General features: G+C 37.4%; 1 long non-coding RNA gene and 1 pseudogene across 2 annotated transcripts; one reads left to right on the top strand and one right to left on the bottom strand.

Moving 5' to 3' along the window:
• On the bottom strand, positions 773 to 1,377 carry Gm8381 (predicted gene 8381; annotated as a pseudogene).
• On the top strand, positions 13,281 to 69,042 carry Gm36795. 2 transcript variants are annotated; one of them, XR_870392.1, is made up of 5 exons: positions 13,281 to 13,367; positions 21,166 to 21,339; positions 66,353 to 66,503; positions 68,545 to 68,693; positions 68,803 to 69,042. It is a non-coding gene; the product is annotated as a predicted gene, 36795 (long non-coding RNA). The 2 variants fall into 2 exon arrangements; XR_378916.2 differs by lacking the exon at positions 21,166 to 21,339.
• The last annotated feature ends 3,047 nt before the right edge of the window (positions 69,043 to 72,089 follow it).

Raw genomic sequence — 72,089 nt, 5'->3', positions numbered from 1 at the left:
TTATTCTAGAACATGCCATTCTTTACTTCGTATTTATTTTTAAGTGATATTTTAATTTAATGTTGGATGAGTGGATAGAGCAGTGTGCTTGTTAATAAATTGTTTCGTTGTAATGCCCCATGCCTCAGATTCTCATTCCTATTTTGCCTTCTTGTCAGTTACAATATTTCCCATGGAGAGAAAAATTGATGGAAAATATGCAATTCACGATTTAATTTTATAACTTAATTGCTGCACTGGAAGTCAGTCAGCATTTTTAATGTGCCAGTTTTAAAAACTAGTTAAAACAGGATCTCTGTCACATCAATTATTCCTAATAAAGTGGCAGAAGTTTAGAGTGTTGAAACCCTCGTTTTACGAAGCATGTTGGTTTTGTAAACTGTAACCCCAGAAGAGCAGGGGAGGGAAACAGCTGTACGACGTGATGTTTAGACAATATGCCAAGCCAGGACTCCATCGCTGTTTAGGGGAAATGATGATTTGCCAGTGGTAGAGAAATTACTAAACAGGCAAAGACAGCATTGCTCAGGAGAGCCTTGGCCAGTAATAACCAGACCAAACCCATTAATCAGGCAGTTTGTTTGGTTTGACTTTAAATGGCACAGAGCTCTGTCTTCAGTCAACCTACCTGAGGACTTAGGAGTCGGAATGTTTACAGTGGCATAAAATGTGTATTTCAAATTCATCTCAATTATGTCGACTGGGAATCTAGGTGAGGGCATTGTTATTTAACAGACTTAATTCACTTATTTTTCTTGCATAAAAACCCTTATGTGGTAGCCACAGCCGGAGCCTGGGTCCTCTGAACAGAGACTCTGGTGTGGGTTTTCACAAGATCATCAGGGAATTCCTGGTAAGGAGACTTGGTGAAGACGTCTCTTTTCAGAGGTCAGAGGTGAGGGAACTGCAAGTCTTGGAGATGGCATCAAAGGTGGCCTTGGCAAAGTTGCCCAGGGTGGCAGTGCAGCCTCTGGCTGATGTATAGCAGACATCTATACCTGCCATCCATCGTCAGTAGCATCTTGGACACAGGGGCAGAGACAATGCCAGTGCCTCTGGGGGCAGGGATGAACTGCACCGGCACAGAGCCACCGCAGCCTGTCACCTTGCATGGAAAAGTGTTCGGCTTGCCAATCTTGTTCCCCCAGTAGCCTCTCTGCACAGGGATGATGAAAAGCTTGGTCAAGATGATGGCCTCTTGGATGGCAGTAGCAACTTCCTAGGAACACTTAACACCAAGACCAAGTGACCACTGTAGTCCCCAAAAGACTCGAACCTGGTCTGCTGGCCAGCCCGCATCTGCTTCTGCACGGGCATGATTTTCTGAACCTCATCCTTTAGGCATGCACCCAGGAAAAAGTCAATAATCTCAGACTCCCCCCGCCCCCACTTTTTTTTTTTTTTGGCTTGAGGGGTATGATAGTTTATTTAAAAAACAGAAACAACAAAACCAAACAACAACAGTAACAAATAAAACTACCACACTGATCATGGTGACCAACATACACATAATGGCTTCTCTCTTGGGTATTAACACTACAGTATGTTTAGATACTGAAATGTTTAAATAGGACCAAGAACGTTAGAGAATAAGGATCTTGGATGAAAATGGAAACTTGTAAGTCTGGTGTATTAACCCACAGAATTCATTTAAAGCCGCATGAATCCGTGAGATTATGCTATGTAATGGTTAGGGAAGACAAAAGCTATCTCAGGAGGAGGCAGCATAAACTTTATAATTCTTTGTACTTTAATTTTTAGTTTATGATTTAAGTTATGTCCACTCTGGCTAAAGCACAATCAGACAAGACACCTTAGGTGAAATCCTTGCTACTATTGCACAAATTTAGTAATTTTATTAAAAGGAAAAATAATTAAACCACCATCAAAACAAAGAGGCAAATAAAATGTGACATTCAAATCATTTGAAACGCAGAGAGCTTGCTTCTTCAATACCAATTCAAACTTAAATGCTATCGTTATAACCTCCAAAATTCTGGAATAAAATTAAAAATTTAAATATATGTGGGTTTTCTTTATCTAACTGTACTTTGAAATCACAGAGAAGAAGTTGCTTTTTAAGAGGTGGTGGAAGTGTAGTTCACAGGGACATGTGCAGGTACCTCAGTCTTCAGCGACAGCTTTTACATCTATAAACTCAAGAATCACATTATTTAGCTCGGCAACTACAAAAAACCATTTGCGATTTGGGTATTTCACACCAGAAGCTCTTTGCGCGTTTTAAATGAAGCTGTGTGTGAATCTTTTTGGTATTTTGTCAGTCACTTGCAGTTCTCTTCTAATAATAAAAAAAGATATTCAAAATAATTTTTAAGGTTAAATGTTCTGAGTGGGACTTTATCGATATTTAGTTTTTTAAAACAGTATAAATCAGTATTTTTTCCCCTTCAGTACTGGAATAGTAGAAATTATTTTCGGTCCCTCCTTAAATCAACCAACAGCACGTCTCATTGCGAACGACACTGAAATTTAGACATCCCTGAATTTTTTTTTTTTTTTGATTAAGTAAACGAGTGAGTCACAGTGGAGTCTCATTCAGTTAAAAATCTAGATCCATTTGAAATCAAAGCAAGAAGCTGAACGTTAAAAGAAAAATTCAAGCTAAAAAAGGAAGACAAGAGACCCTCCCCAAAACTAAGACGGAATGCGTTGTCACCTGTTGTTTCTATACTTTATCCTGATCGGATTCCTCCTCCTCCACACGCTAACTAAGGGTATTGCTGAGATCCCCAGGCTCAGTCTGTGCGACCCTTGAGTCGAGGCCTTGTACGTACGACAGCTGTAAGGGAATATCGTGCACTGACTTTTCCTCTACAAGACATTACATCCAGAAACAGCAGAGTGTCTCATGCCTGTAACTGCCAGCATCTTACCAGGCGACTCTTCCTGTGCGAAGTAATCTCAGACTCCTTAATGGGCAGGTAGAACAGGCAGATCTCCTCCAAGGACTTGATCTTCATGTTCTTAACCAGGTGGCCTAGCTTGGTGATGCCATCACCTTTACTTCTATGAGCCCCGCAGTCTCGACCTCAGCTACAGACTTGACCATGATTGCGGCCCTAAAAACCGCTGCTGATTCCTCCACAAAAGTCACCTTGGCTTCTGAATCCTGGGCCCCCTGTGGCATCCACCATTTGGTGTTTTCTGTAAGAAGAAGAAGTTGAGGGCACATTTCTAATAGAAGTTTGTTGAATGGGTAGGTGTCATGCATACATTAGCATAGTTATAAAAGAGCAAGTCACTAAAACAAGAGAACCTGGGAAGAAATGCAGGGTGCAATAAAGAGCAAAATGTGACAGAGAAAGTGGTGTCAGTCAACATTAGGAAATCCCTAGCATTCTGAATTTAATATCCCGATGGACATTAAAATAACCCAGAGTTGTGCTTATCCTCAGGTTATAGGTTTAATGAAGGTCACACACAAGTATTTACAAAACAAAACATATATTATAAATGGCAACATAACTTTTAAAGAATATATTTCTTTTGATTTTTGAATTAGAATCTCAAAATTGGCTTCCATCTTGCTATGCAGTTGATGCTGGCACTGAATTCTGGATTCTTCTGCCTCTACTTTCCAAATACTACAATAATGGGTGTGCACTTGCACCCATCCAGGTCATAATTCTGTTTTAAGACTAAGAAATTAGCAATTCCTTTTGTGTAAGGAGAATTTTAAAATGTAAAAGAATAGGAAAGCATTTCTAGTCTGTGTTAGAAATTGAACAGCAACTAGGAAGAGAAAGAATAAAAACAAAGATTAGATTAAGAAAGACCAGAAATTGGTGGTCAAGGTCACGATAAGAAAGTAATTCAGTGCTGAGAATGTGGATAGTGAATACCTCCCATTCCTACAGCAGATCTACTGACAGTCTTTGATAGGAAGGAGAATACACTGGTTCCTTGAAATCCTAGCCCTGAAGCATAGAAGAGTCTATAGCAGTCTGACAGGCCATGTGTGCATTGTGGGTTCTCAAAGCAACACAACCATTTTACAACAAATGCATGCTTCTTGGTGATGAGAGTCCTTTCTAAGGTCATCTCAGTCTGTGAGATTGGCTGAGTCCTCCTATGTGAGCTAGAGCATTTGATCCCAACAGTGTAATGAGTGTTTGTTTATCCTTATAAATTTACCTGACAGAGAGTCAGTTCTGGTGAGATGACTAGCAAGAGAAAGCTAGAAGGTGGGAATTCTCAGGTTCTATTCCAGGTGTCTGCTTAATTTATCCAATCACGAGAAACCACGGCAATCTTCAGAAATTAGCCCCTCTGTGCGTGCTTATAATAAATGAATGAAGACATTATTGGCAGAATACCCAAGCAATTAGGATTTCTCTAAAATAGCTGACATTTTACTCTCAGTGAAAATAAATGAGCTAGGGCTGATGAAAGAGTAATCTGCCTTAAAAGTGGTCTTCATTTTAGTTGGTTTGAAATGACTCAGCTCTCTTTAGTACACAGATACAATTGGCTGTGTGATGCTGTCACCCAGGAATTACATATCTTTGGTAAATAATTTTTATCTGTGAAGATAAATGTATATTAATGTCCATTTATTATTTTCTGTAAATTACCCATGAACCCTAGTCACTTATAATGATTAACATTTAAGATTTTCTAATATGTGCAGGCAAGGGACTTGCTTATGGCTTCAGTAGTCCAGCTCTAGGGCCATGACTCTTAAGTTGGAAGTGAAGATGGCAGCCAAGGTTGTAATCATTTCAAGGCAGGTTACTGGGGAGCCTTGGGAGGTCTATTTTCAATTTTACTTCATGCCTGCTGCTTTACTGGAAGGTAGTCTCATTTCCTTACAACACAACTAAAAATAGAGCAGTGGCTTCCATCCAAGCAAGGAATCAAGAAAGCAAGAAATATCACCCAAAATGTATAAGCAAGGGCCTCATCACACTGGTGAAAACCCATGAGTTTTACTGTATTCTGTCTACTGAGAGCAAGCTGCAGTCAGAAGAGAATCATACAAAGTCGGCACACTGGGCGCCAGGATGGAGGTCACTTCTTATAGACAGGTTGCAATTTTTCTATTTTTATTTTTTTTTTACACTTTTCAAGATTATAGTGTAATTGCATTTCTGACTTCCCTTTCCCTGTTCCAAAATCCATATACCTGTTCCCATCTCCTTCAAATTCATGGCCTGTTTTTTTCTTTAATTGTCCCTGAATGCATATATTTTTATGTGTATATGCACACAATATTTATTTTTAAAGTTATTTGTATTTTCAAAACCCAGGTCATGTAGTTCAAAGAATTATGTTAGATTTCTTTCAGTGTTTTTAGTTTTCTGTGTTTATAATAGAGAACATACTTCAGATATAATAGAGAGAATATTTATTCATTAAATGAGAAGGTTTTATAAGCTGTGGGAATTTTATGTCATTCAAATACATGAAAAATAACTCAAAGTCCCTTTTGTATATTCTTTCTCTTATGAAATTGAAAGAATGATGGGGAAAATTATGCTTAAGTATCTCTAGGAAGGATCAGATTGTCGAAGGCAAAGCAGGTCTTATCTCTTCTTAGAGAGTGTATTAGAGATGTTGACTTTGAAATCAATAATAAGTACAATTGATTGAGTTATATATGTCCTTTTCTTAATTACAGGAACATAGCAACACTGTTTGGTGGCTTTGCCTGGTTCACCCCAGATGTGGCACTGAAAACAAGCTAAAGAAAGGATTCCTCCCATTGTTTAGCTTTAATAAAGACATGAAACACAGCTGCCACAAAGGACAGCGTAGAACTGGGGATGTAGTATAAAAGCGGTGTCCATGGAGATACCTGCAAATCTCTGTAGTGAGCAACACCAGAGAATCTCCTTTCCCTCAAACATTGTTTACAGTCTTTTTAGTCTTAAGAAGAGGCTTGTGAATCCTGTAGTTTTCTTTGCTTCTTGTTCCTCATGAGTTATGTTAGTTTCCCTCATGAGTTTTCCTGGGCTTTCTTCTGTCCAGTGTAAAATGTTTCAATTCAGGGGAAGTATTAATACAGTTACTGTATTACAAAAGTTATATTGTACAAGGCATAATTTATTCTCATTAAAAGGAGTTGAGAAGAAATCAGGTGCTCTATATTATCATATCAATTCTGTACTTCTGTTTTCTAAAAGATATCTTCCTTACATTCTAGTTTTACCCTTTTTCTTAGAATTTTGTGTGCATCAAACCACATGGTATAATGCCTTTTCTATCTGGCTTTTCCCCACAACAGAATACAGACTCTCGAGTGTTGTAAATACTGATAGCTCTTCATTATTACTGAGTAGCACACTATAAGATTATGAAAGTGTTTATTAATGTGTGGATTCATAAACAAAGTGTGGTATGTTGGTACAACTCCCAGTTCAATTATCGTTTACACCTTAGGAGACAGGTTTTGGTTTCTGTTGAGAGTAAGTGTCTCTCGATGTAGCCTGGGTAATCAGCTGTTATATGTAGAGTTTTACTGTATGGTTGCCAGCATGATACCACCTTACATCTTCTCCAGGATTTGACTTTTCAACCCTTTGTTTGTTTTAACAATCGTTAACCTTAGCCTCTCCATATCATGTAATGGAATCACGTTGAGGCGTCAACTTTCCATTTGTTGTCTTTACTTTTAATACTCTATGGTGTTTTCATGTGCTATTTATTTATTTTTGCCATCTGATTCTTCCTTAGTTATATGTCTTTGTTCTCACCACTTTTTTCCCTTACATTGGTTACCTTCGTGTTAGTGATTACAAAGAATTTTTTTACACACACTTATATTTTATAAGATAAATATATTAGCTTTCTCTGAGTAATTTCTTGCCTCCTCACTTATAATATCTTTCAAAGGTGCGTTTATTTTTATTTAGCTTACAGTTTAGAAAGTTGAAAATGTAAGTGTTGAGCACAGGCTCTATGCCAAAAACTATTCCTTCCTACCGACAGCAATGGCAAGACTGCCTCAGGAGCAAGCAATAACTTGTTGGACTAGTAGAGGGGGCAGCAGGTCCCCAGGGTTTCTGCATTTATAATAATCTTCCTGGAACCAACAAAGAACCCAATAAGGACCCTTACTAGACCACACCTCTTGTGGATAGTGTGTAACTTTAATTATTTCAAGCCTTATTTTGTATTATGGTTCTTAAATGCTTTAACCTCCCTTGTAGCCCACCATCCACCAGAGGTAGTGGGAAAGAAAGGATACGTGGGAAATGAACCTGTTTAGAAAGGTTCTTTGGAGCAACTCCTGTCTGTGTTGTCCGGAAATCTGCAGTTCGGTTCACAGTCAGCAGTGGCAGCTTGGTTCACTTGCAAACACTTCACGGATATACCAGCAGTCCAGTTCAGTAGAGTTAGGATAGCAAACACAAGTCAGCAGTGGTGGCCCTACCTAGCAGAGACACCAGGCCTCAGCCTTGACTTGAGTCAGCAAAAGGGACCAGGAGGAATGCCAGGAGTTCTCTGCTGTGTCTCTCTCAGGGAAGCGAAGATCAGCTAAGATGTGAGTCCCACAAGCATTGCACAGCTAGCTGTATAAGCAAGTCCAGCTCAGCCGCAGTCTCTGTTGAGTCCTGTTTATAGCTTCCAAACATCACATGTTCTTCATGTGTCCTCAACATGCGCATCTGTCTCAGCTGATATCACTCTGCTAGTCAGCCCGAGTCTGCAAAAGTGGCAAGTGTGTGTGTGTGTGTGTGTGTGTGTGTGTGTGTGTGTGTGTGTGTGTGTGTGTGTGTGTGTTTGGCAAAGAATCCTTCATCACATGTCCTTTCACGTGTTTGCTTTAGCAGAACATCCTTTCTCCTATGTCTGCTTCAGCGAAATATTTCTTCACAAGTCTGCATTAGTCTTTCACCCATGTCTACTTCAGGAAAACACTCTTTCATGTCTTTGCACCAGAAAAACACCATCCAACACAAGTGACTCTACTCTTCAAAGAACCCTTAGGATTCCACTTCAGTAGTGCCTAGTGATAAGAAGTATGGAGAAAGAGGTGGGGCGGGGACAAAATGGGGACGAAGGAGGAGCTAGGTGCTGATGCTGAGACATCCAATTCCTCTTGGGAGACACTTCTCCAGCCGTAATTGTGACATCAGAGCTTTGGATGGTGACTGGGGTCACTTGTGATGTGAGGGATGAAGACCATGGTGTCCTCAGCGTTGGTGTTTTCAGACAGCGGAGGCCATCTTGGTTATGCGAGCCACTAAGAAGAGACTGTAGTACCATTTCAGTCTCCGGGCTGCGACTCCCTCGGGAGTCTTAAGCAGGATCTGGCCCAATCTTTTAAAATGTTGACTCTATGTGAAGGCTGGATGAACCAGGGTAGGATGAAGCAGGTGGCTCAGAGGGCGGTGATGGTGGGAGCAGGGCTGAGGTAGGGGCTGGAGGAGATTCTAGCAGGGATGTTCATGGGATATAGGGGGTAAGGATGGTTTGGAAGCCATCTAGACTCTCCCCAGAATTCCCCGAGCCTTCACTGCCAGCCTTAAGCCTGCTGTTGCTCTTGACTGTGTTGTGGTCACAGGCCAGGGAAGCACCCTCGTCTCTCATGGATGATGGCTCTCAGCTCAATGCTTTGGGAACTGGAGCCTCAGTACCCCACATTGTCATGCCTGAGGTTCCTCAGCCAGGACCCAGAGTCCAAGTTTCTCTTTCTCTTCTTCTGAATTCTGACCACACCTCTTAAAGGTCCTGCTAGTTCTTATTATCACCATCCTGGGCTTAAAGCCTCTAACCACAAAAGGATCTCTGGGGAAACAGCTAATTGTATCAAAATTAAAAGCTCAAGTCAGGAATGTTATAAGTAACCTTTGTAAAATTAGGCTTCAAGCATAGAGAACTTAATTAGCATTCTAACATTAACAGTTAATGAAGTGGAAGTTGTAATTGGGTCTTCAGATCAGATGTGGGGTAGGTCCAGGAGAAGAATTTACAGAAAACACGAAATTCATGGATGTCCCCACTACATCCAGACTGATGGCACACCTATACCCGGCAGGAAGAGCCAGTCCTTAGATATTGCACAGGTTGCGCAAACAACCAGACCCTGCAGATCAAAGAATCTGGGAATATTTCATACTTTAGCTCATCACACAGTCCTGTAGAGCCAACAATAGTGTTGTGCATGTTAGCCAAAGCTTCATCTTTGAGACAAGGTAAGACAAACTTTAAAATGCGGTTTTTGCTTTAGAACTCCCTGCAAGGGGAGCACTTCTGAAATCCCCACTCTCCTCTGGGTTTCCTCCTATTCACCGCACTTGCATAGGAGCCCTTTCTTAGGCATCTTCCTCTGGACCCTTTGCCGGCTCTTATGAGAACCTTCCAATACACTCACTGGCTCTTCAGGTGTTGAAAACAGCACACATCCTTGCTGATATCTAAGGCTACCTAGAAACCACTTCACGCAACATTCTGGCAGCAAAATAAATAAAATAACAAAGAGGAATAATAATTAATAATAATCTATCGGGTGGAGGGAGCAGCCTGCTAGGCACAGTGAGAGGCTTTAGTGCTTTAGTTAGGCCTGGATGCTGTCAGGAACAAAACTACCTAGTTGTTTATAAAAATTAATCTATTTCCAGGGCATGAAATATAACTGTACCCAACTCATGAAATGCATAGAGATTATGCATATACATATACATATACATATACATATACATATACATATACATATACATATACATATACATATACATATACATATACATATACATATACATATACATATACATATACATGTGTGTATGGTAAGAATTTCATAAATGAATAACTATTATTTTAAATTATACTCGATTGAGGTCTTTTTTTTTCTCCCGTCACACTATCAAAAGAGATTTTTCTCCTAATGTTTCTAATCAATATACTCATCAATGCTTTATTATTTAAAACATCTAGGATCCAGATATTCAATTTGTTTCCTAAAAAGTCATGCAGACAGCATTCAAAGTATATTGAAAATATCATGCATTATTACTGTCTTCTGAGTGTGTGCACAAAGAACACAGCATATTAAAAACGGGGAGACAGTGGAATTGAACTGTCCAAGCGAAGCATCTTCAGGCCTCCATGATGCTTGATTACATCTCCATCTTGTGTAAGAATGTTGTGCTCCTTCAGTTTTATTTAAACTTTGGATGGACAAAACCCAGACATGTGTCAGTCCAAGAAATGTCCTTTACCATTCTCAGTTGGATGTCAGGTCTGCACTTGCACTTTGAGAATATGCTGGATGGCACCTAAGCCAGGCAGTGAGACAAGCATAAGACTAGAGCCACTGAGAGAGCCAGGACACAATGAACTCTAGGCACACACAAGGATGCCAAGGTTTTAAACTTTGGAGTCCAACTTGTATTATATTTTCTTTTGTATTTTGTGTCTTTAAAATTTTATCTTGAGCTAAGTATAATTTTTCTATGTTTCTTTATTAAAAATTCATAGCTTTGGTTTGCCTTACTTTGTGTGGTTGTTTGAAGTAGGACCTCTTGTAGCTCAGGTTAATCTCAAACTGGTGTAGCCAAGGGAAGGGGACCTTGAACTTCAGAATAAAATACATTATAGTCTCTGGTTTCTTTGATGCATATTAATACCAGGAAGGATCATTGTTCAGACTATTGCCTCTGAGAAGGTATCTCAAGCCTTTATTTAGAAGCCGTTTCAAACCTTTGTGAGCTCAGCTGTTTCTAGATGATTCAGAATGTTGTAGAACCATTGTTCCATGATCATAGAATCAAAATGTGCAGCAAAGGGAAAAAATTTATAATATGCCTCGCTGTGATGGTCCCATAGCATAAGACTGAGCTGTGTGTTTTTAATTGCAGTAGGTTTATAATGTGTTGTACTAGGTTACAATGGTAATTTCAAACATCTGTCACACTCCTAATTTTCTTCTATCATGTGGATTCATATAAATGCACTCTCTTGCTATGTACTTGAATTCATTATGAGTAAACAAAACTTGAAAAATTACACCACCAGTAAATTATTGAATATGCTGAGAACAAAGTTATTTTATATTCAGTAAATTTTTTAAGAGCATCATTACAACATGTCTAAAAGTCGTTCCTGAAGATAATTCTGATTATTATGCTCATAACTAATGATTCCATCATTTAAAATGAAATACTATTAAAGATTTAAATGGTATATTAAAATAGTATGTCATCAGTGATGTTTCTATAATTCTTAATAAATGCTGTGATATTAAAATGTAGTTATATTCTAGTTTGTACCTAGAAAAGCATTACAGCTAACGTTTTGAAAACACAATGTTTGCCTTATAATATTATAGCTGTATAGATAGCATATCTATAATGCTGTTTTGCAGTAATGAGAAAATCATTGTGGAATGACATTTTAAAATTTTATTTACTTGACAGTTTTATATAATACAATGCTTTATTATGGTTATTCAAAGTATTTTTAAATAGGCATGGAGAGGTTGTTGGAAAAAAAACTGTATTCAAAGACTGAATATCAGAAGATGACCTAGCTTCTCTACAACACTTTTTTATCCTAATATTTCTTTAATTTTGAACATGTATGTATATATGTGAAGGGTTTCCCAGATGGACTAGCCTTCTTAGCGATGAAAGGAAGAGAGATGGAGGGGGAATCTTGAAAGCTGATCAGAGAGACCCATTTTGCTTTCCAACACTGAAGATGTGCAAAGCAACATGGTGGGTTGCCGAGACAGCAGAGTGAATAAAGGTGACTGTTGCTCAGCCAGATAACCTGACTTTGTTTCCAGAAACCCACATGGTAGAAACATAGAACCAACTCCTACAAGTTGTTCTCTGACATAGGCAGATTGAGGCATTTGTATGCCCCCAAACATATATGATCACAAAATAAACAAAAGTATTAAAACGGTCCATGGTAACGTTTCATTATTCACTCTGTGGGGCATGCTGAGTTTCTAATGTCTGGTGTTTGTGGTTGTATTGTGTTGGAGATATACATGAGCATTAGATAGTGGAAAACTTGAAACCCCTAAATCCTATTGGTTGATGAAGATAAACTAATTATACAAATCCAAGTTTCATAATATAACCTTAATATTCAAAACTATATAATGTAGTAACTTTTGGACAGATAACATCTTAAACCACAATCAGTCAGTCATGGATCTGGAACAGTGTCACAACACAGATAGATATGAGGTAAACAAAAGTTTTATAGCTGTATATTGGCAGCTCTGCGCTGACAGAATACTTCTTTGTGGTTAAAAATACTTCCTTGAGGGTCCAGACTATTCTGGCTATACAAAATCAAAGGCAATAGGGCATTTCCTCACATGTTTGCACTCTTTTTTTCCCCAAATTTTTATTAGGTATTTTCTTCATTTACATTTCCAATGCTATCCGGAAAGTCCCCCGTACCCCTCCCCCGACTCTCCTACCCACCCACTCCCACTTCTTGGTCCTGGTGTTCGCCTGTACTGGGGCATATAAAGTTTGCTAGACCAAGGGGCCTCTCTTCCCAATGATGGAAGACTAGGCCATCTTCTGCTACATATGCAGCTAGAGACATGAGCTCTGGTTGTACTGGTTAGTTCATATTGTTGTTCCACCTATATGGTTGCAGACCCCTTTAGCTCCTAGGTTACTTTCTCTAGCTCCTCCATTGGGGGCCCTATGTTCCATCCAATAACTGACTGTGAGCATCCACTTCTGTGTTTGCCAGGCACTGGCTTAGCCTCACAAGAGATAGCTATATTAGGGTCCTTTCAGCAAAATCTTGCTGGCGTATGTGATGGTGTCTGTGTTTGGAGGCTGATTATGGGATGGATTCCCAGGTGCAGCAGTCTCTAGATGGTCCATCCTTTCATCTCAGCTCCAAAATTTGTCTCTGTAACTCCTTCCATGTGTGTTTTGTTCCCAATTCTAAGAAGGGGCCAAGTGTCCACACTTTGGTCTTCATTCTTCTTGAGTTTCATGTGTTTTGCCAATTGTATCTTGGGTATTCTAAGTTTCTGGGCTAATATCCAGTTATCAGTGAGTACATATCATGTGAGTTCTTTTGTGATTGGGTTACCTCACTCAGGATGATGCCCTCCACATCCATCCATTTGCCTAGGAATTTCATAAATTCATTGTTTTTAATAGCTGAGTAGTACTCCATTGTGTAAATGTACCAGATTTTCTGTATCCATTCCTCTGTTGAGGGACATCTGGGTTCTTTCCAGCTTCTGGCTATTATAAATAAGGCTGCTTAAAGGGTGTGTATTCTAAAATGACCTCATTTTCATTATGACATCACAAGGTTAAGGTTTTGAGCCCTCCAGCTTTTGGGAGCTTTTAAGGAGCATCTTGAGCAACAATGGCACAAAAGAAAGATCCAGTCTGCCATGCTTTTTGAGGGTAAGAGATTCATCTTAATCTATGCATTCTCACAATCCAGTCCAACCTCGTGTAGGAGTAGTCTTGTTGCTTCTTTTGTTTTTTTTCTAAATAAACTTCTGCTTACATCCTTTGTGCTGCCTAAGTAAAATATTTTCCTTAGTTTCCTATTGTTTTTCAAGACAAAAAAAAATACTCCTTAACACAATGCTTCTAATCTCCATCCCAGAAATGAATGAATGATATAATACAGGTGTGAGTTAAACTTTCTTGGAGTAGTGAAATGTAGAAAAGTACTTTGTTCATTTTTTTTATTTTTATTTTTTATTGGATATTTTTATTTATTTAATATCAGATATTTTCTTTATTTACATTTCACATGTTATCCCCTTTCCTCATTTCCCCTCCATAAACTTCCTACCCCACTCCCACTGCTCACCAACCCACCCATCCCTACTTCCCTGTCCTGGCATTCCCCTACACTGGGGCTTGGAGCCTTCTCAGGACCACGGGCCTCTCCTCCCACCGATATCCAACAAGGCCATCCTCTGCTACATATGCAGCTGGAGCCATGGGTCCCTCAATGTGTGCTCTTTGTTTGGTGGTTTAGTCCCTGGGAGCTCTGGGGGTACTGGTTGGTTCAAATTGTTGTTTTTCTTATTTACATTTAAAATGTTATCCCATTTCATGGTTTCCCCTCTGGAACCCCCTTATTCCACCCCACCCCCCTGCTTCTATGACAGTGCTCCTCCACTCCCCTCCTACCCTTTGTTTATTTTTTGGTGTTGAGAGAGCATACGTGATAATCGGTAAGTAATAAGCACTCGTGGTGAGTGGATTGATTTTGGAAAGAGATGGTCTGTCATCCATAGTGAGTAGAGATGCTGGGATAGGAAATATTCCATAGGATATTGGGACAAAGGCTGTACGTGGTACCCTAGGTTGATAGTGAGCTGTGGATGTTGGTGTATCATTTTTTTAAATGGTTAAAGTTTGTGCTTTCAATATAAAATGTGCACCTTCCTCCATGGGCTCACTTGTTTGAACACTTAGTCTCCGGGTGGTGACGCTATTTGGGAAGGTACTGAACCATTAGGAGGAGGTGGAGCTTTACTAGAAGAAGTCCACCAATGGGAGTGGGCTTTAAGGTTTTATAGTTTGGCCCTGCTACCTGAGTGGGGATACATCAAGATCATCTAGTTTCCTGTTGCCGTGACTTTTCTTCCTGCTACAAAGTTCTTCTTCCTAATATGGTGGACCTCACCTGTCTTGAACTGTAAGCCAAACAATCCCTTTTCTCCTTAAGTTCTCTGTGTCGGGGTATTTTTTTTTTCACAGCAGCAGGAAAAATCAACTAAGATGCAGAGCTAACAGTTGTTTTAACTCCGGAGGGAAGACAGAATTTGGAGTTTGAAGATGTCTCACCTTCCATAGACTGGGAGAGTGAGCCTCTTATTTGCATTTAGAAGAAATGTCTGATAAACTCAAAAGTAGTCTAAATGGCTTTGTTGACGATATTTTATAAATGAAGTCAGAGTGAAATGATACTTCATCGACCATGTTTCTTTAATTCCTAACATTAAGGAAAATGAATGATATTTGGTTAAAATGTAGTTATAAACTGGCATGTAATCTTTTATGAAAATTTCAGCGAATTACAGCTGTACCTTTTAGTCAGCATGAGATTTGGAGAGTTAATGAAACATTAATCACTATAGGAATGACATTTTTAATTTAATTTTTATATGTGTAAAAGGGACTGGACAAAGTTTCTCAATTCTTAACTGCCACACCATAAAAATGGAACTCAGAAAATTTTATTTTCCAGCCCATTGGTTCCATCACACTGATGAGGCAAAAACAATTCTAGGTGGTAAAACTGGTTTAAACCAGCAAATAAATCAATCCAAGAGCAACTTATAGATTCCTTTGTTTCTTTTTCTGACAGACTCCATATTGGCATGACAATAGGCTTGAACACCAAGGAACTATGTTTTGTGATCTATTGTGTCAGTCTTGCAAATCTCAAATGGTTCTGAAGTCCAACTTCCAAAGTAATGCAATATAGACTTAGCAGATTATCTCATCAAATTCAAGCAATTACAGATATTTTTCCTGTGGTATAAGTGAAAATCCACATGAGTTAAAAGAAAGGTCTTCCCTTGCCTGTCCATGTAATGTTTTATATAACTTCAAATGTATGTATTTATTTGTAAAACTAAGTTGATTATGAGTTCAAATTTGTTACCATTTATGAGTTTCTACTGAAATATTTTCTAATTAAGTATCACGTAAATATGACTTAGTAGCCCCAGAAAAATAATCATTTATTAGTCTGGTTTCTACTTAAAATCATATTTTAAAGAGAGGTTTCATATTTGACTTTCTATTGATTGTATCAGAGAGAGATTTTCTATGAAAGCCTATTAGTTTTCAATTTAGTAAAAATAAATGGTATGTAATAGTTATTCTTAATAGATCACACTCAAACATAACTGAAATTATTTTTAGAAATTTTAGTGTGGTTCTTTAATGGTAATTATGTAGCAGTGTTAATATTTGATATTTTTTATTAATTATGTATGGGTATGTGACAGTATGTCTGACTTTGTGAATGTATACATATGATGAGGGCAGACATCTCTAACTACAAATTGGAAAAAGAGAGTGAGCTCGAATGGTACAAATATTTTAAAGATTCAAATCTTGCCCCCTAGAAACATACTTTTACCAGAATAGCTACACCTCTTAAACCTATCCAAACAGGTACTCAAATATATGAGGCTATGGGGACTGTTCACATTCAAAACACAACATTCCACTAAACCCTGACTCCTATAGGTTCTCAGCCACATCATAATATGAAATACATTTAGCCCAACTTCAAAAGTCCCTTAGTCTTTTACAGTTTGTTTAAACTCCAGAGTCTCTGTTGAGGCAATCACTTAGTTACAAATCCTTGAGAATTTAAAGAGCAAATTATATAAGTCCAGCACATAATGGCAGAGAATAAACATTTCTATGCTTGAAAAGAGAAACAGAAGTGTACTGAGGAAATATGGGGACAGAGCTAGACCTAAAAACAACTACAAAATCTTGTTGCTCCATATCCTATAATTAAGGGATTGTATAGCCCTTTCCTTCCAGCTTTTCCGCCTGTAGCATAGATTTTTTCTCTAGGAACAGGTTCACTCACTGTTTGTAGCTCTTCTTGGCAGATATCCCATAGCACTGGCAACTCCAACATCTTGGGGGCTCCAACACAACATTGTCTGGCTTCAGCGATTCTCTGAAACTATGAAGAAAGATTCCATAACTCTTTTATTCCATGTGTATGACAGTTAAAAGTAGATGCCAACGTGAAAAAGATCCTTGGCCCCTGAATGTCAGTTACAGAAGTTTTTGTTTGTTGTTCATTTCTAGGAGCAGAAAATTACTTAGGCATTTTTCTTTCAAAGTTGGAAACTTAGCTGAAAGTTTGCTTAATGGAGGTTTGCCCTGACTACAGCCTTCTCTTTATTCAAATATGAATTTGACTACTACATATTTTCCTTATCTCTTTCAACATAAGTCTTGACTGAAACGTTAAAGTTTGGGGTGATTCATTTCTTATCCAACTATACATTTTTAAATTTCTTTTTGCCTCATTTGCTCTTTTTCATTGTTGACCTGTGCAATAGTTATTATTAATAACCACATGACAAAGTCAATATTGGGCTATCTTGAAATCTCCACCAATGAGAGATTCACTCAATTACTTTTATTAATGCTTTGGCAAAATCTTAGGACATTGGCAGAAAGCAGCCATCATCATCATCACTATCAATAATCATTATCACTGTTATTATTATTCCAAAATATTACAAGTGTAGTCTATAGTCTAGTTCAAAATGTTCCCTTCTGACATTTTTTGAGTTAGACCTCTATAGTCTACATAGCTCTAAGCTCTACTGTCTTAAAAGCTTTTACTAGGATGGACCATAAGAATCTTAAAAATGGTGTTAATCTTAATTTGGTGAGTATATAATGACTATCTTTGAGCATAAATATCTGAGCAATTAGAAAAAATTAGTTAGAATCTGTTCGTTTGAATGGCTTTTATAGGCTCATATATTTGAATGCTTAGTCACCAGGAAATGGAATTCTTTGAATAGGATTAGGGGGAGTTACTTTGTTTGAATAGCTGTGGCCTTGTTAGAGGGAGAATTTTATAGGATGGAATTTGAGGTTTCAGAAGCCCGTGCCAATTTTAGTCTCCCTCTCTCTGACTATGCATGGAGAACTGAATGTTAAGCTCTCAGCTAATTCCCCAGTATCAGGTGCATCATATTCCTTTGGGCTGCTATGCTCCCTGCCATGATGATATTGGACTGAAACTGTAAGCAAGACCCCTGTTAAATGTTTTCCTTTGTAAGAGTTACCTTAAATATGGCATCTCTTCTCAGCAATACAATAGTGGCTAATACACATATAATTTGAAACACAAAAAGATGCTCAACATTTAAAAACCTCTTTTTGTTGTTGTTTTTCAATGGTAACTCAATTGCTGGGTGCAACAACTAGAATTCTAGTCTTGTAAGCCATCTAAATCTAAATCCTCCTGTGGCTAAGTGGGGGATCACTAATAGCTACATCTTGTCCTCCCACTGTCCCTGTCCAAAACCATATCTCTTGCCTCTTCTATTCTTCCCTCTGACCTGCAAGTTCCACCTACTCACCCAGTGATTGGTTTCTTTATTCATTAGAAGGATCACATGAAGTCCTGATTCACATCTCACCCCAGGCAGCCCCTCCTGGAGAAACTGAATTAATATCAAAATACAAACAGCACCAGGGCTATCCACAACACTTCCCCCTTCCTGTCCAATTAAAAGAATCTTTTATCTCAGATACAAATTGAGCACAGCTATTACCATTTTGTAATTTATAAAATACAAGATAGACCTAAAATCCAGTCCATCATTTATGTCAATTAAATAGAACACGCTGTAATCTACCCTAACTTAAAAGACTTATAAATCCATATGCTATGTTCTAGTTTAGCTTGTACACTATCTGAAAACTATCTTCTCAAATATATTTTCTCAATGTTAAAAATCCTGGGTTGGCTATGAGACTATAAGTAGTCTTTCAACCCCATCAGAAATCTGAGAATGACCAGCATTATCTAAAAATATTGGAAACCTGAAACAGCTTCCAGAACAGAAAAATTGTAGAGACAGCTACCTGCCTATACAACTCCAGTAAGTAGGAAGTTGGAGTGTCAGTCTTTAGCCTTCTGGCCAGGATATTCTGACAGACCTTGAAAAACAGCAATTATTAAGGACTAGCTTATTCTGTTTCAGCAGAACTAAGCTGTCCTAACCTGTAATTTGTGTCCTCTCAAGGACAATACAGGTCTGCAGGAGAGATAGGCAATTTCTGCCCAGTGGCTACCTAGCCACAATGTACTACTTCATCTGGAGGTAGAAACACTCAGTTTCTTCTTTGAGTCCACAAAAGGGGAGCTGCTAGGAGCAGATTTGTCTCAACAACAAAAGAATAAATAACATTAAATGTCACATTCTGTCGATTTCTGATGTTTTTGAAAACCAACTATCTATGTAAAGTAATCGGGACTGTTTTCGTTAACTACTCTCAGCTATTTCTAAATAAATTATCTGAAAACACCCTAACAATAAACTCAGAGCCAAGAATTTGCTATCTGGCCCTTAACTCACAGGCTTAAACATCTGAGATCAGTTTGTTTGGTATTTATAGACAGTTTGGCTCTAAGCCTTGTACTTTTATTTCAATAGAAATAATTTACACCAAATAAAATCTTGATTCTGCATCAAATTAAATTCGATTCACACTTCTATCTATATCTGCTTATAAGCAGACAGCTTGTCAAACTAGGATTTAAACCCAAAATTCCCCTGGAACCCAAGTTAGACAAAATTTGAGTATCCTATAAGACTTATTAGAGTAATATATCTTTATACTATCTTTAAAGCATTTAATTCAAACTTTCACTAATAGCTGCCTATAGGAAGCAAGTAGTGTTTACTTGTTAAGTTCTCTGCCTAGAGCAGCCACTCTGTTATACCCTCTATCTGTTATGCTCTCTACCTGGAGCCACAGACTTCTAGTAATTAATGCCTATTTATAGCATGCAGTTATCATTGCCCTCTCTACTTGGAGTAAGTGACTGATTTTCCCTATCCTAGTTCCTAACTGCTGGCAAAATTCCCCATGTGATATGGACAAAATCTGTATATAAATCTATCCTAAAAGCAAATAATCCCAATTTTATAAATTCACAGTTAAATCAATATCTGGCCCAAGATGTAGGCAGCTTCCATTCTCTGGCTCTCTGACTCAGAGCAGCCATCTTGTCTCTTTCCACCACAGGGGACCTCAGAACCCTTTTTCTTTGTTTCATGGTTCCCATGCTTGAGTCAGTGTGACTCATCAAAGTACCACCTTTCTCTCACTTAGAAAATAAAACTCTAACTCCCAGGCTAATAATCATAAATTTTTAGTGGATTTTTTTGCGCAACATGTTGGTTTGCCACCTGTTGTGGGAAATATTTTTTAAAAAGACACCATCTCGTGTTATACCCTGCTACTCTCTGCCCCAGAGGTCTGGCTGGCCAGGCACTGGTGGGCATGGCCAGTCTGTTCTCATCTCATGGAGGCTCTCTGACTCAGAGCTCTGAAATCTCTCCAATCAGCTTGCTATTTGCTATTTGCTATTTGCTATTTGCTATTTGCTATCATGTCAGCCCCACTCTTCAAAATTTGTTCAGCCTTTTGGGGTGCACTTCTGGCAAACTCATGCTTTGCTGCCATACCTTTCTCTCTGGAACCCAGTCGAGCCGCTGCATGAAGGAAAACACCACACAAACTTAGTTCAGAATCAATGGTAACTCAATTGCTGGGTGCAAAAACTAGAATTCTAATCTTGTAAGCCATCTAAATCTAAATCCTCCAGTGACAAATTCTGGCAGATTCACCATCTAAACCAGAGATCACTAATAGCTACATCTTGTCCTTCCACTGTCCTCATCCTTTAGACCTCATTTAAGAAGAAGCATAGCCAATTAGGGCTATGTATAATAAATTTCAAAGACTGATATTCGTAATTAATTAAGTAGAACCAATGCTTACAGAATATTGGTAAATAAACTCTGTACTAATTTCTCTGATTGATACTTCATAAGAAGGAAATTTTTTGTCAAAGATAGATGAAACAAGACACTGATTAATATGATAAGGATATATTTTAATATGTAGTAATAATTCAGTAGAGAAAAGAATCCATTGTGAAATGAACTTCGCTTTGTATACATAAATAATTATACATTTTAAGAAGACAATTAGGGAATAGAAATAATATTGATAAAGAATGAAAAACCTTTGAGAGCATTAGTCAGATGAAGTGGAAATTACTGGTTTCTTTGGAATTGTGTCATATGATGTGTTTGCTGGAAGCTGTCTTATGAAAGGATATTTTTGCTGAAGCAGACATATGGGAGTATGTTTAACTGAGAACAGATATGCAGTCTTTTTCTGGAAGCAACCTGGAAAAAGGGCATGTGTTTTTTGTTTGTTTGTTTGTTTGTTTGTTTGTTTGTTTTTGCTTAAGTGGACACTTGAGAGAACACATGGTGTTTGGAATGGGTATAAATTAACCCAACAGGCAGTAGACTACACTGTGTGGCATTGGTATACCTTACCGTTCTTTGCTGGTGATCATTTGTGGTGACTTCACAGAGAGAAAAACACCAAAGAATATCTTTCTGGTGGTGTTCTGACAGCTCTTCGTTCCTTCCAGGGCCTCAGGTCGATTGTCAGAGCCTCATGGTTTCTTCTGGATCAACCCGCTATTGCTGATTTGTGAATGGTGCTTGCAAGTGGATTGAGAGGCCACTGCTGGTTCATGAAAACTGAACTGCTGATCTCCTGACAATGCAGACTATGCTTACTCCAAAGAACTATTTCTAAACAGGTCCACATCCTCCTCTGCTCTATCAACCTTTCCTTTCCACCATCACTGGTAGGTGGTGAGCTAGATAGGTGGTTAAAGCATTGAAGAACCCTTATTAAAAGTAGGTTTTGAAAAAAATCTAGGCCTTCATTAGAGGAAATGTAACTGGAGAAATTCAATAAATGGCAGGTACTGAAGTTAGGATGTTGATATTCCTGAGACAGTGAGACAGGCATCCCATCTCTTGCTGTTAGCTGGACCACATAGTAAATTCTCTAGCAGAATTTCCTCAGGTAGGCATCTTCAGGAGGGTATGATATAAATAAAGTACTTATAGGGATGAGGTTCTCAGTGGTAGGAACAGGGGCAGTGTTTGTTTAAAGCCATTATAGAGTAAGATTGAAGTCTCATCAAGAACAAGGTTCAGAAAACCCTGAAAAGGGTTTTGTGAAGTGGTTGTGATGTCTTTTGTTATATCAGTTAAATCACTTATAGTTAAGAGCTCTTTCAGGAATTTATACGGTTTTTGAATTTTGATGAAGTGAACATTGTATTCCACTTCAAAATCTTATTATATCTATAAGAGTCCACTGTAACAATTTTCCCTGTAGAAAACTTTAACTATGAGAGTGAAAGCAAAATGTGAAAATTTTAACGGATTTTAAATGTGGATTGTTAGTTCTTCGACAACTTCGAGAGTCTAATAATACATTGTAATTACGTTTCCCCATTCTTTTATCTTCCCTATCCTTCTCACTGAACACCCTTCAGTGTTTCCTTCCCTAGATTAATAATTTTTGCCTTTGTCACATGACTCATTTGCTTTAACTGGATCGATTTGGATTGGAACTCTTGGAGTCTGGTAAGGTCACCAGTGGTACAAAACTGAAAGTATTAACACATTGTATTTCTCAATATATCAGTAGGAAAATAGTATATCAGTGAGAGTATTGGGGCCCTGAACTCCTCCCCCATCCACAACCTGTTAATGTAGTAATTCTTGTGCAGACCCAGTCCAGGCACCCATAGCTGTTGTCAGTTCATGCTTACAATAGCTATGTCTTGCCGAGAAGATGTTTTCTAGTTCTTCTCCCTGTCTTCCACATCTTAAATTTCTTTTCTGTCTTTTTTATAATGTTTGTTGGGCCTTAAAGAGGATTGTATAAATATCTTGCTTAGTGGAAGGTTCCCTTTATTGTATCAGTTACCCTTATCACTGTTATGCCTTTATTATACATATCTTCCCTGTCATATTTGTACCAGTTTGTAGTGCTCATATTTGGGTAAGACCATTGATGCTTTTTTTTCTACCAAGCCAGACTGTTTAGCTCCTTCTGAAACTATGAACAATAGCCAGCAGGTAGAATGGTTTCCAGCTCAGTTCCAGCTTGGTATCTCTATATTACACAACCAAAGAACATGTTGCTTCCAGCAGTAGCGTCTCATGATCTAGCTCTGGAAGGTAACTAATTGAAATGCCATTGGTTTGGGGTCTTTTGTGGCTCAGGGTATCTTCCTTTAAACTCCTTCCATATATTTTATTTTAATCGCATTATATGACAATTAAGTTTACATTTGGCTCTTTACATCACTATTCATTTTGTTAACTACCTCCCTTTACTTTCATTTCTGCTAGTCCTTCATCCTTCATTGCTTAAACTTTTTTACACCCAGCATCTTTCATCTCTAGTTTCATATAATTTGTATACCACTATCTTTTCATCCCTAAAGGAGTCCTCCCAATGAGCCTCTTTCTAATGTCGTGACTTCTATAGGAACTCTAAGTGGAACAAACAGAATCAGAGATTCCAAACTAAGACCTGTGTGTGTGAAAGAGAACATGAAGAGTCTTGGGAGTGGGCTACCTCACTAAGAATCAGTTTTTCCAGTTCCATCCATTTGTCTTATTTTTCTTTATGAATTTAAACTTTGTAAGTATTTTTTCTTTATAGCTGAGTAAAATCCTATTTTGTATAAATGCCACATATTAATTATCCACTTATTACCTGATGGTCACCTAAGATAAAATAAAACTTTCAATACTGTTTTTACTCAGAGTTATTTCATGCTTTCTACAGTATAGCCCCATGACCAACCTTAAAGATCACACATATTTATTTCACTAACTGCTATCACTCTGCTTATGAGTTTAGAAAGCATTTACAATGACATTCATATTTTGTTTGAAAGGAAATGTCTTGCTTTGTTCCAGAAGCAAACAGAGTTGATTCAAGTATAAGAGTGAAGAACATAATTATATATATATACTCTATTTCAAAATCTTCAGAATTTTTCTAATATATTAGTCAATGCTCATACACAAAGGTTTTGGAATTCTGGCTTGAGTTGAAATAATTTATAGATTTTGTAATTTACAAATTGTAAATTTATGAATTTTGAAGTTGAATACATTGTTCAAATAAATAGGTTGAGATAAACAAGAGATATAAAATATTTCACAACTTAAAGAATCCTATGGATTTTAAAATCTTCAAAAGTTTAAAATCTCTTTAAAATATGCAAATTGCTTAGTTTATGATTTTGTGAAATTAAAAAAAAAGTTGTATATTTTTTTATGCCAAGAGTGAAGAACCAAGACCCAGTTAAAGTAAAAGCAAATACTCTGTATCTGTCTCTTGCAGCACAATGCTTGTTTCATAGGCTCAAGCAGACTCCAATATTCCATACTACTACCCTATGATCATCTCATGGTCCTTGCACCTCTAATGTTCTGGGTTTTCCATTGCAAATGGGGTTTCTTCTTCACCAATACCTTCTCTTAGTCTCTTAGTATGAAGCCTCAGTTGATCTCCATGGCCTCTTTGTGCCTTTAAAACCGCTATTTTGTGATTGAATGTTACACGTGGTTTGCCCAGTTTTGCTGCCAGATTGAATTGTTCTGTGTTGTGAATTGGTTCTAATATTACTTGTGTTAATTCGGCTCTCAAAAATCACATGGGAACCCGCATGTCTGCCTGTAAGATGCTGAGGGTTCCTGCCCCCAGTCGACTGGCTCTAGTTGGTAATAAAGTTGCCGGTGCCCAATGGGAGACAGAGGTAGGACTTGAGATTCCTGGGCAGGGAACGTAGGAGAGAGAGAAGAAAGAATCGCCATGACAGGGAAGCAGGAAGATCAAGTCTGAGAGCTGAAGAAGAGAAAGCATACAACCATCTAAGAATGGAGAAGAGCAGCCCCAAGGGCCACTCCTCTGATGGGGTCTGAGGCAGCAGAGATGAAATACAGATTTTAGTATGTAATAATTCAGGAATATCGGAGGGAATAGTGTGTTAGCCCCGAGGAAGTTTGGGAGTGGCCCAGCTGTTGAACTGCTTAGGGCATATTGAAAATAAGTCTGTGTGGATTTGTGCCTTTCATTTTGAATGCAAAACATTTGAGTGGGTGGCAAGGACCACATACACACCCGCCGGGGAGTTTAGAGTGGATTAACTTATTACCACATCATTTCTGTTTGTTGACCCTAAGGAAATGTCTCTCAGAAGATTTTACTCCAGTGATGGTGGTCTTTTACAGCAGATTCTTTTACGTAAGCTGGCCAACATCCATTGTCTCAGTGAATTACAGGTTTCACTTACAAAAAGTCTTCATTCAATATATTGAACAACTGACACCGAGAGCGTTTTTGCTTCCCTTTGAAACATCATAAGCCAAACCTTTATCATTTGAATTTGTTTCCGCAGTATCATCTAAATTCCAACAACAGTTGAACAGAATTCAATAGCTTTTCTAGCCAAAAGCAACAAAACAATTCCATAATCTTCCCATAAAACAATATGATAGGTCCATCATAACAGATCCTACTCACTGGTAGCAGAATTTTTATTAGTCATGGTTTTCTAGAGAAACAATTGGTGGGCAGAATCTATCTCTCTCTCTCTCCCCCGCCTCTCTCTCTCCATATATATTTATAAGAATATTTGTAATATTCTTTTATATTCTTTTATGTATATTACATATATGAATGTATAAGTAATCTATATGAATGTTACATAGAAGAATTTATTAAGTCAGCAGATGTTAAAATAGTAACTACAGTTCACTCATACCTGAGAGTCCAAGAGCTTGCTCAGTGCTTGAAGCTGTGTCACTCAGAAGCTGTAGAAAGGCTGACAAGCTAGCAGTTTCTCAGTCAGTATCTGGTGCCTCAGCAATCCCAACCTAAAACTAAAATCCTGGAAGGCCCCTACCTTGCTGCTGGTCATTATTTGTCAATGAGAGAATCTGGGAAACATGGGTTCAGATACCAATTATATCAGATGTCACTCAGCAGCCCCAGCAACAGAATAAATGAACTTGTCAGGAAAAGGGGAGCTAGGCAGACAATAGACAAAGTCAAGCCAGCAAGAGGTAAATATTCTTGGTGTTAGTAGCTTGTTCTTAAACCTGGGTTGCCACCAGAAGAGGCTGTCCAATCTTGGAAGAGTCTTTCCACATCAGGTAAGGCAAGAAGGACAATTCTTCAGTTGAGGCTTCCTACTCAGGGAATTATAATGTGTGTTAAGCTTACAATAAATCCAGCCACCACATGATTTATAGCACATTTTAAAAAGCATACACTGTGATAAAAACCTACAAGTTTTACAGAAAAATAATTTATACTTTTCTTAAATATTTTTAATAGACTACAATAAGGGATAGGTTCTGACTCAAATGAAGATCGATTGGGAGACTATAGCAAATATTAGTACTGACCATTATTGGGTTCCTCTTACAGAGGTGGCAGTAGTAGTGAGTACTTGGATACCAACTATACAGAAATCCACATTTAATGCGTATGGAATATCTTAGACCTCCTACTACTTCATATAGTATTGAGCTTTATTATAAATCATTTCTTTCCCTATATTATATTTTTAATTTAATATTAGTCACAGTAAGGAATTAACAATAAATGGTAATTGAATAGAATAAATACAATATAATTAAATGAAATTGCATTACAATCATTCCTTGGAATACATATTTAAAAAATAAGGCAACATAATTACTATAGTACTGTACAAATTATGTATTCATTACATATAATGTAATTACAGGTATGTAACATACATAATATAAATGCTGTAGACAATAGAATGATTCAGGTACCAGTCAGGTTACAGAAAATTGGAATAAGATTTAATCACAGTTATACAATTCAATTAAGAAATCTACGATTTGCTTATTTTTGGAATGTTCTTTCTAATCTTTTTAGACTATAGTTAGCCATAACTCTAGCCATTGCCTTTGGTGCTCACCACAATTGTAGGATAAGACCACATTACTGAAGAAAATATACACCTTAGCTGAAATAATCAATCTGGAAAAGAATTGGGAGTCTTATTCCTGCTGCTAGCTTTCATAGTTCTATAAGGTGCTATATAAGTTCCTGACAGGGAAAGGGAATAAATTGTTTTACCTAGCTATGAACCCTATGAACTAAAACACCAAACTGCTGGGCAAGATATACCCACTTGTACAATAGTTGCGTGGCTGCTATTGGAGTCAGTCAAATCTTTGATTGGATTTAAGATCCACTTTACAAGAGTGAGTCTATGTCAGTCAAAAAAATGCAGGGGATTTATGTTATTTATTTTATGTATCCATGTGACTATGTTATACTGATATATAGTGTATATATTATACACATATATACACACACATATATATAAATTACAACTTTCAGCATTAATTAGAGAACCATCCATTTCCAATGAATTGTGAATAAAGAGAAATATGACTGCATTCATGTTCAAATTCTTTCCAAAGCTTAGAGAACACTGTGTAAGAGGGGACAACAACAAAAAAGCCTTAAGATAGGAGGAAGAGCCAAAAGAATGACATCATCTGCACTATTCTCATCTATTGTAATTACAAATTCTCAACAACTTTGGGTGACTGCAGTAATAGTGGGCCAGCCAAGCATGGGTGCAGGGGGGAGGACCAGGGTTCCCTACCTCTTACTTATCAACTATAGATTAATAGAAAAGAGATGTTATTGTGTTTAGCTGTGTAGCCATCCAAGACCCCACAGTGGTCCCAATAAAATGTTCACACAAACAACTCAAAGTTATGAATATGTGAGAGTAATGGTATGGAAGAAGTGGAATTGATAGTGGTTGGAGGGAGATATGAGAGGCTGGGAGGTTGGTGTAACCAGAAACAATACCTACATACATATGCATATATACATATACACGTATGTTTGTGTGTGTTTACTTGTTTGTTGAGTGACTAAATTAATACATAAAGCATAAATAAGTAATAGTGATGTTCGATGTTACCTATGCAATATATTTCTTTAAAATTATGTAGCCTACTGGTAACTTATTTTATTCTATAAGAATCCATGCATGACATTAAGGAAGCCACTTTATAATTTTACTCTCTGTATAATATAACAACTATTTTATAAATTTGACATTATTTCTGAGATTCCTTACTGTTATTCTATACTCAGGTTTTGATTTTATTGTCTATAAATGTTCAAATGAGAACACCTCGGTTGTTTCTGAAGCAAATCTGCGAGAGAATTTATTATTACCAACTTTTTTTTTTTTGCTTCTCTGTCAGAATGTATTTTGTGTTCATGTTCTGCAGTTTTTTAGTTTTTTTTTTATGTTGCTGTTAAAATCTATATTTAATGTGATCTCATTAATGCATTTCATTAATGACTGATTTTATGTGGGGTTTGGGAAGTAAAATGTTTTTTATATGATAAGTACAATATCTAAACCAGAAACTTTTGATCTTGTGCATTTGAGATGTGAGAGTTTAATTGGTTAAAATAAAGCATGTGTGTGTGCATGTGTGTGTGTGTATGTATGTGTGTGTATGTGCATGTGCATGTTTGTGTGTATATTAATTCAAGTCAGGAATACTGAATGTCAAAAATATGTTCTCATTGTTAGCTTTGTCATAAAGATGAATAATATACTGAAAAAAAGAAAGTGAATCTGTGGATAAGTTGGTCTTTTATCGTGGGTCAGAAGATGAGTCAGCAGATTTTTCACATGTCTCTAAATGCAAATGAAGCTTTAAGGCTGTCTCCAGGGCATTTAGCTTTAGTATTCACGAAAATTCATTTTCTATTTACTGAGATGTATGAGATTGGGAGCAATACAGTGGGGTTTTGATTGGAGGTAACATTAGGAGTTTGTCTAAAACATGTAAATCTTCAAATGACTTCTAGATGAATACATGCATGCAGATTTGAGAAGTTATAACTATAATTATAAATGATAAATTGTGTATAGTATTTTAAAGCTATGGGATTAATTGAGATTCTCAGTAGTGTGTGTGTGTGTGTGTGTGTGTGTGTGTGTACATATGTGCTCTCAAGAGTAAAACCTCAGAAGTCTTGAGGAAAACATTTGGCAATTACTAGCTTTGAAACCTACTGAAGTTGTTAAAGATACTTGTAAGTTGAAATGTCAATGGACCCTGTGAGGTTCACTTACATCCTTTTTAAAATAAGGGTAATTTATAGTAATACTTTGTGGTCATTAGGATGAGAATAACCCCATTGTCTCATGTTTGGGAAATGCTTAGTCTCTGTCTGGGAAAGACTAGAAGGTTGGCCTTATTAGAGGGTGTGGTCTTGTTGGAGGAGGTGTGTAACTGGGAGTAAGATTAGAGGCCATGGCAAACTCAGTTTCTCTCTTGGCCTGCTACAAATGAATCAGATCTGATATCTCAGTTTCTTCTCCAGCATCAGGCCTGCTTGCCCAATGCCATGCTACGTGGTCATTGACTAAACTTCTGAAACTGTAATTTAATTAACTGCTTGCTTAAGAAGTTGCCTTGGTCATGGTGTCTCCTCTCAGAAATAGAAGAGTGTCTAAGACACCTATGCTCATCATTCCTCAGGAGCAAATGGTGAGCATGTTCATGTTGGCACCTAGTCACGTATTCCACAACCTGGCCAGTATTGTTGCCTCTTCTATCTCTTCTAATCATCCACAAGTCATCTATCTATGTACAATTTATCTCTATTTATTACTCTTTCCACTATCACTACTTTGATCAAATTCATTTTGCCTCCTTCCTGCAATCAGTCTTACAATGACTAGTCTCAACCAGATTTTACCACTGAATTAGTAAGAAACCAACTTTACCCTACCTTTAACAAATTATCAAGTCTTTTGGGAGCACCATCATCGAAATTAGATACTTTAAGGGAACATATGTAGACTTGTGTGACATCTGCTTACTGGATGACTGTATCGTTACTTTGGTCCATTGTTCAGATATAACTTAAATCTTTATTAAATATTGGAGATATTAGGAGACTGCCATTGACATTGCAAATTCTCTGCATTTCTGTTCTACAGGCTACAAAATTTTCATTTGTTTCACATACTTTGTTTAAAGGATATCGGGACTCTAAATCTTGGTAATAATTTTGTGGTAGCTCTATATAATTAAAATATAGTTGCTGTTTTTATAAGACAACTTTGAAATATAACAGGAAATTTAGATGTGTTTCTATAATATAACTGTTTTATAATCTAATTGCAAACTTGCAAATTGCTTGTGTTGGTAGTGTGTTTTGAGACAACATTTTGTTTTTTAAATCCTCTATTTTCTCTAGACCATTCCAGAGCCTCATATCCTTCCATCTCATGTATACAAGTAGATTTGCTGTTTATTTTGGAATATGACAGCGTAGAGAAGATGCTGAAGGCCCCACCCCTACCCCCGACATGTAAAAAGTTTAAAACTTAGAAAATATATTTAAAATATGAAAACAAAGGATAAAAATATAGTCTGTATTTGGCAGAAAGACAGTGACTGTAGATACATTTTTGGGTTTCAGAGAGTACAGTACATGTCTCTGCTTCTAGTTTGGAAAGAGTTACCCAACCATATCCCCAGATGTGACATGACTACAGAAAACTACGAAATGTTTCTGTGTAATGGTTTAGTGACCAAGTTTTAAGACGTCAGAGTGTAGTCCCAACCAAGTACTTTCTGGTCCTCAGAATTACGCTGATAAGAGGAAGGACTTTACCTGGCAGGAGAACCGCTTTTACTTCATAGATTGCCTGCCTAGAATTTCACATTGTGTTACAGATTATGAAGAGGAGATAATATGTACACATAATTTATTGAGCCACATTGCTATTTCAAAAAACAGAATAAAATAGGGTGGGTCCAGCTCAGCACAAAAATCCTTTATATTTCTAGGGATAATAAAGGAAAATTACTAAAAATAAAAAACACAAAAGATGTTTAGATGATATATTTAATTGTTGTGAATTTTAAAATGGAATTGTAAGAATGAATAACTCATTCTCATATAACAATACCCAGTAGCTATGAAAATATCTTTTAAAAAAGCCTTATGGCTCTTCTGAATTCTGACAACTCAAACTGTTTTCTCATTGAAAATATAGTGGAGTCAGATAATGTGAAGAAATAGAATTTCCCAGAATTCCTTTCTGTCATGAATTTAATGAGTAAAGTTTGTTTTGCTTTTCAGGGAATGCAATTACCATTGCTGACACCCATTACATTTCATTCTCCACATAAGTTAGAGTGTGACTATAAATTCTCACCCTAATGTATTTCTATTGTTCCATTTTGCTTACAAAGTTTTTAGTGTCACTTCATTTAATTGAAGTCAAATGATGTTATTTACCTTTTAGTGATGCAAAAAATTGCTTTTTATAAGCTATTATTATTCAAGTTGAATTTTGTTAGAGTATGGAAAAAGTCCTTAGTGCAGAACATTTTACATACAAATTTAAAATGTGTACTAAACCATGACATTCTTTCTCTCATACCAATAATGAAAACAGTGTAATATCTGAGATTGTAATTGATTGAGTGCAAACCATTATTGAGTCATCAAATGACACAAAGGTCCAGCAAATTACCCCAAATATGAAAAGAGCAATGTCTGATATTTGTGGACATTACTACCAATAATGTAAAATATATTCATTAACATAATTCATGAGTACTGAGTAACTGATGAATAGAAGAGTCATGTATTTATTTACATGTAGATTTAAAAATTAACTCAGAAATGTGCCTATAATTTTTTCATTGTTTATGTTTTATACTCATGAATGATAGTGGTTTTGCTGATTCTAAGTTTAAAGCAAAAGCTCAGAAAGCCAATGAACGACAGTTTCTATATTTAAGTTCCATATTTTGTCACTGGCCAATAAGCTCTTATCAACTAGATCAAGCCAGATCTACCATAGTTAAATTCCATAAAACAGGTCCCCATAGACTCATATCCTTGAATGCTTGGATCCAGTTGGTTGAACTGTTTGGGAAGGATTAAGAGGTATAGCATCATCAGAGGAGGTGTGTCAATGTAGGCAGGCCTGAGATTTCAAAAGACTTGCTATTCTCTGTATCACCTCTGATTCTTGCTTTATCTCTTAGCTATTTATTCAGGCTCCTGTGTCAACCTATCTCTATTCCTTCAACATGGACACTAAACATCTGAAACTGTAGCCCCAAATGTAATGTTTTCTACTGTAAAGTTTCTTTTTTTTTCTGTGAGTTGCCTTGGTCATGGTGTCTTATAACAGAAATAGGAAAACAACTAATATACTTTACTATATAAACATTCATATTTGTATATGTTAAATATTCATGAAAGAAGTAATGGAAAACAACGTGAGAAAAAACTTAGTGGGTATGCTATAATATTTTCATCTCTGTTTAATGATGATATGAATGGATGGTGTTTGCTATTTGTGATTTTATTTTCAGATAAACTATAGATGTCATGAGATGCTTATATATAGCAACATATATTTATCAATTTTAAATTTTTCTTTATGATCTACATATTCTTGTAAAAGTTGCTCACATGGGTTTTCTTTACTCATCATTTTAATTCATTCTGATTAGTACATATAGATACATATTCAAAGAGGAACAGTTGTATATACATGTGTGTTGCAATCTGAGAGGAAAAAATTTATTTTATAATGTGACCAAGAATCTACTTCCCCCCAAAAAAATCTAATACTTGGCTTTATTGTTGCTATCCAGAAGACTATTTATGGTGCGATATCTAATGTGCAGAATGATGAAGCTGATGACTTTTTGACTAGTCATTGCTACAATGTGTCAACAAAACTTCATTGTAGTACCTTGAAATACTACACAGATGATATTATGTGTTTTTAACACAAGTAGTATGAACATATATTAAAGGAAATGCTGATATACTGCTTTAGAACCACCTAAAAAGCCAACAAAATTCCCTTAAAGAGTCCTTTTTAGTTAAAAATCTCATTAAAATGTAAAAAAGAGACTTCTTTTCTATTTTAAGAACTCAATTGCCAACTTTCTGAAATCTTCAGTGAAGCAGAATAATAGTCCTACTCTTATGAAGTTCTGAGTTTTATTTTGTTCTTAATTTTACAAAAAGAAATATACATTTAAGTAATATAATGCTTAGAAGAATTTTATATATAGTTTTATTAATTCTTTGAGTTTTTTAATGACATATTTTAACCATAAGTGTCCCTTAGTGTTTTCTCTAAGTTCTTGGGTTCATTCTGCTCCTCCTCACTTTGTCTTCTGTTTTCAGTACCTCTCTGAGTCTAGTTCCTGCAACCATATACTCATGGGTGTGGGACCACCGATTACAGTTTGGTCAGCCTACCATGGACCACACAATTAAAGAAAACTGATCATCTCCTCACCAGAAACTATCCACTATGAATTTCTGTTAAGTTAGAAGTTGAGGCGTCTGAGATTCTTCCTGTTCCAAGCTACACTTTCAACATTCTTGGGGGATATTCAGGTCTTATGAAGGCATTTGCAGCTATTATGAGTCCATGCGTATAGCAATCCTTCCATATCAGGTTCTCCTATATCTCTGGTTCTTATTTTAGTCTGGTTCTCTTAGAAGTCTGGTTCTTAAAAATATTTCTGATCCTTCTTCTTCATAGATCTCTGAAGTCTTGGTGGTGGGAATAATATAGATGCCCCATCTGTGGCTATGCACTGCGCTGTTATTTTTTCCCTGTGCTTTTACCATTTATGAATTTCTGTGTTGACCACCGTATGCTTCACAAAGAAAGTTCTCTGATTAAGTCTGAGAGATTCTCTAATCTGTGGATATAGAGACATAAATTTAGATGGCAGTTCGGTATTGTGTCATTCTAGAAGGTATAGGTTGCCAAATAAAACTCTTGGATACCCCCACTATAGTAAGGAATAATGGGATTGCTTTTAGTTACCATTGAAAACAGTGATAGGAATCTATTGGTGAGAATGTTTTGGTCACAGAACACACACACACACACACACACACACACACACAAAGAAGTTGCTTCTGAAAAGTAGCTTCCTGCTACTGGCTAGTAGAAAAATGTGTTATGTAGGCTGCTGCTGCTGGAGTGTGTGTGTGTGTGTGTGTGTGTGTGTGTGTGTGTGTGTGTGTATGTGTGTCTTGGGTGTGGGCGCATTAATAATTTTACCTAGCTGTGAATCCTGTGAAATGAAATAAAGACTGCCAAAGCAAGGTATGCCCATAGGTGCAATAGATGCAGATTATCGTGAAGTAGCCAATTACTTTCCAGTTTGATTGAAGGCCTGCTCCACAGAGGAAACACATACAGAATGTGATAAACTGATCAAGGAATCTGTGGTTGAGGGACTTACCCATGGGTAATCCCGTTAAATATTTGGCAGCTTTATATTTAAAAATGTTCCAATTTTGCCTTCATTTAAAATATCAAACTATTGTTTTTCTTCAAAATATGTAAGACTCTCACAGAGGAATATGTGTTGTTGAATAAACACATAAAGAAATGTAGTCATTGAGCCAGTATAGAGGGAGGAACTGTGTGAGGGGGAAACAGGGTGGGGACAGCAATTGGGATGTAAACTAAATAAATAAAACAAAATTTAAAAAGTAAGAAAAGAAACGTAGTCAAATCTAATGAATAATGCTGTAGCTATGCTTCATTTACCAACTTAAGGATGTATATGAATATGCAGATATTTGTTTCTTTACTATACTTTTAATATAGTTTCAAATGTATATGAAAATGTCATTTGTAGATAGCTGGCTAGACTCCTATTTTTTGTCTTTTATTATATTTTTCTGATGTTCAAGAGTGCTATAGATTCATTTTAGGTACATATGCTATTCTTTTACAGCTGACTTAGAACATTTCCTTGCAAATGTCTCAGTCAATAAGAGAATCATAAAGCAATCTGAATCTTTTTACTTTTGATTTTCTCAACAATATAGTAAACATATTATATATTTATACACTCATACAATCATTTTTCTCTTGTGACCAATGCTAAGCATACGTAACCTTTTCTGAATACTTTTGTGGCACCACAAATAATAGTGATGACTTTATTTAAATTCATGGCCATTCTATGCAGTAATTACATGTCATTTCCTTGTATTTTTGTATGTGAAAAATGAAAGTTACACAGATGGTAGATACTGAGTTATTCAGTTGTTTTAGTTTTTTTTTTTTTAGTTTTAGAGATTTATTTATTTTATTTTATGTATGTGAGTACATTGTAGCTGTACAGATGGTTGTGAGCTTTCATTTGTTTGTTGGGAATTGAAATTTTAGGACCTCTGCTCAGTCTGGTGGGCCCTGCTCGCTCCTGTCAGCTCCGACCCTGCTTGCTCCGGTGCAAAGATTTATTTATTATTATACATAATACACTGTAGCTGGCTTCAGGCACACCAGAAGAGGGCGTCAGATCTTATTATGGGTGGTTGTGAGCCACCATGTGGTTGCTGGGATTTGAACTCAGGACCTTTGGAAGAGCAGTCAGTGCTCTTACCCGCTAAGCCACCTCGCCAGCCCCCACTTGCATAATTTTAAATCTAAGTTTCTTACATGAGTGAAATCATGGGGTATTAACCCTCTGAATCTGGATTACTTGGTGTAATATAATGATTTCCAGGTTCATCTATTCTCTTTTTTTTATTATTAGATATTTTTTTATTTACATTTCAAATGCTATCCCCTTTCCTGGTTTCCTCTCCGAAAAACCCCTATCCACTCCCCCTTCCCGCTGCTCCCCAACCTACATACTCCCACTTCCTGGCCCTGACATTCCCCTATACTGGGGCATAAAATCTTCGCAAGACCAAGGGCCTCTCCTCCAATTGATGACCTACTAGGCCATCTTCAGCTACAGCTAGAGATAAGAATCCCACCATGTGTGTTTTTTTTTTTTTTTGACTGGTGGTTTATTCCCAGGGAGCTCTGGGGTTCTGGTTAGTTCATATTGTTTCTCCTATAGGGCTGCAGACCCCTTCAGATCCTTCGGTACTTTCTCTAGCTCCTTCAATAGCGGCCCTCTGTTGCACCCAATAGATGACTGTGAGCATCCACTTCTGTATTTGCCAGGCATTGGCAGAGCCTCACAGGAGACAGCCATATCAGGCTCTTGTCAGCAAAATCTTGTTGGCATCTGCAATAGTGTCTGGGTTTGGTGGTTGCTTATGGGAAGGATCCCCAGGTGGGGCAGGTTCTGGATGGTCCATCCTTCAGTCTCTGCTCCAAACTTTGTCTCTGTAACTCCTTACATGGGTATTTTGTTCCCCCTTCTAAGAAGGATCAAAGTATCCATACTTTAGTCTTCCTCATTTTTGAGCTTCATGTGTTTTACGAATTGTATCTTGCGTATACTGAGTTTCTGGGCTAATATTCACTTATCAGTGACTGCATATCATGTGTGTTCTTTTGTGATTGGGTTATCTTACTCAGGATGATATCCTTCAGATCCATCCATTTATCTAAGAATTTCATAAATTCATTGTTTTTAATAGCTGAGTAGTACTCCGTTGTGTAAATGTACCAGATTTTCTGGATCCATTCCTCTGTTGATCATCTGGCTACTATAAAGAAGGATGCTATGAACACAGTGGAGCATGTGTCCTTATTACAATTTGGAGCATGTTCTGGGTATATGCCCATGAATTGTATTGCTGGATCTTCTGGTAGTACTATGTCAAATTTTCTGAGGAACTGCCAAACTGATTTCCAGAGTGATTGTACCACCTTGCAATCCCACCAGCAATGGAGGAGTATTCCTCTTTCTCCACATCCTCGCCAGCATCTGCTGTCACCTGAATTTTTGAACTTAGCCATTCTGACTGGTGTGAGGTAGAATCTCAGGGTTGTTTTGATTTGTATTTCCCTAATGATTAAGGATGTTGAACATTTATTTTAGTTGCTTCTCAGCCATTCGGTATTCCTCAGTTATGAATTCTTTGTTTAGCTCTGTACCCCATTTTTAATAAGGTTATTTGGTTTTCTGCAGTCCAACTTCTTCAGCTTTTTATATATTTTGGATATTAGCCCCCTATCAGATTTAGGATTGGTAAAGATCATTTCCCAATCTGTTGGTGATCTTTCTGTCTTATTGACAGTGTCCTTTGTCTTACAGAAGCTTTTCAATTTTATGAGGTCCCATTTGTTGATTCTTGATCTTACAGCACAAGCCATAGGTGTTCTGTTCAGGAATTTTTTCCCCTGTGCCCATATCTTTTGAGGCTCTTCCCCATTTTCTCCTGTATAAGTTTCAGTGTCTCTGGTTTTATGTGGAGTTCCTTGATCCACTTAGACTTGAGCTTTGTACAAGGAGATAAGAATGGATCAATTCACATTCTTCTACATGCTAACTGCCAATTGAGACAGCACCATTTGTTGAAAATGCTGTCTTTAATCCACTGGATGCTTCTAGCTCCTGTGTCAAAGATCAAATGACCATAGGTGTGTGGGTTTATTTCTGGGTCTTCAATTCTATTCCATTGATCTACCTGTCTGTCATTGTACCAGTACCATGCAGTTTTTATCACAGTTGTTCTATAGTACACATTGAGGTCAGGGGTGGTGATTCCACCAGAGGTTCTTTTATTGTTGAGAATAGTTTTTGCTATCCTAGGTTTTTTATTATTCCAGATGAAATTGCAAATTGCCCTTTCTAACTCACTGAAGAATTGATTTGGAATCTTAATGGGGATTGCATTGAATCTATAGATTGCTTTTGGCATGAAAACTATTTTTACAATATTAATCCTGCCAATCTATGAGCATGAGCATGGGAGTTCTTTCCATCTTCGGAGATCTTCAATTTCTTTCTTCAGAGACTTGAAGTTCTTATCATACAGATCTTTCAGTTCCTTAGTTAGAGTCACATCAAGGCATTTTGTATTATTTGTGACTATTGTGAAGGGTGTTGTTCCCTAATTTCTTTCTTAGCCTTTTTATATTTTGTGTAGAAAAAGACCAGTGATTTGTTTGAGTTAATTTTATATCCAGCTCCTTTGCTGAAGTTGTTTATCAGGCTTAGCAGTTTTCTGGTGGAATTTTTGGGGTCACTTATATGTACTATCATATCATCTGCAGATAGTGATATTTTGACTTCTTTTCTAATTTGTACCCCTTTGATTTCCTTTTTCTGTCTAATTGTTCTGGCCAGGACTTCAAGTACTTTATTGAATAGGTAGGGAGAAAGTGAGCAGCCTTGTCTAGTCCCCAATTTTAGTGGGGTTGCTTAAAGTTTCTCTTTACTTAGTTTTTTGTTGGCTACTGTTTTGCTGTATATTGCTTTTATTATGTTTAGGCATGGGCCTTGAATTCCTGGTCTTTCCAAGACTTTTATCATGAATGGGTGTTGGATTTAGTCAAATGTTCTCTCAGAATCTAATAAGATGATCATATGGTTTTTTGTCTTTGAGTTTGTTTATATACTGGATTACATTGATGGATTTCTGTATATTGAACCATCCTTCTGTCTTTGGGATGAAGCCTACTTGATCTTGATGGATGATCAATTTGATGTGTTCTTGGATTCAGTTTGTGAGAATTTTATTGAGTATTTTTGCATTGATATTCATAAGGGAAATTGCTCTGAAGTTCTCTTTCTTTGTTGGGTCTTTGTGTGATTTAGGTATCAGAGTAATTATGGCTTCATAGAATGAATTGGATAGAGTACCTTCTAGTTCTATTTTGTGGAATAGTTTGAGGAGTATTGGTATTAGGTCCTGTTTGAAGGTCTGATAGAACTCTGCACTAAACCCATCTAGTCCTGGGCTTTTTTGTTTGGTTAGGACACTATTAATGACTATTTGTATTTCTTTAGGGAATATGGGACTGTTTAGATCATTAATCTGTTCCTGATTTAACTTTGGTACCTGGTATCTGTCTCTAGAAAATTATCCATTTCATCCACACATATGTGTTTCAGATTTGTCCCTGAGAGTTTTGCATGCTTTCCTTCAGTCTTGTTTTATTATAAGTGCCTCCAAGGATTGATTTGACAAATAGCTAATTTAGATTGGCCTCCACCAGTGTTCCAATATCCTAGGCAATCATTGAGCCAACCTCAGGCTTTGAATTTGCTAAAATTCTATTCATTCAAAGAAAAGCCTCCAGTGTTGAGAGAGAGATAGTAAAAGAAATCAGGCATTGCAGATACTGGGCTAGAGTAGAAATCTCAGGGCTAGTTCAACAAAGTAAACGTAGAATTCTCCTACATTGCATATTAGAAGAAAGTTGGTGGGTTCCTCTGTTAAATGGAGGTTCCCTACAGATTCATAAAATAACAGCTAAGTCATTCCCATATACAGTAGTTTACAATGGCCTAGGAAGAAGATTGGTTGTGGTATAAATACTTAGAATAACTGCTGAGTCATTCCCATATAAAGGAATTTACAATGGCCTAGGGAGAGAGAAGGTGGATTTTACAATAGACTAGAATTGCAAGGGCATAAAGCCCTTGCTCCTGGCTTCTAAGAAGAACCTGACCTTAGGTGTGGCTGATTTTTATCTCAGTTGTAAACACTGATTTTTGTTCCAGTTGTAAATACTGCCTGGTTCCTGATAACTTTTATGTAATGCATTTCTCTGTTTTGTGTAAAGAGTCATTTTGCATCAGGTAACCTCAATGTACCTTGGATGACCTTAATGTATTACTTAACTTCCTTGCTTTCTTTTGTAATAGAAGTCTGATGCTTGCTTTGAGACATTCCATTCAGATCCAACACTCTCCCTAGTGTTCCTGTCTATCTGACATTTTTTCACTGATTCCTTGCCACCCTTAGTACTAAATCTCTGATTTTCCTGCTGGTTGAGGGACCACATGAGTCCAGTCCATGGCACATATGTATGTTGGCTTTCTATCATTTATGTTGTTATTGAAGATCAGCCTTAGTCTTTGGTGATCTGATAGGATGCCTGTGATTATTTCAATATTTTTGTATCTGTTGAGGCCTGCTTTGTGACCAATTATATGGTCAATTTTGAAGAAGGTACCATTAGGTGCTGAGAAGAAGGTATATCCTTTTGTTTTAGGATAAAATTCTGTAGATATCTGCTAAATCCATTTGTTTCATAATTTCTGTTAGTTTCACTGTGTCGCTATTTATTTTTTGTTTCCAGGATCTGTCCAATGATGAGAGTGGGGTGTTGAAATCTCCCACTATTATTGTGTGAGGTGCAATGTGTGATTTGAACTTTACTATAGTTTTCTTAATGAACGTGGATGCCCTTGCATTTGGAGCATAGATATTCAGAATTGAGAGTTTGTCTTGGAAGATTTTACCTTTGATGAGTATGAAGTGACCCTCCTTGTCTTTTGTGATAACTTTAGGTGGCAAGTCAATTTTATTCAATGTTAGAATGGCTACTCCAGCTTGTCTTTTGGGATCATTTGCTTTAAAAATTGTGAGTTAGTGTCTGTCTTTGTTTCTGATTTGGGTTTCCTGTATTCAGCAAAATGTTGGGTCCTGTTTATGTAATCAGTCTGGTAGTCTATGTCTCTTTATTGGGAAAAATGAGTTCATTGTTATTAAAAGATATTAAGGAAAAGTAATTGTTGCTTCCTGTTATTTTTGTTGTTAGAGTTGGGATTCTGTTCTTGTGACTATCTTCTTTTAGATTTGTTGAAGGATTACTTTCTTGCTTTTTCTAGGGCGTAGTTTCCCTCCTTATGTTGAAGTTTTCTCTTTATTATCCTTTGAAGGGCTGGATTCATGGAAAGGTACTGTGTGAATTTGGTTTTGTCATGGAAGATTTTGGTTTCTCCATCTATGATAATTGAGAGTTTAGCTGGGTATAGTAGCCTAGGCTGGCATTTGTGTTCTCTTAGGGTCTGTATAACATCTGTCCAGGATCTTCTAGCTTTCATATTTTCTGGTGAGAAGTCTGATATAAGTATAATAGGTCTACCTTTATATGTTACTTGACTTTTTTCCCTTATTGCTTTTAATATTCTATCTTTATTTAGTGTATTTGTTGTGCTGATTATTATGTGTCAGAAGGAATTTCTTTTCTGGTCCATTCTATTTGAAGGTCTGTAGGCTTTTTGTATGTTCATGGGCATCTCTTTCTTTAGGTTAGGGAAGTTTTCTTCTATAATTTTGTTGAAGATATTTACTGGCCCTTTGAGTTGATAATCTCCATTCTCGTCTATATCTATTATCCTTACATTTGGTTTTCTTATTGTGTCCTGGATTTCCTGGATGTTTTAAGTTAGGATCTTTTTGCATTTTTCATTTTCTTTGATTGTTGTGCCCATGTTTTCTATGGAATCTTCTGCACCTGATGATTCCCTCTTCCATCTCTTGTATTCTGTTAGTGATGCTTGAATCTATGACTTCTGATTTCTCTCTTAGGATTTCTATCTACAGGGTTGTCTCACTTTGTGTTTTCTTTATTGTTTCTACTTCTTTTTAGATCTTGGATGGTTTTGTTCAATACCTTCACCTGTTTGGTTGTGTTTTCCTGTAATTATTTAAGGGATTTTTGTATTTCCTCTTTAAGGGCTTCTACCTGTTTAGCTGTGTTCTCCTGTATTTTTTTTTAAGGGAGTTACTAATGTCCTTCTTAAAATCCTCTACCAGCCTCATGAAATATGATTTTAAATCCTAATCTTGTTCTGGTGAGTTGGGGTATCCAGGACTGGCTGTGGTGAGAGTACTGGGTTCTGATGATGCCAAGTAGTCTTGGTTTCTGTTGGTAAGATTCTTATGTTTACCTTTTGCCATCTGATAATCTCTGGTCTTAGATGTTCTAGCTGTCTCTGGCTGGAGCTTGTTCCTCCTGTGAGTCTGTTAGCCCGTGTCAGCACTTTTAGGAGACCAGCTCTCTTTTTGTAAGACCAGTGCACAGACAGCTGTGAAACATTTCCACCTCCTGCCTGAAGATGCATGCATGTAGGACCCTGTCCTAGAAGCTCTGTTGCCAGTGCTCTCCTGAGCAGACTTGCTTTAGAGAGACACAGGGGAGAAAATGGTGATCTGACCTGAGTCCCAGGGTCAGAGTACTCCCTGAAGGCAAGCTCTCCCCTGGCAAGGAATGTGCACAGAGGACTGAGGATCAGCTCCACCTCCTGGCTAAGCATGAAGGCCCATAGGGATTGTTTCCAAGAAGCTCTGTTGCTTCTGAGGCCCACACTCTCCTATGTGGGCCTGCCTCAGAGAGATACCACATAGAAAATCTATTCAGTGGTTTTAACCTGTGGTTCACAACCCCTTTGGAGGTTGAACAACCCCTTCACAGGGGTCACCTAAGACAATCAGGACACACAGATATTTACATTATAATTCATAACAGTGGCAAAATTATAGTTATGAAGTCACAACAAAAATAATTTTAAGGTTGTGTGTCACTATAAGGTATGGAACTGCATTAAGGAGTCACAGCATCAGGAGGACTAAAACCAATTTTATTATTAAAATCATGTGACTTTAAAGCTTTCTGAATGCCCATAGTTTCTTTATGTCTTATTTCTACTATACACAGAAATGGCAATGTATATTTACTCTTTTTGCCTCTAACTGCCTCGATTTCTTCAGTGAAATTATGAAATACTGCCTGAAGGATTCTGGCAGAATAGATGAAGTAGTCTTGTGGAACAAGACACTGAATATTACACTAACAACGTAATAACAGGAGCAGAGAACAGACATGAAGTAGTGCCATGGGTTAAAGGTTGATGAAGATATTATTTTCATGCCCCAGTGTAGAGGAATGCCAGGACAGGGAAGAGAGAGTGGATGGGTAGGTAGGTGGGTGGGGGAACACCCTCATAGAAGCAGGGGGAGGGGAATGGGATAGGGGGTTTCCAGAGAGGAAACTGGGAAAAAGGTTAACATTTGAAATGCAAATAAAGAAAATATCCAATAACAGAAAAAAGAAAAAGAGGGAAAATAAATATAGCACTAACTCATACCTCTGAAGGTTAAGAAGAAAACAGCTCTCCACCCTTGGAAAAAAATTCCAGTGAATGAGTCCTCCAAAGTAAAGCCCAAATCATTAAGCTTTCAATTAAATCTATCTATTATTGATAACCTATATAAAAGCATACATGATTTGCAGACTGGATTCTAGAAATCAGTTGCGCAACAGCTACTTGCAGAGAGAGAGAGAGAGAGAGAGAGAGAGAGAGAGAGACAGAGACAGAGACAGAGAGAGACAGAGAGAGACAGAGAGACAGAGACAGAGAGACAGAGAGACATAGAGACAGAGACAGCTGGAGAGAGACATATATCTATACTTTCTATGAAAACAGCATTTATCATCTTTTGCTCTTGCAATACAAATAAGAAGAGATTTAGGCAAGTTTCAGAAATATTTTACTTAATGGTGCTAAGAAAATTAAGTGGAATACTGCGTTCTGACTGTCTGGCTCCTTCAAGATTTATCAAAGAACAAAATAAAGTAGTACAATCAATGTGTTTTTAATCTATGCACCAAACGGATAAGGACCTTTCCCTAGCCCCATCTGACCCTTTGTTTTTTCCCTGGTGTAAACGACTGACATGCTTCTATTTCTGGAATTTAGCCACAAGTGTACAAAATACTATAAAAATCCCCTCTTTTGCCACATAAATGTGACAGGCAGATAATGTGACCAGCACCTAATGTGATTGACACCTAATGCTATTGATGCACTGTCTTCTGTCATAGGCTATTGCTTTAAATTGTGAATAGAAAGAAAAAGTTCTCCAGTTAATTAACTTAAGCTTTGTTTAGATATTTTGTAGCAACTAATATGGAGAGGTAACTAGCAAGTAAAAGGCTACTTCAAATGAAAAAAGTGTTACCTATACATGCCTATACAAGCCCGAGTAGTCTGTATACAATACAAGTAATGGAAACATAAAAAAGAGTGATGTAATTATGTTTTATAAAAGAAGATTGAAACTTGCACTGGTCAAAAAGTATAATTTTTCTTGAACATATTGTTAGAGTTCTGTGCATAATGTTTTAATTAAAAACATATCTATATATATGTATATATATATATACATATATATATATACATACATAAATATATGTATACACACACACACACAATTTCTAGGATTTACCAGTCATGCACAGGGAAGTTTATAAGATATGAAATTAGATATTAACTGGATATTGAGGTTTGTTATAATGTTCTGTTGTCCAATTGCTGCTGCTTCACCATGATACCGAGAAGCTAAAGTTTACAGTGTTACCAGATAATGTACTGCCTCCTACCTTCAAAGGAAATAAAAGATATTTTACAGGTATCAGTTTGTTTTCAGAATTTGAAAAGAACAATGATTCAAATACCGCCAACCAAATCGTAAGCAAATTTCCAGTGAAGCAGTAATATAGCTTTTGTCTCATTAGGGAGATGTTTATCGAGGAATTAGACATGCCTGTCTAATTTTCGTTATTTCTTTACTTTTTAAATTTATCACTATATTTGTTTATATTTCAAATGCTATCCCCCTTCCAGGTTACCCCTCCACAAAATCCCCATCCCATCCCCTCTCTCCCTCTTCTCCTTTGCCTCTACAGGGGTGGTCTTCCACTCAGTCACCCACTCCCACCTCACTGTTCATCCTCTCCCTATGCTGTGGCATCAAGCTTCCACAGGACCAAGGACCCCCCCTCCCATTGATGTTATATAAGGCCATCCTCTGGTATATATGTATCTGGAGACATGGATCCCTCTTTGGTTGGTGGTTTAGTCTCTTGGACTACCCAGAGCTCCCAGAGACTAAACTGCCTATTTTCATAGTGGCATGTAATTCTAATACAGATCCAAACACATTATTTAGAAAAAGATTTCTATATTTGTATGGTTTAAGTGAAACTATCCAATTTGTTTTAGCTGTCAATTTGTTGCAGTTTAGAGTTGCCTGAGAAAGGAGTGTCTTCCTTTTGTAGGATCCAGCCCACTTTGAGTGGTGGAGTGGATAGGTTGTCCTTGTCTACACAAAGAAGCAAGCGGTGAATGAGCCTGGGAATCAGCTAATAAGCACCATCCTTTATGATTCTGACTGTACTTCTTTGGCTGTGAGTTTCTGGTTAGGGGTAATGGTGCTTGAGTTTCTGCCCTGCCCTTCTTCAGTGATGGGCTGCAAGCTAGGGCTATATGATTGACATGGTATGAGCAAGAGTTGTTGGCTAACAGAACACTTCCTGCACTAAGCTGCTTTTGATCAGGATGTTTTATCATAGCAACAAAAAAGAACTAGAATAGAAGTCATACATTTTGAATTATCATATATAAAATGCATAGGTTTAATTTAAGCAAAATGTGAGAGAGTGATTTGTCAGGTCTTTTGAATTTAACAATGAGAAAATTGGGGCCTACTATCAATCTCAGAGTTATAAAGTATATATCTTAACTAAAATCATAAGAAAAACTATCATTTTTGTTTCAGTAACATAATCATTTTAATGTTACTTATATTTTGAAGTTATTGTTTTAAATTCTCATTGCATATATTCATTGTACATGGTACTTTGTAAAGTAAGAATATTTTACATAAGTATATACTGTATATTATATATTTATATACATATATATACAGCATATTTATGTAAATACATACTATCTATGTATATAAAATGTTGAAACCACAAATAAGAGAAAATATACATCTTATCATGACTGACTTAAGTGACATAATATGATTATACTAAGTTGAATCAATTTCCCCAACTGATGCCTTCATTCTTTTTATGCATGTGAACACATTTCATCTGTATGTAATATATTTTCATTGTGTATTGCTCTACTGGTGGACATGTAGTTCAGGTCATTAACTTAGTTATTGTGAATAATGTTGCCATAAACAGCAATGTACAATATCTTTGATTAGGTAGTCTTGGACAAATACATATGATACATAAGAGAGCTAGAGATAGCAGGGTTACATGGTACATCTACTTTTAGTTGCTTTAAATTTAATGTCTGTGTGTGTTAGAGAGAGCATGTCTGTGTGCATGCATGTGTGTGCACATGTGTGTGTGTGTGTGTGTGTGTGTGTGTGTGTGTGTGTGTGTAGGTTGTGAAACCAAAAGGGATCATGAAAAAAAAAAATCTAAGCAAGGTGAATATATACAAAGTAATGGAATATATGCAGTGAGAAAGCAGAATTTGGGATGAAAAGATGAAGGACACAGGAAGACAGTAAACCTGTTGATGAAGGAAGAACACAGGGAAGGCAATGGTACAGGGGGCAACCAAAGTGAATAATGACACATTTGTACAAAGATAACAGGATGACACTCATTGCTTTTTATGCTAACTAAAAAAATCAATTTAAAATAAAATAATAAATTACTCATTGAAATCCATTGACTGATGTTTCAAATACACAGTTTCCTAGATACATTTGCCTAGAGCCTTGCCCGTTGTCTCCTGTGTCTTTTACTTATCTCGAGTGCCATGATAGTAGTTTTATCAGGTAGCTAGTCTGTATGATGCTGAAGCAAGACTTATGTAAGAATGATTCTCTGTAGCATGGAAAATGAGCTGTTGAAACAAACTGATCTATGGTGGGAAATTCCAGAAATTCATACAAATAGAACAAACACAAACAGCATTAGCTTTGGAGGAACTCAGTCTCCCCTGCTTCCCTCAACCTGCAGAGGAGATAAATGGGACAGTTCATTTTAATCACAGGAGCATTTAACCTAGAAGAAATTACTCTCTGCCACATATATGCATCAAACACAGGGGCACCCAGTTTCATTAAACTGTTACTGCTTGAATTGAATCCAATGATTGGCATCAATCCATTGATAGCAGTTGACAGTAATGCCTCATTTCACTGATAGAGGGGGGGTTTTTAGACAAAAATAATCAGGCAGTTCCTGGTGTAGCCCCAAATATTGTGTCTTCTTCCTGTACATTTTTTTCCTTTTCCTTTATATCTGACACCACAGAATATCAATAAATGACATCCAGTGCTTTCCTAAAGCTCTTGTTTATCAACACTACAGAAACAATGAAAAATCCCCATACTACATCAAAGCATACCATCTGTGGTTTGATAAGTGTGGAGGCTGGGGGACTGTTTTAACCTTACCCAGGAAGCTCATCAAGGCAAATTTCCTGCCATAATGAGCTGGAGAAATGTTTTCTAAGAATCCCTGCTCATCCCTTCCTCTCGACTCGAGCCCCGAGCTACCTTGCCAGCAGAGTCTTGCCACACAGGACTCCCCACGGGATCCTAAGACCTCTGGTGAGTGGAACACAGCGCCTGCCCCAATCCAATCGCGTGGAACCTGAGACTGCAATACATAGGGAAGCAGGCTACCCGGGCCTGATCTGGGGCACAAGCCCCTTCCGCTCCACTCGAGCCCCGGGCTACCTTGACAGCAGAGTCTTGCCCAACACCCGCAAGGGCCCACACGGGACTCCCCACGGGATCCTAAGACCTCTGGTGAGTGGAACACAGCGCCTGCCCCAATCCAATCGCGAGGAACCTGAGACTGCTGTACATAGGGAAGCAGGCTACCCAGGCTTGATCTGGGGCACAAACCCCTTCCACTCCACTCGAGCCCCGGGCTACCTTGCCAGCGGAGTCGCCTGACACCCGCAAGGGCCCACACAGGATTCCACACGAGATCCTAAGACCTCTAGTGAGTGGAACAAAACTTCTGCCAGGAGTCTGGTTCGAACACCAGATATCTGGGTACCTGCCCTGCAAGAAGAGAGCTTGCCTGCAGAGAATACTCTGCCCACTGAAACTAAGGAGAGTGCTACCCTCCAGGTCTGCTTATAGAGGCTAACAGAGTCACCTGAAGAACAAGCTCTTAACAGTGACAACTAAAACAGCTAGCTTCAGAGATTACCAGATGGCGAAAGGCAAACGTAAGAATCCTACTAACAGAAATCAAGACCACTCACCATCATCAGAACGCAGCACTCCCACCCCACCTAGTCCTGGGCACCCCAACACAACCGAAAATCTAGACCCAGATTTAAAAACATTTCTCATGATGATGATAGAGGACATCAAGAAGGACTTTCATAAGTCACTTAAAGAATTACAGGAGAACACTGCTAAAGAGTTACAGGCCCTTAAAGAAAAGCAGGAAAACACAGCCAAACAGGTAGAAATCATTAAAGAAAAACAGGAAAACACATCCAAACAGGTGATGGAAATGAACAAAACCATACTAGAACTAAAAGGGGAAGTAGACACAATAAAGAAAACGCAAAGCGAGGCAACACAGGAGATAGAAAACCTAGGAAAGAGATCTGGAACCATAGATGTGAGCATCAGCAACAGAATACAAGAAATGGAAGAGAGAATCTCAGGTGCAGAAGATTCCATAGAGAACATCGACACAACAGTCAAAGAAAATACAAAATGCAAAAGGATCCTAACTCAAAACATCCAGGTAATGCAGGACACAATGAGAAAACCAAACCTACGGATAATAGGAATTGATGAGAATGAAGATTTTCAACTTAAAGGGCCAGCTAATATCTTCAACAAAATAATAGAAGAAAACTTCCCAAACATAAAAAAAGAGATGTCCATGATCATACAAGAAGCCTACAGAACTCCAAATAGACTGGACCAGAAAAGAAATTCCTCCCGACACATAATAATCAGAACAACAAATGCACTAAATAAAGATAGAATATTAAAAGCAGTAAGGGAGAAAGGTCAAGTAACATATAAAGGAAGGCCTATCAGAATTACACCAGACTTTTCACCAGAGACTATGAAAGCCAGAAGAGCCTGGACAGATGTTATACAGACACTAAGAGAACACAAATGCCATCCCAGGCTACTATACCCGGCCAAACTCTCAATTACCATAGATGGAGAAACCAAAGTATTCCACGACAAAAACAAATTCACACAATATCTTTCCACGAATCCAGCCCTTCAAAGGATAATAACAGAAAAGAAGCAATACAAGGACGGAAATCACGCCCTAGAACAACCAAGAAAGTAATCATTCAACAAACCAAAAAGAAGACAGCCACAAGAACAGAATGCCAATTCTAACAACAAAAATAAAAGGAAGCAAAAATTACTTTTCCTTAACATCTCTTAATATCAATGGACTCAATTCCCCAATAAAAAGACATAGACTAACAGACTGGCTACACAAACAGGACCCAACATTCTGCTGCTTACAGGAAACCCATCTCAAGGAAAAAGACAGACACTACCTCAGAGTGAAAGGCTGGAAAACAATTTTCCAAGCAAATGGACTGAAGAAACAAGTTGGAGTAGCCATTTTAATATCGGATAAAATCGACTTCCAACCCAAAGTTATCAAAAAAGACAAGGAGGGACACTTCATACTCATCAAAGGTAAAATCCTCCAAGAGGAACTCTCAATTCTGAATATCTATGCACCAAATGCAAGGGCAGCCACATTCATTAGAGACACTTTAGTAAAGCTCAAAGCATACATTGCACCTCACACAATAATAGTGGGAGACTTCAACACACCACTTTCTTCAAAGGACAGATCGTGGAAACAGAAACTAAACAGGGACATAGTGAAACTAACAGAAGTTATGAAACAAATGGACCTGACAGATATCTACAGACATTTTATCCTAAAACAAAAGGATATACCTTCTTCTCAGCACCTCACGGGACCTTCTCCAAAATTGACCATATAATTGGTCACAAAACAGGCCTCAATAGATACAAAAATATTGAAATTGTCCCATGTATCCTATCAGACCACCATGGCCTAAGACTGATCTTCAATAACAACATAAATAATGGAAAGCCAACATTCACGTGGAAACTGAATAACACTCTTCTCAATGATACCTTGGTCAAGGAAGGAATAAAGAAAGAAATTAAAGACTTTTTAGAGTTTAATGAAAATGAAGCCACAACGTACCCAAACCTATGAGACACAATGAAAGCATTTCTAAGAGGGAAACTCATAGCTCTGAGTGCTTCCAAGAAGAAACGGGAGACAGCACATACTAGCAGCTTGACAACACATCTAAAAGCCCTAGAAAAAAAGGAAGCAAATTCACCCAAGAGGAGTAGATGGCAGGAAATAATCAAACTCAGGGTTGAAATCAACCAAGTGGAAACAAGAACTATTCAAAGAATTAACCAAACGAGGAGTTGGTTCTTTGAGAAAATCAACAAGATAGATAAACCCTTAGCTAGACTCACTAAAGGGCACAGGGACAAAATCCTAATTAACAAAATCAGAAATGAAAAGGGAGACATAACAACAGATCCTGAAGAAATCCAAAACACCATCAGATCCTTCTACAAAAGGCTATACTCAACAAAACTGGAAAACCTGGACGAAATGGACAAATTTCTGGACAGATACCAGGTACCAAAGTTGAATCAGGATCAAGTTGATCATCTAAACAGTCCCATATCACCTAAAGAAATAGAAGCAGTTATTAATAGTCTCCCAACCAAAAAAAGCCCAGGACCAGATGGGTTTAGTGCAGAGTTCTATCAGACTTCAAAGAAGATCTAATTCCAATTCTGCACAAACTATTTCACAAAATAGAAGTAGAAGGTACTCTACCCAACTCATTTTATGAAGCCACTATTACTCTGATACCTAAACCACAGAAAGATCCAACAAAGATAGAGAACTTCAGACCAATTTCTCTTATGAATATCGATGCAAAAATCCTCAATAAAATTCTCGCTAACCGAATCCAAGAACACATTAAAGCAATCATCCATCCTGACCAAGTAGGTTTTATTCCAGGGATGCAGGGATGGTTTAATATACGAAAATCCATCAATGTAATCCATTATATAAACAAACTCAAAGACAAAAACCACATGATCATCTCGTTAGATGCAGAAAAAGCATTTGACAAGATCCAACACCCATTCATGATAAAAGTTTTGGAAAGATCAGGAATTCAAGGCCCATACCTAAACATGATAAAAGCAATCTACAGCAAACCAGTAGCCAACATCAAAGTAAATGGAGAGAAGCTGGAAGCAATCCCACTAAAATCAGGGACTAGACAAGGCTGCCCACTTTCTCCCTACCTTTTCAACATAGTACTTGAAGTATTAGCCAGAGCAATTCGACAACAAAAGGAGATCAAGGGGATACAAATTGGAAAAGAGGAAGTCAAAATATCACTTTTTGCAGATGATATGATAGTATATATAAGTGACCCTAAAAATTCTACCAGAGAACTCCTAAACCTGATAAACAGCTTCGGTGAAGTAGCTGGATATAAAATAAACTCAAACAAGTCAATGGCCTTTCTCTATACAAAGAATAAACAGGCTGAGAAAGAAATTAGGGAAACAACACCCTTCTCAATAGTCACAAATAATATAAAATATCTTGGCGTGACTCTAACTAAGGAGGTGAAAGATCTGTATGATAAAAACTTCAAATCTCTGAAGAAAGAAATTAAAGAAGATCTCAGAAGATGGAAAGATCTCCCATGCTCATGGATTGGCAGGATCAACATTGTAAAAATGGCTATCTTGCCAAAAGCAATCTACAGATTCAATGCAATCCCCATCAAAATTCCAACTCAATTCTTCAACGAATTGGAAGGAGCAATTTGCAAATTTGTCTGGAATAACAAAAAACCTAGGATAGCAAAAAGTCTTCTCAAGGATAAAAGAACTTCTGGCGGAATCACCATGCCAGACCTAAAGCTTTACTACAGAGAAATTGTGATAAAAACTGCATGGTACTGGTATAGAGACAGACAAGTAGACCAATGGAATAGAATTGAAGATCCAGAAATGAACCCACACACCTATGGTCACTTGATCTTCGACAAGGGAGCTAAAACCATCCAGTGGAAGGAAGACAGCATTTTCAACAATTGGTGCTGGCACAACTGGTTGTTATCGTGTAGAAGAATGCGAATCGATCCATACTTATCTCCTTGTACTAAGGTCAAATCTAAGTGGATCAAGGAACTTCACATAAAACCAGAGACACTGAAACTTATAGAGGAGAAAGTGGGGAAAAGCCTTGAAGATATGGGCACAGGGGAAAAATTCCTGAACAGAACAGCAATGGCTTGTGCTGTAAGATCGAGAATCGACAAATGGGACCTAATGAAACTCCAAAGTTTCTGCAAGGCAAAAGACACCGTCAATAAGACAAAAAGACCACCAACAGATTGGGAAAGGATCTTTACCTATCCTAAATCAGATAGGGGACTAATATCCAACATATATAAAGAACTCAAGAAGGTGGACTTCAGAAAATCAAATAACCCCATTAAAAAATGGGGCTCAGAACTGAACAAAGAATTCTCACCTGAGGAATACCGAATGGCAGAGAAGCACTTGAAAAAATGTTCAACATCCTTAATCATCAGGGAAATGCAAATCAAAACAACCCTGAGATTCCACCTCACACCAGTCAGAATGGCTAAGATCAAAAATTCAGGTGACAGCAGATGCTGGCGAGGATGTGGAGAAAGAGGAACACTCCTCCATTGTTGGTGGGAGTGCAGGCTTGTACAACCACTCTGGAAATCAGTCTGGCGGTTCCTCAGAAAACTGGACATAGTACTACCGGAGGATCCAGCAATACCTCTCCTGGGCATATACCCAGAAGATGCCCCAACAGGTAAGAAGGACACATGCTCCACTATGTTCATAGCAGCCTTATTTATAATAGCCAGAAGCTGGAAAGAACCTAGATGCCCCTCAACAGAGGAATGGATACAGAAAATGTGGTACATCTACACAATGGAGTACTACTCAGCTATTAAAAAGAATGAATTTATGAAATTCCTAGCCAAATGGATGGACCTGGAGGGCATCATCCTGAGTGAGGTAACACATTCACAAAGAAACTCACACAATATGTATTCACTGATAAGTGGATATTAGCCCCAAACCTAGGATACCCAAGATATAAGATATAATTTGCTAAACACATGAAACTCAAGGAGAATGAAGACTGAAGTGTGGACACTATGCCCCTCCTTAGATTTGGGAACAAAACACCCATGGAAGGAGTTACAGAGACGGAGTTTGGAGCTGAGATGAAAGGATGGACCATGTAGAGACTGCCATAGCCAGGGATCCACCCCATAATCAGCATCCAAACGCTGACACCATTGCATACACTAGCAAGATTTTATTGAAAGGACGCAGATGTAGCTGTCTCTTGTGAGACTATGCCGGGGCCCAGCAAACACAGAAGTGGATGCTCACAGTCAGCTAATGGATGGATCATAGGGCTCCCAATGGAGGAGCTAGAGAAAGTAGCCAAGGAGCTAAAGGGATCTGCAACCCTATAGGTGGAACAACATTATGAGCTAACCAGTACCCCGGAGCTCTTGACTCTAGCTGCATATATATCAAAAGATGGCCTAGTCGGCCATCACTGGAAAGAGAGGCCCATTGGACTTGCAAACTTTATATGCCCCAGTACAGGGGAATACCAGGGCCAAAAAAGGGGGAGTGGGTGGGCAGGGGAGTGGGGGTGGGTGGATATGGGGGACTTTTGGTATAGCATTGGAAATGTAAATGAGTTAAATACCTAATAAAAAATGAAAAAAAAAGAAACGTAAATGAAGAAAATATCTAATAAAATGCCTTATTAAAAAAAAAAAAGCAATATTAGCCAGAGCAATTCGACAACAAAAGGAGATCAAGGGGATACAAATTGGAAAGGAGGAAGTCAAAATATCACTTTTTGCAGATGATATGATAGTATATATAAGTGACCCTAAAAATTCCACCAGAGAACTCCTAAACCTGATAAACAGCTTCGGTGAAGTAGCTGGATATAAAATAAACTCAAACAAGTCAATGGCCTTTCTCTATACAAAGAATAAACAGGCTGAGAAAGAAATTAGGGAAACAACACCCTTCTCAATAGTCACAAATAATATAAAATATCTTGGCGTGACTCTAACTAAGGAAGTGAAAGATCTGTATGATTAAAAACTTCAAATCTCTGAAGAAAGAAATTAAAGAAGATCTCAGAAGATGGAAAGATCTCCCATGCTCATGGATTGGCAGGATCAACATTGTAAAAATGGCTATCTAGCCAAAAGCAATCTACAGATTCAATGCAATCCCCATCAAAATTCCAACTCAATTCTTCAACGAATTGGAAGGAGCAATTTGCAAATTTGTCTGGAATAACAAAAAACCTAGGATAGCAAAAAGTCTTCTCAAGGATAAAAGAACTTCTGGCGGAATCACCATGCCAGACCTAAAGCTTTACTACAGAGAAATTGTGATAAAAACTGCATGGTACTGGTATAGAGACAGACAAGTAGACCAATGGAATAGAATTGAAGACCCAGAAATGAACCCACACACCTATGGTCACTTGATCTTCGACAAGGGAGCTAAAACCATCCAGTGGAAGAAAGACAGCATTTTCAACAATTGGTGCTGGCACAACTGGTTGTTATCATGTAGAAGAATGCGAATCGATCCATACTTATCTCCTTGTACTAAGGTCAAATCTAAGTGGATCAAGGAACTTCACATAAAACCAGAGACACTGAAACTTATAGAGGAGAAAGTGGGGAAAAGCCTTGAAGATATGGGGAAAAATTCCTGAACAGAACAGCAATGGCTTGTGCTGTATGATCGAGAATTGACAAATGGGACCTAATGAAACTCCAAAGTTTCTGCAAGGCAAAAGACACCGTCAATAAGACAAAAAGACCACCAACAGATTGGGAAAGGATCTTTACCTATCCTAAATCAGATAGGGGACTAATATCCAACATATATAAAGAACTCAAGAAGGTGGACTTCAGAAAATCAAATAACCCCATTAAAAAATGGGGCTCAGAACTGAACAAAGAATTCTCACCTGAGGAATACCGAATGGCAGAGAAGCACCTGAAAAAATGTTCAACATCCTTAATCATCAGGGAAATGCAAATCAAAACAACCCTGAGATTCCACCTCACACCAGTCAGAATGGCTAAGATCAAAAATTCAGGTGACAGCAGATGCTGGCGTGGATGTGGAGAAAAAGGAATACTCCTCCATTGTTGGTGGGAGTGCAGGCTTGTACAACCACTCTGGAAATCAGTCTGGCGGTTCCTCAGAAAACTGGACATAGTACTACCGGAGGATCCAGCAATACCTCTACTGGGCATATATCCAGAAGATGCCCCAACTGGTAAGAAGGACACATGCTCCACTATGTTCATAGCAGCCTTATTTATAATAGCCAGAAGCTGGAAAGAACCTAGATGCCCCTCAACAGAGGAATGGATACAGAAAATGTGGTACATCTACACAATGGAGTACTACTCAGCTATTAAAAAGAATGAATTTATGAAATTCCTAGCCAAGTGGATGGACCTGGAGGGCATCATCCTGAGTGAGGTAACACATTCACAAAGAAACTCACACAATATGTACTCACTGATAAGTGGATATTAGCCCCAAACCTAGGATACCCAAGATATAAGATATAATTTGCTAAACACATGAAACTCAAGAAGAATGAAGACTGAAGTGTGGACACTATGCCCCTCCTTAGATTTGGGAACAAAACACCCATGAAAGGAGTTACAGAGACAAAGTTTGGAGCTGAGATGAAAGGATGGACCATGTAGAGACTGCCATATCCAGGGATCCACCCCATAATCAGCATCCAAACGCTGACACCATTGCATACACTAGCAAGATTTTATTGATAGGACCCAGATGTAGCTGTCTCTTGTGAGACTATGCCGGGGCCTAGCAAACACAGAAGTGGATGATCATAGTCAGCTAATGGATGGATCACAGGGCTCCCAATGGAGGAGCTAGAGAAAGTACCCAAGGAGCTAAAGGGATCTGCAACCCTATAGGTGGAACAACATTATGAACTAACCAGTTCCCCGGAGCTCTTGACTCTAGCTGCATATATATCAAAAGATGGCCTAGTCGGCCATCACTGGAAAGAGAGGCCCATTGGACTTGCAAACTTTATATGCCCCAGTACAGGGGAACACCAGGGCCAAAAATGGGGAGTGGGTGGGCACGGGAGTGGGGGTGGGTGGATATGGGGGACTTTTGGTATAGCATTGGAAATGTAAATGAGCTAAATACCTAATAAAAAATGGAAAAAAAAAAGAATCCCTGCTCATTTGAGTGCCAACTCTTACAGCCACTATGACTTAGTATGAGGGCTTACCAAAAATCTTCAATTTCACTGAAGTCCAAATCCCTTCTAAGGATCTACCAGTCCCAGTACAATCCTTCATGGCTTCTACATTCCAAATAAAGCATCATGACACTTTCTCACTCTAGTTTCAATTTCTTTTTCATTTGAATGTCAGAGGTCTCTCTATTTCTAAGAATTCACTTATACATTGTCTTACAGTTTTAATGCTGTAAGCAGACACCATGACCAAGGCAACTCTTAGAAGGACAACATTTAATTGGGGCTGGCTTACAGGTTCAGAGGTTCAGTCCATTATCATCAAATTGGGAACATGGCAGCATCCAGGTATAGTGCAGGAGAAGCTGAGAGTTCTCCATCTTCATCTGCAGCTGCTTACTGGTTTCCAGGAAGCTAGAATGAGGGTGGTAAAGCCTACACCCACAGTGATACACCTACTCCAGCAAGACCACAGTCACTCTACAAGGCCACACTTTCTAACAGTGCCAATTCCTGGATAGAACATATGCAATCCACCACATATATTTACAAATCTATCCTGCATCCCATTAGCTATTTTAAATCCAAAGTGAGACTTTTTTCCATATCATCATTCATGCCATAATGTTTATTCATTTGAAACAATAATAATTCTTATTTCAGTTTCAAGGGAAAAATTTCAGGATGTATAAAAATCATAAAATTGCCACAAAAAAGGTTGCATGTAAATTATTTCTACATGCAATAATCCATGTTTTTCACAGCACGAATCTAAACGTAAGTAGAAGTTTGAAATGTAGACTTACAGTTGATGTTTAAAGTGTGTATATTAATTACATTAATATATCAGAGAGTTGTCTGATGTATTAGTAACAATATAGTGATATTTTCAGGTCAGTAACAAAATACAATAAAAGTGCTACATATATTTGAATAATTATGGGCATATAGTATCAAAAACTTTGTATTTTTCAATTGGTTGATTAAAACATGACTAGAAATCTCTATAACATGAAATGCATAGAGGTTCGAACCAATACAATGGGTATACATTGATGTTCATTTGAAGCATATATTTAATATGCAATATTGGAAACATCTACAAACTTAGTAAAATTATGGATGCAGCTCCATTTTCCTGCAGACAAGTTCATGATGATGACATGTCAACTGTGCAGACAAGTTTCTGTGCTTCATGCAACATCATTCTACCATGCACATTTCTATGGACTACAGGTTTATGAATACCTAAAATTTTTATTCTGGAGTGTGGTGACGTGTTTTCTTTATTTCTTTAAACAAATGTATTATTTTTAAATGGTAAGAAAAAATAGTAACTGATATAACAATGTCTTTGTTTAGATTTTTTTCTTATTTGTAGACAATTTAGTTTATATATATTCTAGAAATAACTTTATGGCTGCCACAGTCATATTTCTCAACTCTCACAGGCATAATATTGTAAAATAATATTCTCATTGAGAGTCATTTATATTTTATTTAAATGAGCTAGAGAATCTTAATTCTTTTTTAAAATTTAAAAGTATATGAAGCAGATTCATATTTACTTAGACTTATTTATTTAACTTTTTATTCTATAATTTAATTTTTCTTGAATTTTGCATATAATTTTAATATGGAAATTTTAACTATTTACCTACTACTTAACTAGATGTTCCTATCAAAATGCATCCTATTTAAATAAAATTATAAACAATTTTAATATATAGTAATAATATTTATTTTAACCAGCTAATAAGATATGGGATAATAATCTTAGATTGTTTGTTAGAGAAACAAAAGAGTGAAAAATATTCAAAGGACATTGTATTTTGTTAGTTGAAGTTGTATAATGCAGCTTGAAATTTTTTGCTTATTAAAACACCATCTTTAACATGTCTCTTAAAAACTGCTTCTGTACTTACATTACTTAGATGATAGAGGGAACTAAAGAGGATGTTGTAACTAGGAAAGAGAGTGGACTACTGCTATCTCTATCTCTGCATTCACAATGTCTATTTCTCATGGATAATAACCATTCTAAAGTCTTTTTGTGCATCTAAACAAAAATGTATTTACCATATCTCCTCTGAACTGAGGTTTAAATAAAATGATTTAATTGAACAAATTGCTATTTCTTTTTGTTTCTTTTTACTACAAATATGAAACCCTGGACATGCAATTCCTAGCAAAAATAATATTTCACTGTTTTAGAAAGTTCTTTGCTCTATAGCTTCTTAATGCTGCCAATGGACAGAAGCTGCTGACCCCTGTGGTTAAATTAGGGAAAAGCTGGAAGAAGCTGAGGAGGAGAGTGACCCTTTAGGAGAACCAGCAGTCTCAACTAACATGGACCCCCAAGATCTCGAGACACCGGGCCACCAGCCAGGCAGCATGCACCAGCTGATTTAAGGCCCCCAACACACATACAGCAGAGGACTGCCAGGCCTGGACTCAGTCATTGATGATGCACCTAACCCTCAAGAGACTTGAGGCTCCAGGGAGTGGGAAGGTCTGGAGAGGTGGAGGTTGGGGCTTGGGGACATTTTAGTGGAGACAGGGAGAGCTAGTATGAGATGTAGAACAGTCAGAGGGTAGACCGGGAGGGGATAAAATCCGGACTGTAAAAAAAATAAAAAACAAACAAACAAACAAAAAATCGCAAGCAGTGGTGGTGCACGCCTTTAATCCCAGCACTTGGAAGGCAGAGGCAGGTGGATTTCTGAGTTCAAGGCCAACCTGGTCTGCAGAGTGAGTTCCAGGACAGGTAGGACTACAAGAGACACCCTGTCTCAAAACACACACACACACACACACACACACACACAAGAATTCTGTGAAAAACCATGGGAGCTATGACCAGGATTATTATAGACTATATGGAACTCTGTGCTACTAAGGTAGGTATATAATAAAACAGCAATTGCTCTTATGGTTGCTACGTGTGTTCTGCAAGAGTTTTTAAGCATACTGTTGGTCATAACATTTTTCTTTTTTATTTATTTTACAATATTGGTACATATTTTGGAATAGTATGTGGCTACTTTCCATAGTAGTTTAAGTATTTGTATGGTTCAAGTGTATATACTTTGAAATATTCCCTTTTGTTATTTGTTGGCTCTCTGTGCCAGAGCAGAATGTGGAGAGGTGATGTTTAGGGGTTAATAACAGTTTTCCGTATTATGTACATTCCTACATCATAATAATGTTTTTAACTTCATCAACAAGATTGACATATCATGCATCAAAGGTCGTGCCTATTAACAAGAAGGAAAGTCATGCGTTATCTACTGGTTTTATTGAAAACAAATTTTACCGACATATGACCTTTAATAAATAATGTCTTGCAAAGTTTTCCAACAGCAGAGACATCTTGTAATTTATTATGTTGTGAATAAATTCACTTCCTGTTATTTAACAAGAATACTTAACTTGTCATGACATAAGATTTACTTTCTGAGATGAAATAAGACATATCATAATATGGAATAAATCATATTATATATAATTTTTATGATGATATATAAATTATATAAAGCTATGTAGAGTTATACTAAGAAATGGAGCAAAATACATTGCCTATATCAAATAGAGTAGTGTGGAACAGTCAAGGATAAGATTATGAATATGAAATAGCATCTACATTGATGTTTCTTTATAAATATTAAAAACAGCTATTCATATAATTTCTGTACAGGGAAATGGTTTATATTTAAAGAATTTGGTGAACTGAGGTATATTCTGTTAGGAGACTGTCTTTTGGAAAATCATTCATGGCCCAAGGAACAGCTAGCTACCATCAACAAATCATGACTAGATCAATGAATTATATATATGAAAAAAACATGCATATTTCTCATCACAGTAGAAACTTTAAGTGCTTCCAAAATAGTAAAAATATCTGATTACAGTGAAATTAATAGAAAGTGGAAATTTCCATCTATAGTGAGGTAATGGGTCAAGTTCAAATTTCTGGTTCCAGGAAGAGTTCAGTTAGAGTTGGTCCTTCCTCCTGGATGTGCATTCCAAGAGGGATAGCATAATAGAGACTTTGCTATCCTAGAATTTTTTCGTGATGCTGTTCATGTGCATCTTATACTTGCATTGTAGAAAAATCCAATATTCTCATTTCTCAACTTTAGCCTGTACTTCATATGATTATATGTTTGTTTTAGGAAATAAAGAATAGAAAAGCATATTTACTCTTACCACCACTGCCTGACTATAAAATATTTTGGAGTATGAGATACTATTAATATTTTTTTCATGTTACATTCTGTTTGCACATTTCTGAAAGAAAAAAATTCCGTATTTAGTTTTATAAATTAAGAAACTGGTGGTGTGCCTATGATCTCTTTCTCAGTGTTTGCTGACTAGCAATACTAATGATTTTTGTAATTTTATTTTGTACTTTTCTCCATTATTGAATTGTTGATTGTTTTATAAGAATTCTGGGGGAATTTTTAGGCTATCTTATGTCTAATACTATATAATCTTCAAATAGGGATAACTTTACTTATTTTCCTACTACTATCCCATTTAATTTCCTTTTTTTATCTTATTGTTCCAATAAGTAATGAAAGCACTATATTGAAAAAAATTGGGGATAATGGACAGAACCTGTCTATTCTTGATTTCAATGAGATTGCTTTGAATACTTCTCCATATAAGATAATTAATTTCTGCCTTCATTATGCTGATGTACACTGACTCTATTTCTACCTGTCTACATGTTTAATCATGAAAGAATGTTGGATTTTGTCAAAGGCATTTTCTTCATCCATGGAGCTGGTTCTGTGATTTTTATCTTCAAGTCTATTTATGTAGTGATTGAAATTTCATTTTAAAAATTATTTGAAAGACACAAGTCAATCATACTACTGAAGAGAGACAAAAATGGAATGTTAAGAAGGGGAAATCAAGACAGTGACTATTGAACAATCTTTTGAGGGTCTTTCCATGTAGAACAGTGGAACGATAGTGCCTGGTATCACAGAGAAAAGGAGAGAAATTTTTATGTTTATGTTTTCTTGCATTGTATTCTTGTAATAAGTTGATACATGGAAATGAGAGTATTTTTCACTCCATTGCATTGAGTTAGCAGTGAACAACAAGATACAGGTCAGTACATGGAGAGTTTACATGGAACTATATTCTCATGGCTTTATTGTTTTGATGGTGCAGAAGGCAAAGTTTTCATTTAGACAGAATATTATGAAAGAGATGATTAAGGTTAGAAGATCTAGCTGAGGTATAAAATAGTTCACAAGAAAGGACTGCTGATTGAAATAGAAAGTCAGTTACATTTGCATGCAAGCAAGCACGACAGGACAAGCTGAAATGAATTCTAATGAAAAGTAAAAACAGAGATAATCTTGTGTTTTTCCCCAGCTACCATGCACTTGAAAAGTACAGAGGCAAACTGGCAGTAAATTGGGATTCACATGAGTTATGTTTTTATTTAGGTCTATATGATAGGCCAAGAGAAGCAAACAAATTAATGATGTCAACAAGGCAGTAGTTATAATTTCGTGTAGATTAAGAGGACAAGAGGGGCATTCTGTGGGTGAGAGACAATAGAAAGGTCAGAGAAGACATGGGCCAGCAGCTCTAGTTTTGGATATGTTTGGAGGGGATGGAATAACATAGAAGTGACCTAGAAAGTGAAGGGAACTCATTAGTGAGAGAGATGCTTACAATTAGTCTGAAAAAAGTTACAGACACTGGGAATAACAAAGTCTGAAGTGAGTTTCTGCTTTTAGGCATATATATATATATATATATATATATATGATAGATAGATAGATAGATAGGTAGATAGATAGATAGATAGATAGATAGATAGAGTTACGTAGATACAGATAGATAGGTAGATAGATAGATATAGCTATATATGGCATAGGACAATTCTAGAAATCAAAACCTATGTTAACTGAAGAATCATTTCAGTGTATATTTATTTAAATTAAGGTGCTTAGAATGAAATCCAGAAACCATCAAATCTTACAAAAGTAAGTGACTTAAAAGCATATGAACAGAAGGAAGGGGTAGGATGAGAAGCAGAGGCTATTGAGATGAAAGACATTGATGGAAGTTTTGAAGTTGAAGCGGGTAGGCAGACAACTATCTGTGCTTGCCAGCAGTGGTATGGTTACTCATTAACATACTCGATGTTATAAAGGGCACATGCAAGGAGCACCATGGGTTAAAAGGGGAAGAATTACAATTGACATATTCCTTTGATCCCAGCACTCAGGAGTCAGAAGTAGGCAGATCCATATGAGTTCGTGGCCAACCTGAGTTGGTGAGTTCTAAGAAATCCATGGCTGTTACAAAGAGAAATCATGTCTTAGAAAAGACACTAACTAACTAACTAACTAACTAACTAACTAACTAACTAACTACTATTGAATAAAAGAATATGTGATGGAGAGAATTGTCCACAAAGAAACCAGATTTCTGTTAGATCAAGAAAATCAAAGTTGGGGCTTGAGAGATGACTTAACAGTTGAAAACACTTGCTGCTCTTGGAGAGGACTGGTATTTGGTACCCAGCACCCATGACAGGAAGCTCCAAATTATGTGATTCTAGCTCCAGGGCATTTGATATTTGATGCCCTCTTCTGGGTTCCATATGTACTTGAATGTCCATATAAATTGCAACACCACATACATACATACATACATACATACATACATACATACATACACACACACACACACACACACACACACACACACACACACACTAAAATAATGGTAAAATTTTATGATTTTTAAATTATAATATGATTACATCATCACCCTCATTCCTACTTAGAAACTCTATTAAGCACCCTCCATTCTCTCTCAAATTCATGGTCTATTTTCCTTAATTGTTGTTTCATAACTTTTTTCAATTAGAAAATTAAAGCGATATATTACAAAGAGACTCAGAAACTGGAGTTCATTTGACAATGGACTGTTAATTTCATTGTGCACAGTTTAAGTTTCTATAAATTGGAAGCAGGTAGAAAATGAGGATAAAACTATCCATATGAGATAATTTAAAAAATTCCATATTTATTAATTCATAGTTTTAAATGCAGAACTTCAAACTCATAGTATCACAGGACCATTTCCTCATTGGTAACTCTAGAGAAAGATCATTTTCTTCATTTTAAAGATACTGATCTAAGCAGACAATAAACTTTTAACTTCTATGTTTATTGAAGCACTGTTTTAGTCATATGATTTTCTTCATATCAGCTTTCCTCTTTGTATGCATCCAATTTTCTTCTTTTATTAAGATACCAGTCAGTAGAGTAATTTCCATTGTAATGGATTTAGTTTGACTATAGCTTTTTTCTAAATGTGGTTACATTCTGAAGTACTGAAGGTTAGGATACACACACACACACACACACACACACACACGAGTAGATCAATGCAATGTATATCAAGGGAAGAAATGAGGTTCGGTGTAGAGTGATTCAGATAATTAGGTATGGTTAATCCTTTAGAGGATGGAGAGACTACAGTAGTTCATTGGAGATCTGTATTTTTTCTACTGTCTTATTAGCTTAAAAGGAATTTGAAGAAACAAATGCTCTTTTTTAAGCCACCTGTTAATTTTGCTAATAACCTAGGTACTCTGAGTTACAGTTAGCCGAATTTTTCACAGCAATTTAAACAATATATAAGGAAATTTGGCACAATTTTTTTTGTATGAGGCAAGGTTGCATGTAGTTCACACTGGCATTGAGTTCATTATATAGTTGAAGATAACCTTGAAGTTCTAGTTTTTCTTTTACCTTCCAAGTGCTTGGATAACAGGCACAGGTAGCAATACCAGCCTAGAGACATTCTTTTGTTTTTAAGTTATGCAAAGCAACACAGATTGATTTGAGCAGCTCTTCAAATTTCCTCCAAGCTTTCCAATTGAGTTTGACATATCAAATAATTCATTAACAGATTAAAAACAATCTTTTTTCCATTAGTCTCATTACTTTCGCTCTTTATCTAACTCTGAGTAATGGCTTCTTGAACTCCTTGTGCATAGTTGCAGCTCATAAATGAGCAACCAGTTTCTATAGTAGAGAAAACAAAGGATTCTGAAATTGAGGCACACAATTTTCACTTCTGGATTCACTTTCAGATTCTGGGTACCAGGAATCTGAGATGCAAACTGCTCTTTTGAAAGAAGACAGTGTTAAATCTGTAATTGGAATGCCCATCCTATAGGGCTTCTTTCTTTGTCTTATTTTTATTTTATTAAAAATAGATTTTTATACAATATATTATGATTATGGTTTCTCCTCCCCTAACTTCTCTGAGACCCTTCTGACTTCCTCTCCCACCTGCATCCATACTTTTCAGTCTTTCCTTAGAAAACAAATAGAAATAGAAGAAATAATAAAATATAAAAAAGAAAAACAAATGCAAATAAGACAAGACAAACAGAAGAAAAAGAGCAGAAGACCAATCATAAGAAACACATAGATACAGAGAACACGAAACCAGAAGTTACACAATGTAGTGAGAAATTGGGAATTTTGACTTCTTTAAAAAACACAAGAATATCTTAGGAATATGGTTTTGTTTTAATCCCAGGTATGGGGATATGAGGCTACTTCAGATCGTCCACACAAGCTGACACTGATTTGCCTTGTTCTCTAGCAGGGGGCATGATTTTGCCAGTTACAGATAATTTCTGCAATTGTGTGACTTTTGGAATTCTGGGGACTTTTCATAGAGTATATAAATACTAGGGCCCCGAGAAGTAAGGTGGGTTGTTGGTTCATTAATGGTGGTTTGTTGTTGGTTGCTGTTGGTCAGAGTTTATTCAGTGGTCATTATACAAAGAAGAAACAAAAAGAATAAATTAGATTTCCTTACAGCAAAGATCAAATTTGTCCTAGAAAGTGGACACCCCTAATTAGAAGGAAGTAGTCTAATAATAATCTTCAACTCTTGTCTATATTCTGGGATCTCTTTCCTTTCCTTCTATCCTTTTTTTCTTTCTCTTATCTAGTATTAGGGTGGAAGAAAGAATGAATGTGTATTTGTTGGCCATTTACTGCTAGGCATTGGGGCCTACCTCTAAGAGTGCTTCGTTTCCCCAGTGGGACTCCTCTGGGGAAAACTAATTTTTCATTTGCAAGTGGTTGTCAGTTGGAGACAGTTTCTGGGTTAGGGCTGGAGGTTTGTGTCCACTTTACCACTCAGTGCTAGGACCCCGTGTGTCCCAGACCTGTGCAAGCCCTGTTCATGTTGTCATACTTTGCTGTGTTTAGAATTGCATTGTTTCTTGGTGATGTCCATCCCCTCTGGCTCTTCTCTTCTACAGGGTTCCTTAATCCCTGAAAAGAGGAATTTGGTAGAGATATCCCACTTAGAATGGAATATCCCAAAGTCTCTTACTCTCTGCACATTGTTCACCTGTGAATCTCTGTATTTATTCCCATCTAATATAGGAGAAACATCTTGGATTATGGCTAAGCAAGAGATTGATCTATTTGCACAACAGGCTGTCATTAGAAGTAATTTTATTGCTATGTTCCTTTAGCCTAACAAGTATACATGTTTTCCCTTAAATTCTTGGCCTATCTAATCTCTGGTTGTTGGCCACCCAAGTAGTATCAGACATGAAGTCCATTCCAAGGAGTGGGCCTTTAGTCAAAACATATATTGGTTGATTACTCTCATAAGCTTTGTGCCACTATTTCATTAGCATATCTTGCATACAGGTCACCATTGTAGATCAAAGAGTTTGTAGATGTGTTGGTGTTAATTTACCTTTCTCTATTAGAAGCCTGTAGAGCACCATGACAGTGGTCCACAGAGATGATGCTCTAGGTAGACACCATCTTCAATTCTCCATGTTCATTGAGTTGTATAGTGTTGTTTTCACCATCAGGACCATAACATCAGTTTTTGGAGAACAACCTACAGACTTGGTAATAGCTTGTGCTGTTCATGGGTTTCCATGGTGCTCATTTGGCCAACAACTTGGTACTGGCAGTTTCATTTGGTGACAAAGAGGCCCAGTTGGAGCTTCATCAACCCTATTATTTGGCAATTGCATTTAGAACACCCTTTATCCATGTATATATGTGAGAAGATTTTTATTGTATTAGATTTACATACAACCCCTCAATTGATCCCTAGTTTTAACTGTTCTTCCCCATATTTCCTCCCTTGCTTTCCCTTTCCCTCTTTATCTCCATTTGATTCCCTAAGTACAGACTCTCTTCTTAATTTATCATTAACCACCCTATTTTCTTTTCTTAGGGAGATTCATTCCCAATACTCTGTTTTTATTCTTATACCCAACATCTGTGGTTATATGGACTATAGTTTGCTTATTGAAGACTTAACAGCTACCATCCATGTATAAGTTAATACATAGTATCATATATGACTTTTTAAAAATCTCACTTTATACACACACTAAGGCATATTCCAGGGTAAGAATTGGTCTTGACAAAACAAATAGATTGGTGGCATCTCCAAAAGTGACTTATGGATCTTCACTGGAGATGGATTCTTTGCAAGCAAAAGTGAGTAAGATTTACAAACTAATAGAGTACTGTCTTCTCATTCATCTTTGTGTGAATCTGTATATTAAGAATCCCTAAAGGTGACAAAGGGGTCGAGTATGCAAATTGAAGTATCCAGAAAGCATCCTAGTATAAACACTAGTTTACAAATCTTGTTTCAGATCTACTTGACATGTGAACTGGATCATACTTCTGTGTAACCTGGTAAAGAATACAGAGTAAGAGAAATGTTATTCCAAAGAGGAGGAGAGTAAGTGTATCAGAAAAGTACGTCCTGGGAAGCCTGAAAAGTACAAAAAAGGGTGTGGCGTGGTAAGTAACCAAATAAGTCTCCAGCCATATGGCTTCTTTGGTTGAGGTGTGTACAAGTGGCAGGCAGAAGATAACTCCCAAAATTCAACCAGGTGGTTGCGTGAAGAATAACTGCGTAAGTAGCATTTATTGAGAAAATCCTTACTAGCCTCAAAAGCACCTGTAGATTTTGATGAGATGACCATTCATCAGTGAGTAGGGCAGCAGTGGATAAGGAGGAAGACCACAGATGCTGTCTAATATGCAAAGTTAGAGGAGCCCAATCACAGTTGTGGATCTCTGTAATAGTTCCTATCTATTACAAATAAATGAAGCCTCTTTGATGAAAGTTTAGAACTACACTAATATGTGGGTATAAAGATAAGTCTTTAGAATACAATTATAAATTATATTGGTTCAGGAGAATGACAGTAGTAGGGAACATTTTTATAATCTTCAATCATTTATATAGTTTTTACTAAGTATTAATGATTTGTTCACTGTCTTTGAAGTAGTTTTTGCTTCTGTATACTGAAGTCATATATTCCAATTACACATTAGTCTAAACTTTCTTGAGGCGTCTTTAATATGCAAACATTTATCTCTGTATGTATAAAAGTATAATATCATAGCTCTAAAATTTTTACATGTTCATGCCACTTAATTTGCCCTTGATGCAATGAATATAAATTTTATTCTTTTCTCTCTTACTTTTCATTTTAGTCCTTTAGGAAATTACATTTAATTTTATGACTTGAGGAGCCCAGTATCAATAGGCATATAATTCCAGTAATCAATTGTTCAAATTTTTAAGTTATTCAATACCTCATATTTTTAGTAAGTATTGAAGCACTGAACCATGGTGAACTTTATCACATTGACATGACCTGTTTCTAAACATTCAGTCCCACCTTATTTTCATTTTTATGCTATCTTAATGCACTTATTTATTTCACTTTTGCCATTTTCTCATCAGTTAGGCATTTTCTTATTTTTGTTTTGAACCACTTAGAGAATCAGAAGTCAAATTGTAAATTTCTTAGAATTTGGCTGTGTCTTTGTGCACTTGCACAGTTACAGAAGGCTCTGGCATTGCTTAATAACTACCAGTATGTAAAATTAAAAGCAAATATTGCTTGACTTTTCACCAAATGCACAAAATTTATAGGAGAAAATTATGCTTTTTACAAATACACATTTTCACCCATAATTTTAAGAGTTTTTCTATTAATTGAGGATAAATGTAATATTTTCAACTATGTTTAACATATTATAGAAAATTTCATGTCATACTGCATTTCTGTTTTCCAAATCTTCATTTTGTGTATGTATGTGAATATTATGTGTATGATCAAGACAAACACTCTATTCCCCAGCCTGAAACTTTCACCTTAATTCTGATCAATTGTTCATTTTGAATTTAAAGTAAAATATCATTTATTACAACAAATAGCAGTAGCACTTCCTTGTATGCTTCCTTTCTCATCTTTTTGATTAGTTGAAATGTACTTATTCTTCTGTCCTATATTGCTTCCAAACTGTAGTTTCCCTCCTTCCTCTTCCCACAATGACTCCCCTGACCCATGTACCTTCTACAACTACAGCCAAACATAGCATAGCAACTTATAATAAGATTGGCACCTACCCTCATATCAGGGCAGGATAAGACAACAAATCAGGAGGAAAAATATCCCAGGAATAGTTATAGGAGTCAGAGACAAACCTTACCTACCCACTATCAGGAGTTCCACAAAAATACTAAACCATTTGTGCCACATTCTCTGTCAGACCCTATAAGTCCTGATTGGCCAACCCCATGGGTGTCCTAGAGATCTTGTGGTGTCCTAGAGATCTCATATAGTACTTTGTATCTCTCTTGCTCTGGGTTCCCCGAGCTCTGCCTCTTATTTGTCTATGGGTTTCTACATCTGCTATGGGTTGTTTGATTAAGCTTCTCTGATGACTTTTGTGCTAGGCTCCAGTCTATGAGTATAGAAGAATATCATTAAGAATCCTTTCATGAACTTTTTTTTACTAGTTGTGTTTGGTTCTGTTGTTCTAGGCCTCTGGGTTGTCCAGCCTCTGGTTCCTAGAAATCTAGGTAGTGTCAGTCATGGACTCCATCTCATAACATGGACCTCAAATTTGACCAGTGATTGGTTGTCCACTATCACAAGTTCTGCTCCATCATTATGCCAGCACATCTTAGAGGTAGGACAAATTGTGGGTTGATAGGTTTTGGGGATTATTTTATGTCTCAATCCTGGGGGTCTTGGATGGTTACAGAAGCTGTCCAGTTTAGGCTCCTTATTCTCTGTAGCCTCCCTCAGCCCTGAAGCAGGCTGATCCAGACTTTGACCCTGCTGTCACTGAGAAGGAGCTTACCTAGGGTTGGAGCCTTCCGACCTAGATGGCTCTTTTGTTCTGTCACCTGCCACTGCTCTCTCCAAAACACTGCTACCTGCTGAAAAGCCCTTGAGACATTCCAGAGGAACATCCTATTCTGCACATCGCCTACAGGCTGGTTCCAGACACCAAGAATGGACTGGCGGGGGATGGGCCTTCCTTTTATAAGTAGACTCTCTTAGTAAACTGGCAGGCCTTGAACAGAATCATGTCTTGGTCTCCATTAATCTCTCGATGGCTAAATCTATTTCAGCCACAGCCTGCCTCCCTGGTGTACCTGGTTCAAGTCGGTCACAGGCCAGCATACAACAATTCTCATATTCCTAAGAGTTTTCACTAGGGTCACCCTAGTAAATTCCAGAGGGTTTCTATTGCATTAGGTTTCCACATTGTCCCCAAATTGCTTCTCCAATCTAGTCATCTATCAAGTATTCTCTCACTCCATGCACACTTGACCCCCTTCTGTGCCTATCTCTACCTGTTCCTGTCTGCCTGAAAAATCTATTCTATTTCCTCTACCCAGGGAGAGCCATGTGTCCTCCACTGAGCTTTCCTTGTTACTTAGCCTTTCTAGGTCTGTGGATTGTAGCATGACTATCCTTTATTTATAGATAATACCCAGTTATAAGTGAGTATATACCATGTTTCGAGAGAAAGATGAAATTTTAGGACCTACAATTCATGGAAAATATACCAGAAAGTTGTTTGTGAGTCTAAGAGGCTGCCTGAGGCTGAGAACAAAGAGGAACAGGCCCAGGCATGTCCTAGCAGGCCAGTCATTAAGGCATTCCTGAGAACAGCTTGAACATAAAGATAAAAAGAGTGCAAGGACAGAACAGGGCTATCTCGGCTGAGTCAACACAATCTGGCCCGGCACCTCCCTCTGCCCGCTGACCTCCTGACTCAGTTCGGAGTCATATATTAACCAGATGTTCCACTGATGCCCCGATCTACATGTACACATTTACTGATGTATAACTATTCTGTTGATGTTTAAATTGTCCAATTGTGTGAAGCTGTGCAAGATTCCTCTCCTTCCCCCACTCCTTCCCTATATAAACCTCTAACTTCTGAACTTTGGGGTCTACTGCACTATCTCCTGTGAGAGATGCATGTCGGCCTGGAGCTCTGCCAATAAACTGCCTCATGTGTTTGCAGCAAGAAGGGTTCTCACGATTCTTTGGATGCGCTCTATCCCGAGGCTAGAGTGGGTGGTCCCCGAAAGGGGGTCTTACAGTTTGTCTTTCTGGGTCTGGATTACCTTACCCTGGTAGATATTTTTCCCTAGGTCCATCAATTTGTCTGCAAATTTTATGATGACATTTAAAAGAACAAAACAGCTGAATAATATTCTACTCTGTAAATGTTCCACATTTTCTTTATTTATTCTTAGGTGGAAGGACATCTAGGTTGTTTCCAGTTTCTCTTTATTAACAATAAAGTTGCTTTGGGCATAGTTTAGTAAGTGTCTTTGTGATAGGATAGAGTGTCCTTAGGGTATATACCCAGGAGTGGAAGACAATGTGAGTGATTAACCTTGAACACATTGGCACAAGTGATAACTTCCTAAACAGATAATAAGTTGTGCAGGCACTAAAACTGGCAATTAATAAATGGGGCCTCATGAAACTGAGTAGCTTATGTAAGGCAAAGACACAGGCTAGAGGGAAAATGGTAAACTATAGAATGGGAAAAGATTTTAGCCCATCTGATGAATGGCTAATATCCAAAATATATAAAGCACAGAGAATTAGACAACAACAAACCAAATAATCCAATTAAAAATAGGGTTGTATTAGGGTTTTATTGCTGTAAAGAGCACCATGACCAAGCCAACTCAAATAAAGGCAAACATTTAATTAGGGCTGGTTTACAGTTTCCATGGTTCCATGGTGGGAAACATAGCAGCCTGCAGGCAGACTTGGTGCCAGAAGAGCCAAAATCTACATCTTCATCTTAAGGTTGCAAAGGACTGGAATTCCATACTGGGTGGGGTTTAAGCATAGGAGACCTCAAAGCCTGACCTGGTAGTGACTCACTTCCATCACCAATATCATGTCTACTTGCACAAGGTCTTAATGATGCCACTGCCAAGTATTAAAACACAGGAGTGTATGAGGGCCAAACCTATTCAAACTTCCACAAGGGTAGAGATCTAAATAGAGAATTCTTAGCAGAAGAAGAACCCTGAGATTCTACCTCAAAACAGTCAGAATGGCTAAGATAAAAAATTCAGGTGACAGCAGATGCTGGTGAGGATGTGGAGAAAGAGGAACACTCCTCCACTTTTGGTAGGATTGATAGCTGGTACAACAACTCTGGAAATCAGTCTGGCAATTCCTCAGAAAATTGGACATAGTATTAACAGAAGATCCAGCAATACCTGTCCTGGGCATATACCCAGAAGATGTTTCAACTGGTAAAAAGGACACATGCTCCACTATGTTCATAGCAGCCTTATTTATAATAGCCAGAAGCTGGAAAGAAGCCAGATGTCCCTCAACAGAGGAATGGATACAGAAAATGTGGTACATTTACACAATGGAGTACAACTCAGCTATTAAAAACAATGAATTTATGAAATTCTTAGGTAAATCGATGTATCTGGAGGATATCATCCTAAGTAAGGTAACCCAGTCACAAAAGAACACACGTGATATGTACTCACTGATAAGCAGATATTAACCCAGAAACACATGAAACGCAAGAAGAAGGAAGAGCAAAGTGTAGATCCTTCTTAGAATGGGGAACAAAATACCCATGGCGGGAGTTATAGACACAACGTTTGGAGCTGAGACAGAAGAAACGTCCATCCAGAGACTGCCCCACCCAGGGATCCATCCCATATACAACCACCAAACCCAGACACTATTGCATATGCCAGAAAGATTTAGCTGACAGGACCCTGATATAGCTGTCACTTGAGAGGTTATGCAAGTGCCTGGCAAATACAGAAGTGGATGCTCACAGTCATCTGTTGGATGGAACACAGGACCCTTAGTGAAGGAGCTAGAGAAAGTAACCAATGAGCAAAAGGGGTCTGCAGCCCTATAGGAGGATCAACAATATGAACTAACCAGTACCCACTCCCCCGAACAGTGTCTCAAGTTGCATATGTAGCAGAAGATGACCTAGTCAGTCATCAATGGGAGGAGAGGCCCTTGATCTTGGGAAGATCATATGCCTCAGTACAGGGGAATG

Source organism: Mus musculus, chromosome 8, assembly GCF_000001635.26.
Source record: "Mus musculus strain C57BL/6J chromosome 8, GRCm38.p6 C57BL/6J".
Lineage (NCBI taxonomy): Eukaryota > Metazoa > Chordata > Mammalia > Rodentia > Muridae > Mus > Mus musculus.
This window is presented reverse-complemented; position numbering and strand designations above follow the sequence as displayed.